Genomic DNA, 66,973 nt, shown 5'->3' on the forward strand with positions numbered 1-66,973 from the left:
AGAACATGAATAAGAAATATGAGATAGAAATGTAATTTCAAACAACCAAATTTTGCTGTTTTTTTTTCTTCAAAGTTTCACATACATGTAATCCTAACATATCTCTAATTATAAAAATTAAAATAAAAAAATAAAAAAATACGTCCCACTTCCACGTTCTCTATCACTCCCTTCTATTTCAAAAACAAAAATAAAAAAATTAGGGAAGTATTATTGGCACTCCAAAAATCTCATTCTACACTCCTCACAAGTGTATTTTTCTTTCTAAATATGGAAAGTTTGGAGTGTAAAATGATAATTTTTGAGTGCCAATAACAATTCCCAAAAAATTTCTCACACACTTTGTGTGTGCCCATATACTAGTAATTTATTATGTGTACCAATATTGACTCAGAATACCATAATAAGAATATTCTATTTTAAAAACACTTTAGTTAACAATAATAAAATTTTATTTTATGGGATTGGAAAATAAGTTATTAATTAATTGATATTTAGTTAATGATTCAATCATCTACAACCATATCATTTGATTTAAAAAATTTGGTGTTCGTAACATTACCTTTTAGAATTATTTTATAGGGGTGTGATATTCACACACCTTATTTTACTTCTCACACACATTTTTAATTTTCGGCCGTCGGATTGGATAAATTGAAGAAGATCAAAGGACAAAAATTATTAAGGGATGTGTGAGAAGTAAAATGGAATGTGTGAATAGCACATCTCATGTTGTAACGTTAAATTTTAGGGAATGGGTACGAAAGTACATTGGGCTTTAGAATTTGGGCTCAGTCCGAGAAACACAAAAATTGAGCTAGCCCACCAGCTATTTCTCACGGTTAATGGCGGTGGAGCCTGGACGCATAAGTCTTCGTCGGAAAACACCAGAAAAACGTCGAAGTTTCAGCCATCGACGACGAGAAGAGAAGAAGAAAAAGAAAAGTGCAGTGAAGAAATACAGAGACAAAGTCCAGTGGCGGACGACGAGGCGGAGATATACGACGTAATTAGAGCTGCGTTTCCTCTCTCATTCGGGAAGCAATCGAAGTCTCAAACCTCTCTCGAAGCCATTCATAACACGACTCGTCGTTCCGTCACCAACAAACCTCCGGAAAAACCCTCCTCCGACGCTGTCAAAACGAATGGCCTCCCTTCTCTCTCCCCCTCCTCCCAAACCTGGCGCAGCTCCCTCCGCGCCCCCAAAAACCTTAACCCTGACCCCAACTCTAACGAGAACGACGATGACGATGCCATGGTTGGACCACCCCCTCCGCCGCCGCAGTCCGATCTTGGCGACGACAATGACGACGAGCGCGATATGATTGGACCACCGAGGCCGCCGGCGGGGTCCAGTAGGGACGACTCCGATTCGGAGGCGAATTTCGAGAACAGGTTTCGGATTCCGCTGAGCAATGAGATTGTTCTCAAGGGCCACACAAAAGTTGTTTCTGCCCTGGCCGTCGATCACACTGGGTCTAGAGTTGTTTCCGGCAGCTACGACTACTCTGTGCGGATGTACGATTTCCAGGGAATGAATTCAAAGTTGCAGTCTTTCCGGCAGCTCGAGCCGTCGGAAGGCCACCAAGTTCGAACCATCAGCTGGAGCCCCACTGCGGGACGGTTTCTCTGTGTTACGGGCTCAGCTACGGCAAAGGTAGTGCTCAACCCTTACAATTCATCTTCCTGTTATTGCTTTACATTATTTGATTTGGGTTTTGGGTATTTCGGGTTGGTGTATGATGGGCAATTTGCATTGTGTTTACCCTTTCCATTTCGTGCGGATTTTGCAGATTTATGATCGTGATGGACTTACTCTGGGGGAGTTTGTCAAAGGGGACATGTATATTCGTGATCTCAAGAACACCAAGGGCCACATTTCGGGATTGACTTGTGGAGAGTGGAATCCTAAAAGTAAAGACACGATTTTGACTTCGTCCGAGGATGGATCGCTGCGTATTTGGGATGTCAATGACTACAAAACTCATAACTATGGCACTAGAGAGTTGATTTTTTTTCATTGTTGATTGCTTTATATGATAGTGAATTGGATTACTAATCAAACATTGTTTATATGTAATGTTAGATTGATTTCTAATGTTGAGACTTTGTTTTGCTTTTGTTATTGAGAATGCATATTACTGAACTTGATGTGTTAAGACTAAATTATGTTATATATCAATGAATAGGTAATCAAGCCAAAACTTGCTAGGCCTGGAAGAGTTCCGGTCACCCCCTGTGCTTGGGATCACGACGGAAAACGCATTGCTGGTGGTATAGGAGATGGTTCTATGCAGGTATTGGATGGAATCTCTTACTTCAATAACCACAGTAGTGAATTAGCTCACAAATGGAAGTTTTCATTGGTTGGATAGATAGATTTATGTTGTTCACTGTTTGCATCAGCTCCTTCTCACATTACATGTATCATTCTGACAGGTATGGATGGAACCTTAAGCCTGGATGTGGAAGTCGGCCAGATATACACGTTCAGAATAGTCATTCAGACGATATTACCGAGCTTAAATTTTCTATGGATGGGAGAATTTTACTGTCAAGAAGCCTTGATGGTACATTGAAGGTAATGAATTTTGTGTCTAAAGAATATACTGCTGTTATTTACCGGTCTAAGATGTGCTTCATCAAGATTTATTCTCTGTTGTGTATTTCCCTACTAACTCCATAATGTGTGCCAGGTTTGGGATTTGCATCAGATGAAGGATCCTCTTAAGGCGTTTGAGGATCTCCCAAACAACTATGCCCAAACTAATATAGTGTTTAGTTCCGATGAGCAACTCTTCCTGACTGGAACGTCTGTTGAAAGGAGACCACCACTGGAGGTTTGCTATGCTTCTTTGATCGAGCAAAACTTGAACTTGTTTCAAAGGTTGGGATATCCCCCACGTGCAGTATTGTGCAGTGTGCCTGGCACCCAAAACTCAATCAGGTAATGCTCTCACTGATAACATGCTTTTTTAGTCCATTTTCCTGAACTGTTCTAGCGCGCACATTGATTATTTGGGAACCACACAACACATTCATATGCATGCATGCACAATTTATGAAGAATGGAAATATACTCAGAAGTTACGTGCCTTTGATATTCCAAAATCAAAAAAATGAAAAATGAAAAATCTTACACGCCTGTGTTTTTGAAGATCTTTGCAACATCAGGAGATAAAAGCCAAGGAGGAATTCATGTGTTATATGATCCAACACTTAGTGAAAGAGGAGCCCTCGTTTGTGTTGCGCATGCCCCCAGGAAAAAGTCTATTGATGATTTTGAGGCAAAACCAGTGATACACATCCCTCATGCTCTACCCTTATTCAGAGATCAGCCAAGCCGTAAGCGTGAGCGAGAAAAAGCACTGAAAGACCCACTGAAAGCCCATAAGCCCGAACTCCCCATGATGGGACCAGGTTTGGAAGAGCCGGCGCAAGTAAAGGAAGCTTATTGACCCAGTACCTCATGAAGGTAATGTTTTTTCCCCATAAAAATGTATACTGATCCTTTGAGTTCCATCTCAGCAAGGGGGTATGATCAAGGAGACGTGGATGGACGAAGGTCCAAGAGAAGCCATTCTGAAGTATGCAGATGTTGCAGCAAAAGAACCTAAGTACATTGCACCAGCTTATGCGCAAACCCAGCTTGAAACAGTTTTTGCAAAATCAGACCCTGAGGATGAAGAGGAATGATCTGAGAAAGGTTGCCGTTACTAGAAAAGTTAATTCGCAGGCCATCGCCAACAGAATCAGAAGCAAATCCACCCCATATTTTAAACTTACTTGTGCCTTGTGATTCGTCAAAACAGCTACAGAATCTGACGTAGAAATCTTCGAGTTTCAACTCGGAGTCATTGTACAATGAAGCATTTAGAACATGAGAAAGTGTAACTTGATTTTCATATACGTAGACAGTACAATTTAATGGATTGTTAGTGGAAAAAGAAAATTCATGCTACAATTTTTACTAAAGAGGACCCTAATTCTGTTGTCTCGTTATTCAAGCGTTGTGACATTAGTTTTTTTTTTTTTTGAAGAACTAGAAACCATTGAACCAGGGCCGAAGCCACGCAAACACAGAAGCCCACAAAAGGCAAGCAGCAAGCAGAGGAGGAGGGTAAAAAAGCAAACGACGCAGCACCAAGTGCAAAGGCGTCACCCCCTCCCTTACCAAACCAAAATTTAATGGGGACAGGGTAACCCATCCTTGTTCAAAACATGGACCAGCGAAGATGGAGGGTGATTAACCCAAGTTAAACCGCACATCTCCGGATTACTCCTCGACGCCAATCGATGCGCCGTTGCGTTGGCCGATCTCGGAACCTAAGACCAGCGACAATCCTGAAAGGAACCCCTTAGACGCAAAGCTTTAGAAAGAATAGGGAAAGCCTCCCAGCTGCCCGAAGAAGAAGCATTTACTAAGCTATAGATATTCTCCTTGGAATCAGACTCCACAATAATTTTGTCCAACCCCAACGAACTGGCCAGATCACAACCAAGCAAAATCGCAGAGGCCTCCGCTGCTGCCATATTAGGCGCACAAATCTGCACTCTTTTAGCAGCCACAAAATTCCCCTCATGATTCCTAACCACAATTCCAGCATAGCCGCATTTAGAGGTAGCCACCCAACTCGCATCCACGTTCAACTTCATGAAAAAAAGGGCTAGGAGGAGACCAGCAAGCTGGAGGGACAAGGGTCGTCTGAACTCTCTGAGAATGACCCTCAGGAGTACGAGAAGCCCCCAGAAAGCCATTCACAGATGTAAAGATATACATAATGACCTGATTAGGGGAGATACTTTTGTTGTCGAAAACAAAGTTGCACCTGGCCTTCCAGATGTGCCAACAGGTGAAAGCCACATATGACAAAATCCGAGCAAGCTCTTCCTTGGATCCCAGGTTAGACCCAAAGAAGGAAGACACCCATGCGGGCAGATTTGAGACATTAGTTCGATTCACCCAATAATTTAAAGGGCCGCCAAACCATATAGGCTTAACCCACGGGCAAGAAAGAAGCAGGTGTTCCACAGATTCAACCTGAGCAAGGCAAATAGGACAACAAGGGGAGGGGGAGCAATGACACTTGAACAAATCCTCCATAGTGGCCAAAGTGCGAACTAAAGCCCTCCACATAAAGTTTCGAATCTTCGGAGGAATCATCAACTTCCAAATACATCTCCAGACTTGGGAAGGAATCACAGAGGAAGATGAAGAGGCCCTACGAGTCAGAGGCATCGAGCAAACATGTTTCCAATGGTAGCCAGACCTCATTGAATACTTCACATTCCTATTGGCCGGCCACACAATTCTGTCATCCCTCAAAATATCTCCAATGCAAGTGTCCTGGATGGCATCACAGTCCTCCACAGAAATAAGAGGCTTTATGGCATCAATATCCCAGTTTCCGGACATTTCACTAATCATAGTGCTCACCCGCATATTCCTAGACACTCGCACATCCCCAATGGGCGTAGGTTTTCCAGCAAGGATAGACGGCAACCACCTGTCCTGCCATAACCTAACGCTTTTACCATTCATTATCTGCCAATGTGCTCCCCTAAGTAAAATATCACGGCCAACCAGAAGACTGGACTAGCCACAAGAAGCCCTACCTCCGTGTTTAGCTTCCAGGAAAGAACACTGAGGAAAATAGCGGGCCTTAAGAAGTTGCGCCCATAAAGTATTTGGATCATGTATAAATCTCCAGCACTGTTTAGCAAGCAGAGCATCATTAAAATCTTGAAAATTCCTAAATCCCATACCTCCATCTTGCTTTGGGAGCCCCAACCGGCCACGGGAAACCCAGTGGATTCACTTCTCCCCCCCCACTTTTGTCCCTACCAAAAATCAGCAATTAACGCATCAAATTCCGAACACAACGTAGTGGGGAATTTAAAAAGATGCATTGGGTAAGCAGGGATAGCTTGAATCACAGCCTTAATCATAATTTCTTTCCCTGCTTGTGAGAGAGTGCATTGCTTTCATCCCTGAATTTTTTCCAGAATCCTACCTTTCACATAAGCAAGCCCCTGCTTTTTGGAGCGACCCCAGAAAGAAGGGAGACCCAGATACTTCCCTGGATCATCCACCATTGGCATACCAATGTCATGACTTAACTCAGTTGATAAGCTTCTTGGCACATTAGCACCAAAGAAAATACAGGACTTCTGAATATTCACCTGTTGACCGGACGCACCACAATAAGCTTCTAAGATCTTCATCAGATTACCACAGTTTTGTTTATCAGCTCGCATAAAAATCAGGGTGTCATCCGCGAAGAACATATGAGAGATAATCGAACAACCATAGTTCAACTGGATTCCCGTAAGCTGCCGCCTATCAACAGCTTGTTGAATAAGTTTAGACAAGACCTCACTAAGGAGAATGAAGAGGTACGGAGATAAAGGGTCTCCTTGACGGATGCCCCTAGAAGGGATAAATTGTCTCCCTAGCTGCCCATTTATGATTATAGCAAAATCCACGGTCTTGACATACCCCATGACCAGATTCCTCCATTAAGGACAAAATCCCAACTTGTCCATGACTGCCTCGAGGAAGTCCCATTCAACCCGATCATATACCTTATGCATATCAAGCTTAACTCCCATCTCAAATTTATGCTTTGCCTTTCTGAGTTTCAAGAAGTGGAACATCTCATGTGCAATACCAATATTATCCTGTATTTGTCTCCCCATCACAAAAGCACTTTGCATAGGAGATATAATCTCCGATAGTAGAGGCTTGAGACGATTAGTAAGGATTTTTGAGACAATTTTATAGGAGTAGTTACATAAGCTGATAAGTCTGAACTGCCCGACAGATTCTGGGTTTGTGACTTTTGGAACCAACACAATATGTGTCGAGTTGAGACGTTGCGGAGACGTACCCCCTGCATAAAGTCCTGCACAATTCCATTAACTTCATCCATAAGAGAGTTCCAAAAGGTGTGGTAGAAAATTCCCTGGAACCCGTCAGGTCCCGGGGCCTTCATGCCTCCCATTTTGAAGGCAGCAGTTTGAATTTCCTCCACCATAACCAGCCTTATCAGGGCCAAATTCATCTCATCACTCACCTTATGCTGTATGCAATCCAAAGTCCGTCCCCACTCCATTGGACCAGAGGTCGTAAAAAGAATGGCATAGTGATCTTCAATAAACTTCTGAACCTCTCCCTGATTATCGATCCATACTCCATTCCCATCTTTGATCTTAACTACCTTATTTCTCCTTCGTCGTTGAAGCGTAGATTGGTGGAAAAATGAAGTATTCGCATCACCTTCCCGTAGCCACTTCACCCTAGATCTTTGTTGCCAGAACTGCTCTTCAATCTCCCATAATCTGTCTATACGTAAAGATAACTTTTTAATCTCCTCCCAATTTTTGCTCCAATTATGTTGAAGGTCCCCCAGCCTGTAGATAAGGCATTCAAGTTCTCTACCTCTCGACTTGAATTCCTGATGACTCCACTTGTTTAGCTGTAAACGGCAGTCATCCATTTTTTTCTGCCACCTCGTGATTCCATCTCCGCTACATTGTTGCCTCTAACATCGTTCCACAATTTCCTTACACCTCTCCTCTTTGGCCCAGAAAGCTTCAAAGCGAAAGGGCTTCTTCGATCTCTTAACACGTGGTTGACACTGAATAATTAGTGGGCAATGGTCCAACCCGATAACAGTTTCATGAATAACCATAGTATTTGGCCAACTGTCTTGCCATTGCTTATTTGCTAGACCCTTGTCCAACCGCTCCTCCACAAGTTGCCCATTTCTTGTGCCACGCCAAGTAAAGCGAGGCCCATTAAAGTCCAGGTCCATAAGCTCCGTAACGTTTAAGAACTCCTCCAGGTACCTCGAACGATTATAGCTCAAATTTGTTCCTCCTAACTTCTCATAATCCCATAAGATCTCATTGAAATCTCTTCCACAAAGCCATGGTATATTAGTCGGTTGGAACCAATTGTGCATCCACCTCCAGAATTCTAACTTTTCGGTCCGATAAGAAGTACCGTACACCCATGTAACCCGAGCCCAGCAATCCGAGCCCACATAGCTAATTCGTGCATCAATAATATGTTTGGAAGAATACCCAATCTCCACCTCTAAAGAGTCATCCCACCACATACTTAGTCCCCCAGCTCTCCCAATAGGGGAAACATGAAACCTCCTCAGATACCCCATTCTTCGTCTTACTCCATCTACTCTATGATCTTTCATTTTTGTTTCAGCGAGAAAAATCATAGCGGGTCTATGCTTTCGTATTAGCCCATGAAGGGCCCGAACTACCGTGTCTGACCGTAGACCACGGCAGTTCCATAAAAGGTGTGTCATGGTTCCCTTGTGGCTGTTGAGGGCCAGCCGCCACCACCCTGTAATCCTTTAATCTCCTGTTGTGTTGTCATCTCTAGTTTCTCCTGCTCAGCTATTTCTTCAATCCTCTAATGATTAGTACAAGACCTATATTAAAGTAGTCCAACTAAAAAATGGCCCAACTATAATAAATTATTATTTGTAAATTTTATCCCTAACTTTTTTAGGTTGAGTTCCAAATTTTCATCGTTAATGGAGTTCATTTTTGTTTTGCATACCTTCTTCTTTTTCTTTGAAACAAAAATATAGATCATCATGCTATTTAATTTATATTTTGTATTATTTCGTTGAAATGTGATCGTCGTTATTATTCATAGTGTATTTGAGGTACTGTTTTTCAATTTTTCTTCATCAGTGAAATTCATCGTTTGTTTCTCTAGAAAATAAATTTGAGATCATGCTATTCAATAATAATGACGGTTCATTGTTTTTGGACTGTAAAAATAAATTTTTTCTGGATTTTAAGTAACACTGTTTTTGAAATCTAAGTAACTGTTTTTGTAATCTAAGTCACTGTGTTTGGATCCAAATGAAATAGACACACTGTTTCTTAAATGTAAGCTAGAAAAGAAATAGTGAAATTTATTGTATCTGGATTCAAAGCAAAATAAGCATCCTGAATATAATCAACTGATGAATGGAAGAAAAGAAACAGTCAAAGGTTAAAACATAGATTGTTTATGGAATCTAAGTCATTGTTTCTGAAATTTAAGTCACTATTTCTAGATTTTCGTTCTTTTCTTTTCAGATACAGTATTTGTTTGTGCACAAACAAAACAAATACTTTTCTCTCTCGGTTTCGATTTCGTTTTTAAGTTGTGTCAAAAATCGGGTTAAATGAAAGAATGATTGAGTAAGAAGAAAAAATGAATGATATTTTTGTGGTGGATATACCAACGTATATATGCCTAATTATAGTGCTAATAAATTAATAATTAAAAATAACAACGGAGTAATAATTGGGGATGAAGGTTCTAATTTTTAAGATTAGAGAGAAGGCGGTGGGACATGTGACACATCTTATTGGCTAAGAAACTGGGAAAAGAGAGTTGGAGGCTAAAACCCGTGGACATGCAGACACAAACACAACCAAACTAAGATTTAATGGGAGTGTGGCCCCGACAAACCTTTCACTCAGTTCAAACCTGGGAAAGTTCAATTTTCTGATGGAATTGGACTCACGGAACGGAGTTTCCGTCAGGGGCATTGGTTGGAATAAGAAATTTTGGTTTTGCATGTCGGCTTATTTCCTAAATTTGGAATAAGAAGTTTTTGTTTTTATTATATTATATTTTGTTCTTTTTATTAAATTTTAAGCTTTTTATATTAAAAAAAATTATAAAGTAGTTTTTGGTTAAAATTCGTAAACTTATTTTGTCAATACAATTCCTAATTTACCCCTAAAAGTGGAACGGAATTTCGAAAAAAAACCACCCTCCCCGCGCCGAAGAACTCACAGCATCCAATCACCCACTGCTCGCCGCCATGAACTCACGGCAAGACAACTACCACCTCCATTGATGGCGATAATTACAACAGCGACACCCCATTAATTCTCTCACTTCCTACTCTTAATTTTCTCCTCTTCCATTCTTACCTCGTCATGGAGCCCGAGGGTGATCGGCGACAACTCCAACCTTCAGATCTGCTGTCCCCAACCTCTGATCAAAGTTCAGGGGGTCCGACGATAATTTATAGTGCCCCTCTTCGATGTAAAGGAAGGTAGAAGGAGATAGAAAGAAAAAGGGAGAGGCGAAGGGAGAGATGGGTGGGGGTAGGGCGGAGGTCGGAGACTCCGACGAATATGTGGGACGGTTTCTTTAATTAACTTTTTTTGTTTTTATTTTTAATTTATTTTCTGAAAATTTTCTCCTCCTATACACGTGTTGGGTCGACCATCAGATGGGGATGGGTTACCAGAGAGAGCCTGAAGAATTCCAACGCTTCTCCTGAACGAGGTTTAGCTGAGCAATTCCACTTCTCTCTCTCACAAATCTGCTTTCGTCGCTCTCGACTTCTGCTTCCATCTCACAGAGGGTAGAGTTGCTATCGGTCAGATGGAGGAATGGTTGTGAGATTCGGTGAGAGGAAGGAGAGGGAGGAGCAGGGAGATGGGCTCGAGTTTGCGAACGGCGGAAGAGATCTTCAGGGATTACAGTGCTCGGAGAACCGACGCCGACACGCTTTAACTAACAGTACTCCGATCTCTCTCTCTCTCTCTCTTAATTTCCTTTTGGCTTTGGATATCTCTGACCTTTAGGGTGATTTATTTTCTCACTTGTTAATTGACTGCTCTGCAAAGTAAATTTATTGATTTTTGGAGCGAAATTTAGATCGAGTAACTGAAGAGATCAATTACAGCAGTTGGGAAACATACAATGAGAATTTGAGTTCTGGGTTTTGCAAATTTTCTTTCTTTTTTGGGTATAAATCTCGGGATTTTGGGGTTTTTACAGTAGTGGGTTTTTGGAAATTCAAATTCTTGCATTGGCAAATCCATGTAAAACCCTTCAATTTTGTTTTGTTTTAACTTTTGAGGTATGGTTTTATAGAAATTAACGGTTGGAATTAACTTTTGTAATCTTGATTTTGGTTTGGTTCAGCTAGGGTCTAGATGAGTCTACCTGCTATGGTGAAGATGGAAGATGCTAAGCCTGAAGTTCAGCTTCCAACAATTCAAATCCCGAGAGCCGCAATTCTGGTCTTCTCCAAGATCGATTTACTGATTTGTGCAAGGCTGGCGCTTTTTGCCCCCTTTCGATTGTGATCGAATTTATCTTTTTGTTCGTTCTTATTGTAAATGTCATTTTGTTTGTAAAGTTTAGTTTATAAACCGTGCTTCTATTTACTTTTTGAATTTCTTTTGTGTTTATGTTGTCATTTGTTGATTTTAGTTTCTGTGGATTTATATGCTTCTGATTACAGAAGGTATTTGTCATTGGACGAGAACTCTTACAAGCAAGTTGCAAATCTGTTCAAAGAAACCAAAGATCTGTTAATATCAAATGCGTCAGCTATTGGCAAGGGAACAGTACGTATTGTTATGTCTCCATTCTATAGTCATGTTAATAATGTTATGTTGAAATAAGGTCTGAGGTGATATCCTTTTGCCGGGATTTTCTCTGACAAGTGACAACCCCATTAGGCCCTTGAGATGGCAGGTGAGGTACTTTTACTTATCCAATGTTGTCCCTTCCAGCTTATGTTGTTTATTGTGGTTTATACCGTTTATTTATGGGTGATAACATGTATCTTCTCTTCTTTGCATATGGCAGTCATCAACTCGAGTTATGTGACTCAAAGGATGGGGCAAGGTAACATTGTTATTTCTTTTCCTTACGAGTAATTTGGTTTCTATAGATACCAACGTGTTAGCGAATCATAATATCATAACATAAGATTACCATGGTTGCAGTCATTCGGGGAAAAAATAACATACATGGAACATTGTTTGTTCAACAGACATCTACACAATTTATTATATAAGGGAAAAGCACAATGCTTAAGATCAAATAACTTGCAGCTGGAATGAGGTTGAGCAGAGATGTTTAAGAGTAGAGAGCTATAATTGTACATATTTAACAAATGTGTATCTTTGTTAGTGAAGGCTTTCGCCTTTTGGGTTCAGTTCTATCTTCTCTCTCCCCCTTATATGATTGATTCAACGGGAAAGGGGTTCCGTGCTTAACGATAAAGATACAATTTTTAAACAATTCGTTTCCTTTTCTTTTTAATTTGGATCAAATTCACAATCTTATCGATTAATTTCAGAAGTTGGGAATAAATTTTGGAATGTGTTTGCATTTGTCCATGCCACGATGGTTTAAATGAGAAAACTAATGGACTAATTAATTTCAGTAATTTCATTAAACCCAGATTTTGGAAGTGTTGATGGTGCGGCTGTAGTGGAGGGGAATGAGAAAACTAAATTTTAGAGTTTTCTGCTCCTGTGTTATGCTTCCTAATCTTGATTTTGTATTATCTTATTCAGGCAAATGAGAAAACTGAATTCATTGTGATTTGCGTTCTGACAGTGAAGATGTATTTCAGACCGTTTCTTCGATCAGGAAGAATTACTCCTCCAAATTGGACCAGGTTATTTATCGGTTTTTAATGATTTACAGAGCTCCTGGGTTGTCAATTGTGACTACTCCTCACATGGTTTATAGGTAAAACCACTATTTTCTTTTCTTATTACTTTTCTTTTAAATGTGTTTTATTCTGAGATTCTCTCTTTATATTTTGCAAATTTCCAGCACTTACGCAAACTTCAGAGCATACAGGAAAGCAATGTTTTCCATTTGGGGTACAAAGAACCAAATATGTTATCTACGTCTTCAATGAACTTATTACTTTTAATTGTTTAGTTTAATTGATGTTTGGATGCTTAAAAATATTTTTCGTTTCGTCTTTTTAAACCTGAACGGATAATCAAATTGGAATAGATTCTTTTTTTTTTTTTTTAGTTCATTTTGTTTAAGCCCCGAAATTAGAACACAAAAACTTGCATGAAATTTGAAGTTCTCTGTGATTGAGAACTCATTTTAATTCTACTCGAAGTTTTCTCTAATTGATTTCTGGGTTTATTAAATTGTGGGTTACAATTTCAAAACCTGCAGCAAAACGTGGGCATTTTTGCTAGTATGGTCCCTAAAATTCAGCTACGTAAAATTTGACAGAGATTACTAGAATCACAATATCAATTATTATAACGAATGGCAAATCGAACCAAATAATTAAGAAAGTATCTCGACAGAATACTCGTGTAACTGGTTATTTATGCAAGTACGAATTTCAAAAAGCTGAACGCTATATCTTTCAACCACACAATTTGAAACACACTAGTAATGAGGGCGGTGTAGATATCAAATACATGTTATGAAGCTCGTCGTAAACATTAAAAATAAAAATAATAAAATAAAATTCCCCAACATCTCCTTATTTGATAGATTGCTCGTAGCAAGAATTCTAATCTGAAGTTGGAGCTACCCATTTCTCCTAGTTTTATAGGGTCGATAACTTCTTGATGGTAAGCATACCAAATGGCTCAGGAAGGCAAGGAAGACTCTGCGCTGATAGTTTCTGTGACACAAAATGCATTGTCGGACGCAACCCAGGACGCGTCTGTATACAAGCCAATGCTATACTCATTACAAGCACCACTGCCTTTGCCAATTCATTGGTTGGAGGCTCTAGTCTTTGATCTAACACATCTTTCAAAAGCAACTTTGCATTTTCGTTCATTGACGTTGATGATTCTGATAATTGGGACTCTAACATATCCCTGGGGTGCCTTCCCATCATGACTTCTAGTGCCACCACTCCGAAGCTATAAACATCACACTTATCCGTCACCTGCATAATATATGCAAGCTCTGCGTATAAAGAGAAGAAAAATTGTCAACTCTACAAAAGATAGTACAAAATTGTGCAACATTAAAATTTTACATTACCTGGCGCCATGTATCCTAGTGAACCAACAATGTTGGTCCAATTGGATGAATCAATACTCAACAGTCTTGCTGTTCCAAAATCTGAGAGTCGAGGCTCGAAATCCTGCTCAAGCAATACATTATTAACAGTTACATCACGATGAACAATTGGTGGTGAGCAGTCATGGTGCAAGTAAGAAAGTGCATGAGCAAGTCCTTCCATAATTTTTACCCTTGTTGGCCACCCAAGTTCAGTAACCCCTTCCACCCCATACAATGCTTTTCCAAGGCTGCCTCTCTGTAAGTATTCGTAAAGCAAGAATATGCAACCCCTCCTTGAAGAGAAGCCGTATAGCCTTATGATGTTGCGATGTCGGATAGTTGTCAAAGTTCGGATTTCATTCTCAAAACTTCGGAGATTAATTGCTGGAATGTCATTAGAGTCATTCGTGTTAAGCCTCTTCACTGCAACAACTTGACCTGATTCGAGCTCTGCCTTGTATACTCTTCCAAATCCGCCTCTCCCAATGCAGTGTTTGTCATGAAAGTCGTCTATGGCCTTGACAACTTCCCGAAATGTGAATTTCACTTCTTCTTGCAATATCATTGACTCATAATCCTCAAAGTTTTGAGAAGTTTTGATTACCTGAGGCCGGATTTTGGACCTCTTGTGAAACGTAAGAAAGAAAGCAATGGCAATTGCAATCGTTGCGAAACCCAATAAGGAAAAAAGGAAAACAGATACTATATTCTTTTTAGCACTTTTGGAATTTGTACTGGAGGATTTACTTTCAGTTAGTCCCTCATGACTCCGCAAGCCAAGGTTACCAACAAAAGCACTTTTTGGCGCATTATTGAAAATGCCACTAGTTGGGAGTGGCCCTGTCAATTTGTTATAAGAAAAGTCATAGCTACTTAGAGTAAACATGTGATCTAATGCTGATGGGATTTCGCCTGAGAGATTATTGTGTGAGGCATTGAAATACTGTAATCTTGTGAGCATGCGCAATTCTGATGGTATTGCACCCGATAGTGAATTGCTGCTGAGATCCAAGTCGAACAAACCTGTTAAGCCTGCGGTGAGAAACAGATGAATTGGTATTACCCTTGTCAAATTTTTATTAGACAATGAAAGATGCTTCAGGTCCAACATACCTGAAACCAATAGGATCACTCCTGTCAAGTTGTTAGCAGACAAATCGAGGCGCCTAAGTTGAGATAAATTGCCTAGACTCTGAGGAATCGCTCCTGTCAAGTGGTTATGCTTCAAATAGAGTCCCAGAAGCCAAGTCAATTTGCCTAGACTCTGAGGAATCTCTCCTGTCAAGTGGTTACCGGACAAATCGAGTAACTGAAGCTGAGTCAATTTGCCTAGACTATGAGGAATCTCTCCTGTCAAGTGGTTATCGAACAAATAGAGTACATTAAGCTTAGATAAATTGCCTAGACTCTGAGGAATCTCTCCGCTGAATTCGTTGGAATAAAGCCATAGATACTGCAATTGTGTCAACAGCCCAATTTCTGCTGAAATGGTTTCGCTAAAGTTATTTTGTTGAAGGTTCAAAGAGACTAATTCCGTCCAGTTGGAGACCAGAGAAGGAAGGATATGACCAACAAATCGATTATTATGTAAATCCAATTGAACGAGGCTTTTCAGATTGGACAAGGACAGAGGCAGTTCCCCGTTGAGGTTATTGGAAGACAGGGACAAGTGGGTGAGGTTTGTACAAAGACCAAGCTCAGAAGGGATAGAAGAGTTTAAGGAGTTGGCTGAAAGATCAAGGTACTGGAGCTCCCTGAGTTTGCCTGTAGAGAGTGGAATTTTCCCTTCCAGAACATTCGAACTCAGGTCAATATATTGAAGACCAGAAATCAAACCTATTCTGTCCGGAATTGGGCCAGAGAATTGGTTGTTGCCCAAGTCCAAAGTTGTGAGCCTGGAGAGATTTCCAATGGCAGATGGTATAGGCCCTCGGAAATAGTTGCCACTCAGGTTCAAGTGGGTGAGATTCGGAAATAGAGAAAAATCGAAGAGAGCGAGTGTTCCAGTAATTTGCATATTGGAGAGGTCTATTTTGGAGACACTGTTGGTTTTGGTGCAGGCAATGGCAGTCCAGTTGCAGAGGGTGTTGAGGTTGGTGAGGGACCATGAATTGAGTGGCGAAGGTGGCCATGATGATGAAGACAAGTCGTCCTTCCATTTGATGAGTGATTCTGCTTGTTTTCGTGGAGATATTGATGTCGTTTTGAACAGTGGCAATGCGAACAGCAGCAGGAGAATATAATGAAATGTCATGGTTTTGAGTTGCATGATGATCAACTCGGTTCACTTTACTAGATGTTCTTATCTTTTTGTTTGTCGTGTTCAATCATCATAGCATGTGCTGCACTCTACTAGATGTTCTTATCTTTTTGTTTTTTTGTTTGTCGTGTTTGCTTGAGACACGTTTTCATGCCTTAAACCCACACGCTATTAGACTTAGACTCTGCTAAAATGACCTGATGTCACCAATCATTTTGCGTGCCATATCCTTTAGCCGTCCACCTAAGAATTTTAAAAAAATAAGACGTCTTTGAACTTTGTTCAGTCTGCGCAAAAATGTTAGATTTTAACAAACAAAAGATTTAATAATACAGTCCACGTACAAACAGTAGAACTTTTGTCTCTACATAAAAAAATAAAAAAAATAATAAAATTGAAAAAGCAACCTAGGCATGGGAAAAAATCAAAGTTAATTGAAGCACCTAAAGTTTCCGCTTGATTGTCAAGAAAGCAACCTAGGCAAGGAAAAAAAAAAATATGAAATATTAAAATACATGCAATTAATTTACACATCAACAAGTTTATACTATTAAAAAAAAAAGTCTAAAGTATGGTTACATAGGTTTTTTTTGGTGGAAAATAATCTGATTTTATACCAGCTAGAGAGGACTTTTTTCAGTGATTTAATAATCTCTTATTTAAATCAGAGCATTCTAATATTGTAAATGTAAGTATTGAGATTTTATGTTATAGCTAAACAATCAAACTAAAAACCAAGTTAACACCCATAGAATTATCCCCTGCATTCTCAAGAGGACCTAATTCACTTATTAATTCTACCTAACATGTATAACACTTAACACTTCATCTATAGCTTAAAATAATAGAACAATAATGAAAATGGTAGAAATCATACCTTAATTTTGAAATCCTGAACAAATACAAATTAGAAGACAGGACATTAAAGTAACTGGTAGATTGAAGACTGATCAAGTTGAGAGTGGAGCTTGATCTGCTCACTTCACAAAAAGTCATAGAAAGTACCTACTCTTAAAACACTCGGGTTAGTCTATGAACAATGAGTAGGTAAGGAAAACACTGGACTATTTTCCAACCGAATAGATATTTATGAAAGAAAAAATGAGAATCAGGATGCCTATTCTAATATCCTAAGCAGTAATTTTGGAATTTTCCCACAACCTACACTAAAAGTAGGATAGCCAAGGAAAACAATAAGCAACAATTATCTTTGTTAACAAAGAAAAAGGAAAACATGGAACTTTTCTCCATGTTCCATAAATCTGGAAAAGAATGCAGGTGCATCTGTTTGAAGATCACATGGCAACACAAAAGAATTACTGAAAACATAAGATTCATGAGATAGCTCAATGCATGGCAACGACATAAAAACAGATTTCGGGAAACAATTGTCTAGTTAAAGAACAATCTCATTAACAACTCAGTGTGAAATGTGCACAAAGACGAAAACATTATTTACATAAAGTGATTAGGGATCTCCATCACTTGTGCTAGCAACAAAGGCCAGGGTCAATGAGATAATCAACAACCTTCCTACACTTCAAATGAATAAGTTAAAAGAAGAATGCTTAGGAAATCATTTATTAATAAATTAACAAAGAAAGACAAAACTACTACCTTTCTTGGGTGTCATAGGCGGAAAATCCTTTTTCCTTCCATAACTATGGCTCTAGAATAATCTGAAGCTGCAATACAGAAATGAATATCATACTTAGATGCCAATGTAGGACAGGTTGCAAAGGTATGAGTTACGCTTGTCAAGTTAAAACAATAAATTGATTATACAAAAAATCCATTTAAAAAAAAAAAACCTAAAAACAACAAACCATTCACTAATTTTTCATACGAAATAGAACGAAGCTATATAATATACCTTTTCAAAGTGAGTATTGTGAAAAATACAACATAGCTTGAGACGATGGTAATTCACGTGTTTGGAAAAGTCTACCTGTGTGGTGGTGGAATGTGGGAGAAGGTGGGCAACACTATTGCTTCAGCCTGGACAAAAGAAGGCAGGGAAGCATTGATAAAGCAGATGCTCGGAGAACAACTCAAGGATGAAAAGACCGACGCTCAACCAATCTAATTGTAGTCCTGATCGTCACACAAATAAACCCTTAATCCAGCAAGAATTTATATATTACAACTCAATTAAATACACGACTTTATTAAAAAAAAAAAATTAGTAAATAAAACACCAGCACAGTCAAAACTAAATAACTTGGGCAATCACTAAAATTAAAAGCTTCATAAACGATAAGGAAGGGAGACGGGTACAGACCATGAAAAAATTTGAAATTCCAGAAGATCTAAATGTAAATTCAAAGAAATCATTCAAACCAACTCTGTATAATTCGCATAAATTATTCAATAATTCAAGAAATTGAAATTGCTCACCTTGAATAAAAAGGCCCATAATCTTAAAACCACCGTCTCTGAAACCAAACAAATTGCTTCATCATTCACCCATACCCTCAGTCTTATAAATTCGAATAAAAACCCAATGAATAAAAATGGCTACTAACCAAAGCATCCTTTGATCAAATTAAAAAATTCAAATAAAATTAAACACCAAAATCTGCAAGAATTTTCAGCAAAACATAGAACACTTCTCTTTTAACACCTTCACCAACACTCTCAACAATGTTGTAAAAAATAGTCTCTTTACATTCCTAGTTTGAAATAATTCAGAATTGCAAGAAAGGAAAAACAATTAAGACTGAAAAGCAATAAGAAAATTTAAAAAGAAACGATTTGATAAACTTTGGGAAGTAGTAAAATTACTACGCATATTATCTCTCAAAACTATCTCCAAACCAAGAAAACATGCCCAACAACCGTAGTGATTTGAAAACAAATTGCATGATGTGATTCCTGAAATTGGTCCAATAATATTTCTTCAGGGCTCTTCATGAAAACATATATATTATATACCAAAACATCACAAAAGCTTAAAATGCCCTCTTTTATTGAATCGAAAGAAAAAGAGAAATCATCTTGGCCAAACTGAAAAGAAAAAAAAGATTAATTAAGGAAACATCCTGTCATACAAAGTAATGTGTAAAACCTGAGAGGTCCTTAGTCTTCGACGCCAATGTTGTGGCTGTCTCTGTTGAGTACAGGCTTGCCCCCAAGAACCCTCTCCCAGCTGCCTACGACGATTCTTGGGCTGTTATCAAATGGGTGGCTTCCCATTTTGATGGAACGCGAAACGGTGATGAAGAAGAAGATGATGATTGGCTAAGTGGCTATGCGGATTTGCAGCGCGTGTTCTTCGCTAGAGACAGCACCGGAGCTAATATAGTGCACCACATGGGAATGAGAGTAGGCTCTGAGGGGCTGGTTGGTGTTAAACTGATTGGGGTTGTGTTGGTCGACCCATATTTATGGGGGGAAGAGCCAATTGGGGGGGGGGGGGGGGAGATAACTGCCCCTGCAACTAAAGGAGAGTTTATTGCTGCATTGTGGCGTTTTACCTACCCGTCTACTAATGCATCTGATGATCCACTTTTCAACCCTGAAAAAGGATCCAAAATTTAGGGAATTGGGGTGTGGGAAAGTGCTGGTTTTGTTGCTGAGTTAGATGTGTTGAAAGACGGGATGATACTATGGGAAGGCCTTGAGAGAGAGTGGATGGAATGGAGTTGTGGAGGTGATAGAAGCAAAGGGGAGGACCATGTTTACCATCTGTCCGAACCTGCCTGTGAGAATGTTGTGGCCATGCAGAAAAAGATAGTCTTGTTCTTGAACTAGTGTTTGCGGGTTTTTCCGTTGTTGTAATCCGTTTTATGACTTATACTACAACCTACTAAATTCCTATATTTTATGAGCTTTATGTATCTTTTCTTGAACAATATTTCTCTTAATCTCGATTAATTTTTTGGTTACCATTAAAAGATTATTCATGCAAAAATTTACAAAAGGTAGAAACCGTTTAGTTATCTAATTGTGGCATGACAATTAAATAAACGAAGATAGATCTATCAAAACTATACATACAACTTTGTGTTCTAATATTAAATTTGAACATATGAAATTTGATGTAAATTGTAACATTCATTGATTATTTACAAAATGGTGTGAATGATCCTTATAAGGTGGACGCAATGAGAATACAAAATCATAAATCCTACAAATGAACAGTGTTTTGGGGTGGATTTCATTTTATTTACAAAATTGCCACCAACCCTTTGGTGCCATTCGGATTGGAAATTTCTATTTATTAACGATGATTGCTCCTTTGTCCCGTCCGTTTCCATTCCCTTTTCTTTCCCTCTTTTTCTCTCCCGACTCTCTCCAACTCCCACTGCCCTTCTCTCACGCCCGCTCACCATCTCACTCCGGGCAATACATGCATGAACTCGATGAGAAGGCACCATCTCTTATCTGCAAAGCGAAGAAGAACTCAGCAGATTGTATGTCACTCCTCCCCAATATTTTCTGTATGGTTTTCTTCAATTACTTGTTTTGGGGTTGTTTCTTTCCCGAGAATAAGAAGGAAACAGGAAAAACATAATATTGGACAGTTAATTATTTATCTTGGAGTGTTATATTTATTCAAGGCATCCAAGGGGAATTAGGTACTTAATTGATTGATTACCTTATTGAATTTCTCTGATTTTTCTGAAAGAATTTTTTTTTTTCTTCCTGGGGTTTGGATGTTTTCTTGACTTTTACCACTTTGGTCGTGGCTTCCACTCAATTTTTAATTTAATTTAATTTAACTTTTTTGGGTATTATAGCAAATTATGTATATAGATTAGCGTTATAGTTTGGTCCTTTTTATGCAGTAGATTGTAGAAAAATGACCAAAAGCTGCTTCAAGCAAGCACATGAGTTTGGTAGGTTTTGGTGTTCATATGCTGAATTTGTTTATGCTTTGTGTATAGTCTATTCAATGTATATCAGTTTCAGAATTTATACTTGTGATGTTTATAAGTCTACGGGGTCAGTTGCATAATTGTGCGGCATCTTTTATATGCAGAGAAGAGGCGCTGAGTCTCACTCCGGCATTCGGCCCTCCGTCCTCTCATAATCTCTCGCACCCTCTCTCTAATTTCAGAACAATATGAAGCAGCTTGAGCTCTTTTTGCATTGAATCAATGTCAGTCATCTAGAGGTGATTTTTCTTTGCCTTTTTGTTGGGTTAGTGGATTATTAGCTTAATTTGGGTAGTGAAGGTTCCGTTTTGGCTTAATTTTGATTTTCAACTCTAATAAAATATTGGGTTTTAGGGATTTCTTCTTAGTGATCTCTTCATATTCGATTGGTGATTTAGCGTGTGGATTGTCTACTTCCTTGATGAAAACTCTCACCGTTGGGACTAATTTAGGTTTCTCATATTTTCTTGCACCATTTGTGAGGGATTTAATTTTCCTTCTCTGGGTTTTCTTATACTCAAGGTTCGATTTACATTCTGGAACTCATGATTCAATTGGAAACCACGATGACAGATCAACGTGTGTTGGATATTCAGAAAAAACAAGTAAGCTCTTATTTACCGTTCCGCTTCCATTGACATTGGATTCTGATTTACCTTCTAAATGCAGATTTTGAACTTTACTCAAGTTGTAGTTTTGTCTTTTCAAATTTCAACAGATATTAGGAAAAACATAAAACCAATTGTTTGTTAGGAAATATATCTAGCATGGATATGAGTAATGTTTTTTCAGTTTCAATTTCCATTAAATGAAAGATTTTATGCATAATATTTCATAAAGTTTGGAATTGCTAACTGCAGTATATGATCGTTATGGCATGTATAGTGGAAACCAGTGAACTTATAGGCTTAACGGGCTTACAATAAGTTCAAAGAGAATGATCAGAATGAAGGTTCGTATTAGATCCGATGTGCTTCCTCTTTCTATACATTTTGGTTCAAATTAGGGTTTTAGGTCGAAACCTGAAACAAAAAGAGAATAAAATTTCCAGGATCTTCAGATTTTGTGTTTGGATGAGAAGAAAAGATGAGAAATTTTTTAAGAAAAGTTGGTTGTGGTGAAATTTCATTCTTTAAAATCCATCAGATTATGCTTAAATTGTTAAATACAGTTGTTATTGTTAGCTAATTCATGTTTTTAGTCTTAAATTAAATTTATTGTTTCCCTTGCTTGATTATTCTTGCAGCTACTGATCTGGAAGTTTCAATAACAGCGTCGCTGGCCAGCAGGTGAATACTAAGCAAATTTTATCTAGCATTGAACCATTTCTTAAGATCTGATTCAGTTTTATTTAAGGAATTTACATTGAACCATTTCTTATCGTAATTCATGGGCTGCTAGCGCAAATATAGTGCAATCTAATGTTTTGATGCATACTTGATTCGGTCTCAAATGCAATATGTTGTAATTCTTTCTAATTTCATTTTTTACCTATCTTTGTGTGGATCAGGCGGTACTTGAAACAGTTGCGAGAGTAAAGTCAAAGAAAAATTAGACGAAAGAAGAAAAGTACATGCTTCTAACTTAAATTCAGTACAGTTTTTCATATATTCTTTGTCCTTGGAATCTAGCCATTATGGCCTGTTCTCACCAACTATGTTGTAGTATAAATAGGTCGTTTCAACTACATGATGTTTTCAATCTGGATAATGATAATAGAGGAGAAGATACACCAACACTGATTGATCGTAATGTAAGATTGCTTCATGGAAAATATAATTGCTCCAGTTATTTATCTCAACAGTCCTAAATGTAACTTTGTTATTAATATTTTTAGGACAATGTCTTCATAATATCAAATTTTAAATCAAAATATCCAGTACTGCAAATAGACTTGAGGTAAACTTACAGGCTTATTACAGTTTCGTTAAGTTCATTGGTCTTCTCTTAACAAAAAATGCTGATTTTGAACTCATCTACTGGTTTCATTGTAGATTAATATCAGATTTGGTGGTCGTTATTGTATCTGCAACCTGTGGTGGCATTGTCTTTGCTTGCGCTGGACAACCGATATGATACATACATTCATAAGTACATATGCGTGTACATATATTTCCAAACTTAATGAACTTATAGAGAAACCTTAATGCTATTATCTTACTTAATGTTCATATTCTGCTTCCTTCATACCAAAACTTGACATGTTAGTAGTGAATATTTGCTAGCTGGATCCATTATGGACCTTGGAGGTTTCAACTTCGTCGGTGAAAAGGTTCAGGTATGTTTTACCCTGCACTTTTATTATCCAAGAAGAAAATTTTCAAATCCAAAAGTGTGCTTATATATATATATTCAGGGTATGGTTGCTTCCTCCTCCAAAACCAAAAGTGTACTTATATATATAAGCAACAGGAAGAATTGCTCAGATACCGGTAAGTGAGGCTTTTTTAGGTCGTATTATAAATGCACTGGCTAAACCAATTGATGGTTGGGGTGAATTGCCGCATATGAAATTGAGCACAATTTTGCATAGCCCACTTGTTTCTCGAGAAGAGATGGGAAACATGCTCAATTTTCATGCCTTTGATGTTTTGGTTCTTTCTGAACCTAGCATTAGTGTATCCAAAGCTTTGGACGTTGTCAAGACTTTGGGCTTTTCTGGTAGCTTCATAGTTGATGCAGTGGGTTTTTCTGGGGGTTTTTACACTACTAATTTTGTTAGTACTAGGGAAATAGTTGATTTTTCTACGTGTGTGTGTGTGTGTGTGTGTGTGTGGGTTCGATTACAAAATTCTGTAGATTGAAAATGATACCTTATGTTGTCATTTACTTGGTACAAGATGTCTTATTTTGAAAATGAAAGGTGCGCTGTACTTGGAACAAAACTCTTCAGACTGTTGGGGTGTGCCTATGGGTGCTAACTTGGACCAATGATTTTTGAACGTGCAAGTCATCAAGAGAAAATCCAGAATGTAAGCTCAGCTCAAGAGCGTTTATATTTTTGCAAGTCCATTGTTCTTTTGCTAATGTCAGTTATTTGTCTCTCAAAGGGAAAGATACCTGACATATGACGTTTCTTTCAATCGTTTTGCCTTTTTTGTTTACTGGGAAACTTATGAAATCAGGAGGAAGGTTATGTTCTTCTGTGTCTCTAGTCTACGGCAAGCGAATTGGGATCGGTCTCGAAGAGCTCTGCATGTTTACCGTTTCCAAGGTATGGTGTTCATCGATCACAACTTTTAATTTATTTCTCTTTTTTTTTTTTTATAGTTTTGGGTTTGTAAAAACCCTCGATTGAATCGGGTGCTGGTATGGTCCCTTACAGGAGAAAAAAGTTTTATTGTTTTCCTTAAAATTTTAGGTTTTGTTATTTTTTTTTTTTTTCACGAAGGAACTTAGGTGGTAGCTGTATTACTAATTAACTATAGAAGTTATATATTCTCATGAGTATGGTGTGGATGCAGGTTTGCTATGTTGCTTTTTTGGGATGAAATTACTTTAAATACAGAGGGAAAATTGATTGATATTGGGTTGTATGCAGAAATCTGAACACTTTGTTGCTGAAGGCTCTACACGAAGTATGCAGACTGTTGGGAGATTTGGACATTATATTCTCTATTATTACCTTTTTTCTTTTCTTGGAATTACATTATAATCGAATTAGATGTGGTGAGCCATACACGAATCATTCAAAATTTCTGCACTTTTTTGTTTTTATATATGCCGTTTGGCTATAAAATTCGTGATTACATGCCCAGATAAAATTTCACATCGAGATTTCAAACATTGTACTGCATTATGGATAAGAACAAAAATTGACCTTCTAAAACATATGTAAAGTTATAGTTTCCAGATACAAACTGTCCAGGTAAATAAAATCTTTTACTGTCAAGTCTTAGTAATTCTAGTATAACTAATTAATGTCTTTTTCTGGGTTCGTCTGCCATGTGTGTTATGATTTGTTCTAGCTAATGGACTATCTAAAAATGTTATGGTTTTCATAGCGGTATTTACGTAGTCTTTCTCTCTCAACTGGGTTTTCTCTGTCGTTGGCCCAATTCATTCTGCTGCGGATTGTTCCTTCACTTTCGTTGAGGTAAAAGCTCAAATCTGTGTATTTTTGTGTTCGACAAGTTGGTAGGGCAAATTGTATGCGTTACTTCTTTTAATTCGATTCCTTATAAAATAGGTTAATTGTATGCGTTACTTCTTTTAGCACTAAATCTTTTGTTAAATTTCATTTTTGTTTAGTTTTTGACTTTACTTTGGGAGGACTTTTAATTAAGCATGCACCTTTGGTGTAATACAATTATATTCTTGAGGTTTGGATTTTTTACTCTTACTTTTTTGCCCATTATGATCTAACGAAAGACGTGGCATAGAACCGAGCGCAATGACGTTCTAGGCTTCATACAGCTGACCCCACTTAGTGGGAAAAGGCTTTGTTGTTGTTGTAATTTTATGCTCATTATATGTTTGAGTATCTATCTTTTGGCTTATTATCAATGAAAAATTATTATATGAGGATTTTGACTATTGACTTATTAATGGTATATTTATCAAGGTTAGTTTAAGAGAGAATAAAAGATTTGTTTTCACAGATGAAATGAATCAAATGTCCCAGGCTCTACAGTTCAATTCTCTCGGTATGCACTATGGACATTATTCAAGAAATTGATGGTTGTTTTAGCATAGTGAGATTGCTGTTGTACGGTTGAAAGATTATGCTTTTAGTTTTCTCTTTCATCAGTTCAATGCTAGAAATACGGATATGCATTTTCTTGATTTGAATTTGTTTTAGCATAGTGAGATTTCCGTTGTACGGTTAAAGGATTATGCTTTTAGTTTTCTCTTTGAACAGTTAAATGCTAGAAATACGGATTTTCTTTTTCTTGACTTGAATTTGGGTTTTTTTTTTTCTTTCTCAATTCTACCACGGAGATAAGTATAAAAGTTCTAGGAAGAGATTGAAATTGATGAAATGCTCACTGAGGCTGGTAAGGAACTAAAATTGGAAATTATGAAGCGACATCTTTTATTTGACTTTGATCTGAGTGTTAAGTCATTGGATGGAAATTTTGTTGCAGTTATCTTGACACTATGTGCTGTGAGTATCTTGACACGCTATAATAGGTCTTCTTTTTGGCAAGTTTGTGTTTCTTATTTGTATTCATAATTTTGTAATCATTTACATTTGCTTTTGCATGATATCTCATAAATTGGATGTGAATATATTTATTGTATTTTAACCTTTTTAGCCAAGCAAATGATTGATTGACAACTTAAAGTTGATTTCTTTTTCTTTATGTCTACATATTACAGGGGCAACGAGGATGGGGGTTGAAATCGAATGCTTGCATGGGACAGATTCCAAGATTATTCAGTAAGTCACTGATTAAGTCAGATTAAACTGCCTTCATTTCTTTTTGTGTCCATGGTCTAATTTTACTTGGATGATTTAATTCTATGGGATGATTTCTACTGGGTTTTTTTCCCCTTTGTATTTTAAATACATTTACGGTTGAAAGAGTCAGTGATGGAATTCTGGGCGCCGAAGAGAAGAAGCCTGGTATTGTTTCTTCTTTCTTTTTGAGTGAGCATCTCTTTCTTTTCTTCTAATTTTGCTTCTTTCTTTTTGTTGTCGAATGTTTCAAAATTTCAACTCACAAGTTCGTGTGCATTGTTGAGGAGTGTATTTTGCCATTACTAGACCATTGTTCTGTCTTTTCAGTAATTGTTTTTTTTTTTTTTTTTTTTTTCGTATTATTTTTAGCCAAGCAAATGATTTCATTGAACAACAGATGCATCGATTACATGCTGCAAGTGTACGATGGCAAAGGCATTACGGTGCCTTCAAATGATCGCTTTTCTTTTTTGGTATTTGACGGATTACATTAAATTTTATTGTTGTTTATTTGATGAAGTTCTCGATTAAGAGCAGCTGCACTTGCATTTTTGTTCAGGATTAGCAACTGTAATAGTACAGTGTGGCAGATTCTCTTATTTACGTCTGAGTGTGAATGGTTTATTGTATCATATAGGAAAGATGAAAAGAAAATATGAGATGATATTGAAGAAAGCCTTGCAAAGTGTATGCCTGCTTAATTCAGATACCACAACTTCGGTTATTGTTTAGGTGAGGTGTTCTGTTTGTGTGAAAATCTTTTGAGTCTCGAATATTTTAAGCATTGTGTCAACAACTTGAGATGGTTGTAAAGCAGTGCATGGAGTGTTGATGCCTTTTACTTTACATGCGTATTTGTTTCATTCGAACTAAACTTGCAGTGTACATATTTATGCCAAAGATAAGTCAAGACCTTTGGAGCCTGATACTATCTGTTAGAATTTCTGTTACAAAATTAGGGAGGGATTCTGTCCATTTATGCTTCTATTTAGTAATATTGGGGTGGTAAAGATTTCTAGGGTGTTTCTGGGTTGTTTTCGAAGTGCATTCATTTCTTGCAGGACGACATTAAGAGGCGTTTTTTTAGTCGCACATTATGGCAGCACTTCGTTTTGATTTGTAAACAAATTATATGCTTTATCTTTGTCTTGGGTTATAGTATGACATTTGGCAATTGAATTTGTAAGACTGTTTAGCAATTTTTTCACAAGCTTGCTAATCCTGCCAGATGCTCAAGTATTGTGTCTTCTACTTTTGTGTTTTTCATGCAGAGAGTGGGCTGATTACTTGAAATTATGAGTACAATAATTACTTGAAACTATGAGTACAATATTGAGGACACAATACGATCTGCAAATGAATGTTTCTTATAGCATGCATATCCATGTATAGCAAGCAAAGTATCTCTTAATTGGTTCTTGCGTACTGTACCGTCATTTCAGTTACTTTGTGTAGAAATTATTCATGTATGTTCTGACTAATACATTCAATCCCCACAGCAAAGTGCGGGCATATTTTCTAGTGGTCCCTAACTACAACTATGTAAATCATTGGTAGAGAGATAATTACAATCACAATATGAATTACGACAAATAGGAAAATCAAACCAAAAAAGAAAGTATCTCGACAGAACATTTGTGTGTAACTGGTTATTTATGCAAGTACGAATTCCACAGTGCCAAACACAATTTGCAACACTCGTAATCAGGGTGGTGCAGATATCAATTACATGTTTATGAAGTTTGTTGTAAACATTAAGAAAAAATTAAAAAAAATAAACTCCACAACTTGTCCTTTTTTGATAGACTGCTCGTAGCAAGAATTCAAGTTGGAGCTGCATGTTCTCTATTTTCTTCTAGTTTTGAAGGGCCGATAGCTTGTTGATGGTAAGCATACCAATTGGCTCAGGAAGGCAAGGAAGACTCTGAGCTGATACATTCTGTGACACAAAATGCATTGTTGGACGCAACCCAGGACGTGTCCGTATACAAGCCAATGCTATACTCATTACAAGCACCACTGCCTTTGCCAATTCATTGGTTGGAGGCTCTAGTCGTTGATCTAACACATCTTTCAAAAGCAAGTCTACATTTCCTTTCATTGATGTTGATGATTTTGATAGTTGGGACTCTAGCATATCCCCAGGGTGCCTTCCCATCATGACTTCTAGTGCCACCACTCCAAAACTATAAACATCACACTTGTCCGTCACCTTCATAATATATGCAAGCTCTGCGTATAAAGAGAACAAAATATGTCAATTCTACAAAAGATAGTACAAAGTTGCACAACATTAAAATTTTTACATTACCTGGGGCCATGTATCCTAGCGAACCAACAATGTTGGTCCAGTTGGATGAATCAATACTCAACAATCTTGCTGTTCCAAAATCTGAGAGTCGGGGTTCGAAATCCTGCTCGAGCAATACATTATTGACAGTTACATCACGATGCACAATTGGTGGTGAGCAGTCATGGTGTAGGTAAGAAAGTGCACGAGCAAGTCCTTGCACAATTTTTACCCTTGTTGGCCAACCGAGCTCAGTAACCCCTTCTACCCCATACAATGCTTTTCCGAGGCTGCCTCTCTCTAAGTATTCATAAAGCAAGAATATGCAACCCTTCCTTGTAGAGAAGCCATATAACCTTATGATGTTTCGATGCCGGATGGTTGTCAAAGTACGGATTTCATTTTGAAAACTTTGAAGATTGATTGCTGGAACGTCATTAGAGTCGTCCGTGTTAAGCCTCTTAACAGCAACAACTTGGCCTGATTGGAGCTCTGCCTTGTAAACCTTTCCAAAACCTCCTTGGCCAATGCAGTATTTCTCATGAAAGTCATCTACAGCCTTCACAACTTCTGCAAACGTAAATTTTACTTCCTCTTGCAATATCATTGCTTCAAAACTCTTGAAGTTTTGAGAAGTTTTGATTACCTGAGGCCGGATCGTGGACCTCTTGCGAAACATAAGAAAGAAAAAAATGGCAATTGCAACAGTTGCGAAACCGCAAAAGGAATAAAGGATAATGGATACTTTATTCTTGTTAGCCTTTTTGGAATGTGTACTGGAAGACTTACATTCAGTTCGTCCATCTGCATGACTCCACAAGCCATAGTTACCAACAAAAGCACTTGTTGGCGCCTTTTCGAAAATGCCACAGGTTGGTAATGGCCCTGTTAAGTTGTTATACGAAAAGTCATAACTACTTAGAGTTAACATGTTAGCTAATGCTGATGGGATTTCGCCTGAGAGATGATTGCGTGAGGCATTGAAAACCTCTAATCTTGTGAGCATGGGCAAATTTGATGGTATTGCACCCGATAGTGAATTGTTGCTGAGATCCATGTAGACCAAACCTGTTAAGCCTACAGCGAGAAACAGATGAGTTGGTACTACCCCTGTCAAATTGTTGTTAGCCAATGGAAGATGCTTGAGGTCCAACATACCTTTACTCAATGGGATCACTCCTGTCAAGTTGTTAGCGGACAAATCGAGGAACTGAAGCTGATATGAATTGCTTAGACTCTGAGTAATCTCTCCTGCCATGTGGTTATAGGACAAATCGAGTTCCTGAAGCTGAGTCAATTTGCCTAGACTCTGAGGAATCTTTCCTGTCAAGTGGTTCCTGCTCAGATTGAGTGTGGATAACGAGATTAGATCTCCCATTTCATTTGGCAACTCTCCACCGAATTCATTGTTATGAAGGTACAAAGAAACCAATTTCATCCAATTGGAGACCAGAGAAGGAAGGATTTGACCAATAAATAGATTATTAGCTAAATGCAATTCAACGAGGTTTTTCAGATTGGATAAGGACAGAGGCAGTTCCCCATTGAGTTTATTGTAAGACAGGGACAAGTAGGTGAGGTTTGTGCAAAGACCAAGCTCTGATGGGATTTCGCTTGAGAGATTATTGCGTGAGGCATTGAAATACTGTAATCTTGTGAGCATGCACAATTCTGATGGTATTGCACCTGATAGTGAATTGCTGTTGAGTTCCAAGATGACCAAACCTGTTAAGCCTACGGTGAGATACAGATGAGTTGGTATTACCCCTATCAAATTGTTATTAGATTATGAAAAATGCTTCAGGTCCAACATACCTGAACTCAATGGGATCGCTCCTGTCAAGTTGTTAGTGGACAAACTGAGGAGCTGAAGCTGAGATAAATTGCCTAGACTTAGAGGAATCTCTCCAATCAAGTGGTTATCGGACAAATAAAGTTCCTGAAGCTGAGTCAATTTGCCTAGACTCTGAGGAATCTCTCCTGTCAAGTGGTTATCGGACAAATAGAGTAGCTGAAGCTGAGTCAATTTGCCTAGACTCTGAGGAATCTCTCCTGTCAAGTGGTTATCGGACAAATAGAGTAGCTGAAGCTGAGTCAATTTGCCTAGACTCTGAGGAATCTCTCCTGTCAAGTGGTTACCGGACAAATCGAGTAACTGAAGCTGAGTCAATTTGCCTAGACTATGAGGAATCTCTCCTGTCAAGTGGTTATCGAACAAATAGAGTACATTAAGCTTAGATAAATTGCCTAGACTCTGAGGAATCTCTCCGCTGAATTCGTTGGAATAAAGGCTTAGATACTGCAATTGTGTCAACAGCCCAATTTCTGCTGAAATGGTTGCGCTGAAGCTATTGTTTTTAAGTTTGGACAAGAACAAAGGCAGTTCGCCATTGAGTTTATTGGAAGATAGGGACAAGTAGGAGAGGTTTGTACAAAGACCAAGCTCAGAAGGGATAGAAGAGTTTAAGGAGTTGGTTGAAAGATCAAGGTATTGGAGCTCCCTGAGTTGGCCTATAGAGGGTGGAATTTTCCCTTCCAGAAGATTCCAACTCAGGTCAATATGTTGAAGACCAGAAATCAAACCTATATTGTCCGGAATTGGGCCAGAGAATCCGCTATAATTGCCGTCCAAAGCGTTGTTGCTCAAGTCCAAAGTTGTGAGCCTGGAGAGATTTCCAATGGCAGATGGTATAGGCCCTCGGAAATAGTTGCCACTCAGGTTGAAGTGGGTGAGATTTGGAAATAGGGAAAAGTCGAAAAGAGCCAGTGTTCCGTTAATTTCCATGCCGGAGAGCTGTATTTCGGAGACCGTTCTGGTTTTGGTGCAGACCATGGCAGTCCAGTTGCAGAGGCTGTTGAGGTTGGTGAGGGACCATGAATGGAGTAGCGAAGGTGGCGATGATGATGATGGAGAAAAGCCAGCCTTCCATTTGATGAGCGATTCTGCTTGTTTTCGTGGAGATATTGATGTCGTTTTGATCAATGGCAATGCGAACAGCAGCAGGAGAATATAATGAAATGTCATGGTTTTGAGTTGCATGATGATCTGTTATTTTTTCGTGGAGTTTATGATCTGTTATGGTCCAAGGCACAAATAAATCGGAGCTAATAACAACTTTGGAGGTGCATGCAGAGTTTATGATCCTTTCTTGACGCTTGGAATTTCGCAAATGACCATAAAAGGACGCGTGCCTTTAATCTTCTGCTGCCTCTGACTTCCAATAAGCTCAATGGATTGCCGCTGCCGGGCCCGCCGAAAGCTTCATTGGGTCGGCCGTTCCGAGAAGCTACCCGAAAGTACAAGTTTTTCTGAATTTCCTTTGTTTTTTTTGTCGCAAGGTTTTTCTGTTTTTCATTTACTTTTTATTATATGCATATGTTTGTGGTTCCTGAATTTTGAATTTCCATGGGCATTTGGCAAATTTGTCCATTTCATTAGCCAATTGGCTAATTTTGTCGGGCCTGAAGATGTTTACAAATTTGTCCATTTGAATTTCTAGTTAATTAATTTGATTAATTGTTACTTGGAAGCTATTGCAAGTGTTGTGGTGAAGACATGACCAACTCGGTTCACTTGCTGCTCTGCTGCTTGCTTTATTTGAAAATCACTCTTCAGAAAATTTGTTGTACTCTTCTAGATATTCTTTTCTTTTTAGATTACGCGTCATATTTTTCTTGATTATATGTGACACATTTCTATGCCTTAACCTACACGTTTGACGTTGACGCCTGATATTTATGCATCAACTCCACACTTGACCAAGACATCCTTCACGACAGTCCACGCATGCTGAGACTGGACTTTGTTCAGTCTGTGCACAAGGCTGGGGCCAGGGGACAGCTCTTGATTGAGTTGAAAAATCCTTTCCGAATTTCCAAGCGTAAGGAAAGGATTAGAAAATCTGTGCCTCCGAAATTTCAGAGAGTTTACACTAGGTTGCATGGACACTCCAAAACTTCGAAGTGTCGTTGTGTTTTTAGTCTTCCACTAGGTTGTATGGACATTCTAAAACCCGAAGTGTCGGACACGGTCAAGATACAGTAGTAGGGGCATTTTTTAGCTTCATTTGGTCGGCCGCTCCGAGGAGCTACCAGAAAGTACAGGTTTTTCCGAATTTCTTTTGTTATATGCATTATGCATATGTTTGTGGTTCTTGAATTTTGAATTTCCATGGGCATTTGGCAAATTTGTCCATTTCATAAGCCAATTGGCTAATTTTGTCGAGTCTGAAACTGTTTACAAATTTGTCCATTCGAATTTCTAGTTAATTAATTTGATTAATTGTTACTTGAAGGTATTGCAAGTGTTTTGGTGAAGACATGATCAACTCGGTTCACTTGCTGCTCTGCTGCTTGCTCTATTTGAAAATCACTTGTCAGAACATATGCTGTACTGTTCTAGATATTCTTTTCTTTTTCGATTATGTATTGTGTTTCTCGTGTTCCCGTGTGACACGTTTCCATACCTCAACCCACACGCTTGACGTTGGTGCCTGATATTTATTCGTCTACTCCACACTTGTCCAAGACATCCTTCACAGTCCACGCACTCTGGGACTGGTCTTTGTTCACATGGCTGGGGCCAGGGGACAGCTCTTGATTGAGTTGAAATATCCTTTCCGAATTTCCAAGCGTAAATAAAGGATTAGAAGATCTGTCCCCGGGAAATTTCTGAGAGTTTAGACTAGGTTGCACGGACACTTTGAAACTTCAAAGTGTTGTGTGTTTTTAATCTTCTGAAATTTCATGCAGTTTAGACTAGGTTGCACGGACACTTTAAAATCCGAAATGTCGGTGTGTCGGACACTCTGATACGCCACACGGATTGGACACGATTAAGAATTTTTCAAAAATAACACGTCTTTGAACTTTGTTCAATCTGCGCAAAAATGTTAGAAGATTTTAACAAACAAAAGATTTAATGAATACAGCCCATGTACAAACAATCGTAGAACTTTTGTCTCTACATAAAAAAATAAAAATAAAAATAAAAATAAATTCGAAAAAGCAACCTAGGCATGGGAAAAAATCAAAGTTCATTGAAGCACCAAAAGTTTCCATCCGGTACTCTTGATTGTCAAGAAAGCAACCTAGGCAAGGAAAAAAAATATGAAATATTAAAATACATGCAATTAATTTACACATCAACAAGTTTATACTATAAAAAAAAAGTATAAAGTATGGTTACATAGTCTTTTTTTGGTGGAAAATAATATGGTTTTATACCAGCTAGAGAGGACTTTTTTCAATGATTTAATAGTCTCTTGTTTAGATCAGTGCATTCTAATATTGTCAATGTAAGTATTGAGATTTTATGTTATAGCTAAACAATCAAACTAAAAACCAAGTTAAAAACCATAGAAGTATCCCCTGCATTCTCAAGAGGACCTAATTCACTTATTAATTCTACCTAACATGCATAACACTTAACACTTCATCTGTAGCTTAAAATAATAGAACAATAATGAAAATGGTAGAAATCAGACCTTAATTTTGAAATCCTGAACAAATACAAATTAGAAGACATGACATTAAAGTAACTGGTAGATTGAAGACTAATCAAGTTGAGAGTGGAGCTTCATCTGCTCGCTTCACAAAAAGTCATAGAAAGTACCGACTCTTAAAACACTCGGGTTAGTCTATGAACAATGAGTAGGTAAGGAAAACACTGGACTATTTTCCAATCGAATAGATATTTATGAAAGAAAAAATGAGAATCAGGATGCCTATTCTAATATCCTAATCAGTAATTTGGGAATTTTCCCACAACCTACACTAAAAGTAGGATAGCCAAGGAAAACAATAAGCAACAATTATCCTTGTTAACAAAGAAAAAGGAAAACCTGGAACTTTTCTCCATGTTCCATAAATCTGGAAAAAATGCAGGTGCATCTGTTTGAAGATCACATGGCAACACAAAAGAATTGCTGAAAACATAAGATTCATGAGATAGCTCAATGCATGGCAACGACATAAAAACAGATTTCGGAAAACAATTGTCTAGTTAAAGAACAATCTCATTAACAACTCAATGTGAAATGTGCACAAAGACGAAGACATTATTTACATAAAGTGATTAGGGATCTCCATCACTTGTGCTAGCAACAAAGGCCAGGGTCAATGAGATAATCAACAACCTTCCTACACTTCAAATGAATAAGTTAAAAGAAGAATGCTTAGGAAATCATTATTAATAAATTAACAAAGAAAGACAAGACTACTACCTTTCTTGGATGTCATAGGCGGAAAATCCTTTTTCCTTCCATAACTATGGCTCTAGAATAATCTGAAGCTGCAATACAGAAATGAATATCATACTTAGATGCCAATGTAGGACAGGTTGCAAAGGTATGAGTTACGCTTGTCAAGTTAAAACAATAAATTGATCATACAAAAAATCCATTTAAAAAAAAAAAACCTAAAAACAACAAACCATTCACTAATTTTTCATACGAAATAGAACGAAGCTATAGAATATACCTTTTCGAAGTGAGTATTGTGAAAAACACAACATAGCTTGAGACGATGGTAATTCACGTGTTTGTTAAAGTCTACCTGCGTGGTGGTGGAATGTGGGAGAAGGTGGGCAACACAATTGCTTCAGCCTGGACAAAAGAAGGCAGGGAAGCACTGATAAAGCAGATGCTCGGAGAACAACTCAAGGATGAAAAGACTGACGCGCAACCAATCGAATTGTAGTCCTGTGATCGTCACACAAATAAACCCTTAATCCAGCAAGAATTTATATATTACAACTCAATTAAATACACGACTTTATTAAAAAAAATAAATTAGAAAATAAAACACCAGCACAGTCAAAACTAAATAACTTGGGCAATCACTAAAATTAAAAGCTTCATAAACGATAAAGAAGGGAGACGGCTACAGACCATGAAAAAATTTGGAAATACTGAAATTAAAACCCAAATTCCAGAAGGTCTAAATGTAAATTCACAGAAATCATTCAAACCAACTCCGTATAATTCACATAAATTATTCAATAATTCAAGAAATTGAAATTGCTCACCTTGAATAAAAAGGCCCATAATCTTAGAACCACCGTCTCCGAAACCAAACAAATTGCTTCATCATTCACCTATACCCTCAATGTTATAAATTCGAATAAAAACCCAATGAATAAAAGTGGCTACTAACCAAAGCATCCTTTGATCAAATTAAAAAATTCAAATAAAATTAAACACCAAAATCTGCAAGAATTTTCAGCAAAACAAAGAACACTTCTCTTTTAACACCTTCACCAACACTCTCAACAATGTTGTAAAAAAACAACCGTAGTGATTTGAAAACAAATTGCATGATGTGATTCCTGAAATTGGTCCTATAATATTTCTTCAGGGCCCTTCATGAAAACATATATACCAAAACATCACAAAAGCTAAAATGCCCTCTTTTATTGAATCGAAAGAAAAAGAGAAATCATCTTGGCCCAACTGAAAAGAAAAAAAAGATTAATTAAAGAAACATACTGTATACAAAGTAATGTCTAAAACCTGAAAGGTGAGCACAAAAACATACCAAAATAGCTCAGCAGCTTATTAAGAGCATGGGTAAGAACAACATTACAGAAAAGGGCACGTCTTTTGGTGCATTGAAGGGGAGTAAAAAAGATAGACACAACGAAACAAAAGATTTGAAACCAACGAATCAAAAATTAATAAAACTTCATACAGAGTAACAGTTAAAGAATTTGGAAGACCCCAAATACAAATCATTTAGAGATGCACTAACACCACAATTCATGATCATTATCCAGAATCTCCAAAGTAAACATACGTTCAAATATACACCTCTCTATTTTTCATCTCTCTCCCTGTTATTTGGTATTGTGATAAGGTTTATGATAAGCAATGATTTTACCAAAATTTAATAATAAAAAACATCACTACTTAAACACAAACATGTTGATCCTACCATCAGAGAAGGAGTCGATCTCTACCTTTGATATGTTCATCCTACCATTCCCCTGCATACTTGATTCCTTTTAAGGCCACATGTTGGGAAAAAAATAAACACAAAAATATAACACTACTTAAACAAAAAGAGATTTCTCAGTTAGAGACAGCTTCAGTTTCATGTAATTTATTTTGTTAACAATGCAATATTGGAACTTGCATTTGGTTCAAAGAAGTAAGGTAAATTGATAAAACAAAAGGAAACTAAAACTAGAATCTATACCGATTGGTTTAAAAGCAGCAATCAGTATGGCAATGAAAAATTCATACTGAAACCTTGTGAAATTATCATGATATGTGTTCACTTCCTATTTTTTATCAAACCAGTTCTCATTCTGTAGCTCTTGAGTTTAATTTTTCTTTCGACTCACTATGTAGATCGGTTCAACCTCCTTTTGTTTTTCCTAGATTTTTTTTCACCGAAATACAAACCTGTGTGAGCGTTAAAAAACCTGCATAGTTTATGCATATTAACAAACTGATAGAAAACTTGTTACATAATATATAGGGTAAAGGGGTGTGCAATCCACACACCTCATTTTACTTCTCACACATCCCTTGATAATTATTGTCTGTTGATTTTCCTCAATTCATCCGATCCGACGACCGAAAATTAAAAAGGTGTGTGTGAGAAGTAAAATGGGGTGTGTATATTGCACCCCTAGGGTAAATTGCTAATTTAGTCCCTGAATTATCATCTTAGTGAAAATTAGGTCCCTAAACTATTTTTTTTCAGAAAAATTAGTCCTTAAATTATAAAAATCTGCCAGTTACATCCCTAATGTTATATTCGAAGCTACTATATTCAATTTTCCATCAATTTAAGTCACATTACTTGTATGACGTACACATTGGAGGGTAGATTGATAGTTTTTCATAAAAAAATAGTGTATGGAGTTTACTTTGAAGGAGAAATATGTAGTTTTTCATAAAGAAATAGTGTAAGTTAACTTTTGAGGGTAAATTAGACGTTAAATTCGCAACCTATATGAAATGTTAAGCACTTATAGACGAGAAAATGATGGTATTACACTCTAAAGTGTGTCAAGTGACTTAAGTTAACGAAAAATTGAATAAAATAGCTTTGAATATAATAGTAGGGATGAAATTAGCAATTTCTAATGAATTTAGGGACTTATTTTACCGAAAAAATAATTCAATGACCTAATTTTCACTAAGGTGACTAAATTGGCACTTCACCACCCTAATATATATATATATATATATATATATATATATATATATATATATATATATAGTTGATATCAGCAATAGTACTTGTCATCAACATGAACTTTTCATCCAAAGTGGCATTTAATTTCTTTAATTCTTCATCATCTATGATATAAGGTACTATTTGATACGCAAACGGGACGGGACAGAACGAAGGTTTCGTGTTATGTTTGGTACGCGCAGGACGGAACGGGATGGTTGTTCCGTTCTGCATTTGGTACGCGCTGGACGGAACGGAACCAAAAGATTGAATGACTAACTTATCCCTGTTCCGTCTGTTTTTTGGTACAATGTTTATGTGGGGGATGGGACATGATGTCTTTCTTTTCTTTTTATTTTTTATTTTTAAATTTGTTCATATTTGAACACATATATGCTTATCTATGATATATTTTTTACAGTAGTACATGGTTGAAGATATGTTATGCCATTTCTTGACTGAAGACATGGCAGAAGAAGCAAACGAAAAACAATGGCAGAGAGTTTAGAGAGAGAAATTGAATGACTAAAGATTGTATTCCTTGAACAATGAATGAATTACAGAGGAGAGTTGTTTGTTAATTATACAAGTATTCTTTGCTTCACTCATGAGCTACTAACCAACTTCCTTATATCCATACAAATCCCAACAGACTAACAGCCTTCCTACAATCTCAACAAACTAATTGCCTTGCTGATGTGTCTGTAGAGCCATACTGAGTTGTCACAATTCTAAAGAGAGCACCAATCATCATATTCATCCTCTCTAGTGTCATCTTTGCTAGTGCTATCACAATGGGTAAAAACATGCATTCCCAAAATCAACCAATTTGCACGTCTAACATGCATTCCCAAAATCAACCAATTTGCACTTCAGATCAATTGATGCCAAAAACTTCTGCCTTATAGTGCGATTGCCTCTCTTACTACCCTGACTTCCTGGACGAGAGCCATTTGGCCCACCAGCATCTAATGATCTATTTGCATTGACATAACTAGTAGACTGATCTTCGACAGAACGCACATTCAATCTTGTGTTAGGAGATGCTTATACCTCAGTGGATGTTTCTACATCAACATCAGCTTCATCTCTATTCACGCACTCTTGAACTGCACGCTTCGCCTTTCTTCTGGTTCCGACTCATTTCCCCATTTAACGATTTTGCATACCCTGATTCCGATGCATCCTTGTCTTTACCACTTGCAAGAATAAGAGGTGTTCTTGACTTGGTCAGATCCTTGAGCGGGTCTATCATTGACATCAACAAGATATTCTTTGGCTTCAAGTCAGTGTGTATAATCGACAGCTGTTTCTGCAAATAATCCAATCTAACCAAAACATGATAACAAATCTCCTTAACCTTATGTGGTGGCACTCCCCGGTAATCACTATACTTAAGCGTCAACAAATTATCACCCAAGTACTCAAAAACCATACAAACATGTTGCCCATTCGGACCCGAATGCTTAAAATGGTCTAGATGCTTCACCACGCATTTTTTTATCATCTGGATCTCCCTCTGCAATCTGTTTCAAGATGGTTATCTCATCCATGGCCGCCTCGGTGTAGTAGTCATAACTCTTTTACACTTTCAGAGCAACAAATCTCTGGCATTTTTGTGCAATTCAACACCCACCCAACAAAAACAAAACACATTTGTCATTAATCTTCCATTAATTTACTTAAAACTAAGCATGTCAAAGATAAAAAAAAAAAAAAACCAAGAACAAGATTAAAATTGCAATTACTTTCCCCCATATTCTCAAAGCCAAGCTCACAACCAAACCCACTAAATCTCACAGCTCGGAACCAGATCCAATCTTTACAAACCAAAAACCATAATAAACCTTAATATTCAGACTTTGTTCTTTTTCCCCAGCATAAGTTAAACCAGAGAAACCAAGAAAACTAACTTATTTTCTCATAATCATCCTATTTTCCCAGAAAATTGAAAATTTCCATGAAAAAAATCAAGAAAACGAACTTGGAGATGCAACGGCTACGGGAGAAGATCGAGATCGAACCTGAAGATGCAGCAGTTACGGGTCGAGATCGAACCTGAAGATGCAGCGACTATGGGAGAAGATCAAGATTGAACCTAAACATGCAGCTGCTACGGGAGAGGATGAGGAGGAAGGCTACAGGAAAAGGCAGCAGTAGGCAGAGAAGATAAAACGAAGAAGAGAATTTTAGGGTTTGTTTTTTAGATGGTGTAAATATTGAAAAAGATAAGGGGTATTTTTGTCTTAAAATGTTATAAATTTGTGTTCCACGGATGTGGAACGAGTCGTTCCAGGGGGTGAGGCAGAACCAAAATTCACCCAAAACTCGTCCCGTGGAACAGCGCGTTCCACTCGTTTTAGGCAGATCAACATCACCACCAGTACCTACTTTCAACTTTAATGACAATATTGTTGAAGGAATTAGAAATCCAACTTTGAGGTATAGGCCAAAAGTGCCAAAAGTACCAAAACTCTCTTATAAGCAACAGGTTCTCTTAGATAATTTTTGGAATATCCAAATCAAACAACCAAACATGAGGTTAGGTCATGAAAAACTAATTAGAGTCTTAGAACAAGAGTTCGATAGTTTTAATTTTAATTTCCATCAAAGACAGTATCGTATTCATTCTCTTGAGCACAATCTTCAAGTCATTTCTAGAGACCATGAGTCATTACTTAGTAAGTTTACCCAAATGAACCAAGAACTCCAATCTCTTATAATGCAGCAAAAGGCAAGTGACACCCTAAAAAGAGAATTGAAAATAGGTTTGGAAACTGATCAACATAAGAATAAAGAAAAAGAGGGTATTGAACCTATAGAACAAGAGGCTAATGAGCCCATAGAAGAGATTAAGATTGAGCTCTTAGAAGAAGACATTGAAATGGAGTAACATGAGCATCTGAGTGACAAATAAAAACAAGAAAGATATGAAAGTTTTCTTAGGAATATATCTTTAGACTTGATAATAAATGATATCCTATTAGAAGAAATTTCAAAAGCAAAATTAAGAATAATACCACCAGATATGCAAAACGAGATCCTGAGCAGAGCATTACAATCCATGAAAAAGTTACAATTACAATTACAATGTGCTTTGTATCAGTCCATCTTTGATCCAAAACTAGGGATGAATATTATTACAAAAATATATCCACCATGTCTTTGTGATAGTACAGAGAGTTGTATTTGCAAACCAAAAGTTAGCATAACTGTAGCCAGGATTAATATGAGAGATTTTAGACCATGGTATTTTAGTTATGAGCATCAGAAAAAACATAATGTACCAGAAGTTACCCTAGCCTTACTATTAGAATTTGGTTATCTTGATAAAATATTCATCAACCATATTTCTCAATTAGAATTATTTCCTAAAAAGCTTATAAAAGTAGCAGAAGATTATCAAGAAAAATGGAAGGAAATTTGCATAAGTTTTATTAGTAGTCCTCCAGATTGGTATGTACATATGCATAAGGAGAAAGCTAGGCATAAACTATGATTAATAAAGAGTCATTTAGACTATCTCATATCTCCCCACACAGGTGGACTCCTTTATTCAAAAATATTTTAAGATTTTGAGGGATCCAAATGTTAGCCTTAAATGAGTTTGAAAATTTTAGGTATGATATGATATTAGTAGCAGAAGAAAAAGAAATGTATATTTATAGCAAGTCAAAAGCGCGTCATCAGCCATACTAGTAGCCCCAAAATTTCAAAAAAGAAACATAAGATATGTATTACAAGGTGAAAGAAGATAGAGAAAGAAATGCAGAGCTAGTAGAAGGTGATGGACAGTACTGGAATAATTTGACAGAAGAATAGTTGCATAACATTGACAACATGATGGAAGCATGAAGAGCTGACAGTAAATTAGCATAAGTTGAATAGCATCATGTAAAATAATGTATTTCCAGACAAAAATGTCAACGTCATTGTGGACCCCTTTTAATGGCATAAGAGTAAATAAAGAAAAGAGCTTGACCCATTATAGACTTTTCATACACAAAATATCATTTTGATTAAGAATGAATAGTGCTAGGCCATTTTCATTAAAACTTCCTCTTTTTTTTTTTTGACAAAAAAAGTAAGCAGTCTTTTTTCCTTTCTTGTACCAGGTTTACCCTAAACTTAAGAGAGTAATTAAGTTAATACAATCCCTAAAGTTGAGGATTCTCTATTTCTCCCTAAAATTTAGGATTATCTATATCTTCAGTTGGTATGATAGCATTTAAACTAAGTCTGAATGTGTGCACCACCTTAATGCAGTGTCATGTGCTAATTAACTTAACCATAACGATAATGCTAGGGAGACCAAATCTTTAAACCAAATTTACAAACCAAATGATACAAAAAAATTTTAGGCGTATCAAGGACTTTGATAAAAAAAAAAATTAAAAACCAATAAGATTCCAATCAAAGAACATTGGAAGCTTATTGGTTTTTAATTAGTATGATTCGAGCAACGTTAATGGTATGTATCGAGATGCGTTGTGGTGCAGTGGATATTGAGTCTAATTCTCAGGTGATAATTAGTATGATTAATGGGGAGTAAGCTATAGATGCTACTTTGGTGTGTTTTATCCATGATATTGGTTATTTGGTGTCTCAATTAGGAGATGTGCAGTTTTTGTTTGTAAAGCGAAAATGAAATACCGCTGCTCATGTTGTTACCTTGCATGGAGTTGCTTTCAATTGGAATGCTTTCCTATTTAATATGCTTTCCTATTTAATATTCTTGCTGAAAATGCAAACGTTTCTATTAGAATTTAATAAAATTCTCCTTTGACCCCAAAAAAAAAATAAAAATAAATTGAAGGCTATGACTGCATCCAAAGTCTCGCATACAGAAAAGAAGCACAAACATCATCATTCCTAACTGTAAAAAACCACAAGGACTCTGAACCTTAACCTAAGGGTCAAAAACTTTCAATGCATCCTTCTTCTTTCCAGTAAACTTGGCGGGATCCAATGGACAGATCTCGATGCCGACCTGTTCGCATGAGTAAAACATGTCGCGCGGGAATATCTTCTATATATTCTTTTGGACAAAATGCCTTGCACGGCCAGTTCAAATCTTGCTTCTCCTCTTCATCCTTCTTGGCCATGTCAGTTCCTTGCATGTGATATGGAGTAACAGTTGTATAACTATGAGAAGCCGACACCATCAATCTTACTATGAGTTGTGAAACACCGCTCTTGATGTGGTTCCTGTTTGCTGCTTTAGCAACCCACGGGACTTTCGCCATTGTCACCGCCATGATCACTATAACAGCGAATTCAACGAGAAACAGTGTTTAAAACCCTAACATACGTAATTTCTAGGTGTTCTTTATATATGCGTGAGAGAGAGTTGGCAGGGGGGAGGAAGAGGGTTAGGGTTTAAAGTTTTAGGGGTGCTCTAACTAGACCAATCAATGGATCCGGTGTAATTAGTAGGACATAGGTTTGTGATTTCCACCCAATTGTCCGTTTATGATCCAAATTCGATTACCTGTTAGTTAACAGATCAAATATGAATTAATGCTAATCCTATCCGACAAACTTACTTGAAAATACCCTCCAAATTCTCGGTCAGTGGATCTTCTTTGGTTTTTCCTTGCATGAACTCGACATCGTTAAAAGGGGTTTGACTGCCTATACTTCCTATTGGGTTTTGATTATGATTTTAGTTGGGCTTCAGTTACCTTCAATTGGGGTTATCATTGTGACTCAGAATTTTTAGAATTTTCTCATTAAAACTTCTTTGCTCTTCAGTTTCTTTCAATTGGGTTATGATTATTCAACTTGATTTCTTTAACTCTATTTTTTTAAGTTATAATTTTGTTTTGTTAGAAATATATGAGCGTGCAACATATACAATTACTCAAGATTTAGATATTATACATAGCGAAAAACCTTGAGTCGAACTTTGTCTTGTTCTTACAACCGTCCCGAGCAAGGAACTACGAACACACATGAATTGGGGCTTTCGTGTACATGTTTGGGACGTAAGGTGGTGAGTTAGCTACCTAGAGTTGGTTTGAAGAGTTATCCCTTGAGTCTCCGCCTCCATCTTGGTGAACCGAGCGTTTGCGATCGAGGGATTTGTAGTGATCGAAGAGGAAATTCCACTGAGGATTTTCGGATGTGGCTTGGAATTGGCTGGCTAGGGTTAGGTTGGAGGCTTTGGAGGCTAAGCCAAAGCCACTATACCAAGCATATTCCATATCCTTCAATTAATAAATAATTAAAAAAATTTACCAAATACATATTATCATAATCGCCCTCCTATTTGAGTCGATTCTATTGTTTTACTACGTCAAATAAAACTAACATCTCCCACCCACCCAAATATGAGTGGTATCCTCACATTCAGTCACTTTTCATCATCCCAACATTCTGACGTTCACAAAGAAAGGATTATGGCGCGACCCTACGAAAACATGTACATCATAGAACAGAAAACATTTAACTCTTGCATAGCCAATGAAGAGGTTATCTCGAAAGCGTTTCGTCGATACCCTAGACTGTTTTCACAAAACACCGACAGTACATTCTTAATCCCTCGTGAAAGAAATTTCTTTGTCCCTCAAGCGTTATATGTGCTCATGTTCTCGTCTTTTATGTGAACGTTGGCCAATTAATGAGCCTACCTTAAATGTGATGTAATGACAAACTGCTTTCCCTAAACATTCATACCAATCCTACTAGACTTGACCGCTTTCTTAAACACACTCCTTTAGATGATAATGATTGTTGATCGTCATAGATAAGTTGCTAAAGTAGCAGTCGTCAAGTATCCTCTTTCTGACTTAGTCCCGAAGGGTACAAATATTGGATTCGAAAATCCAATGGCTCACACAGTAATGAAGAAGGGATTCATTCATTAATTCCACTATTTTGGTTGACTAAAGCACATATGTTGTAGTCTCCAACATGTATGCTATCATGTATTCTCTTACTTCAAATATGAGCATGTCACTTTGTCTGAAACAAACACTATTATGTCATAGGAATCTCAGTCTAGTTGCTATATAAACACTTGACCTAAGTCTCTCAGCATAAATGCCCTCCCGACGCCCACCTGAGACATGCATGATATAAAAGTTAGAAATCGAGAATGATTTACCAAGCATATTCCATATCCTTCAATTAATAAACAATTAAAAAAATTTACCAAATACATATTATCATAATCCACCTCCTATTTGAGTCGATTATATTGTTTAACTACGTCAAATAAAACTAACATCTCCCACTCACCCAAATAGGAAAGGTATCCACACATTCAGTCACTTTTCATCATCCCAACATTCTGACGTTCACTAAGAATGGATTATGGCGCGGCCCTACGAAAACATGGACATCATAGAACAGAAAACATTTAACTCTTGCATTGAAGAGGTTATCTCGAAAGCGTTTCGTCTATACCCTAGACTGTTTTCACAAAACACCGACAGTATATTCTTAATTCCTCATGAAAGAAATTTCTTTGTCCCTCAAGCATTATATGTACTCATGTTGCCACGCCCCAATCCCGACATACGTCCAAAATCGACACGTGACGTCATCAAGTATCCGTATATCTATCATACCCCGTCTCCGGGATATGTACAAAACATAGCTCAAGATTCGAATTTCATAGTATTTTTCGTATACTTTATAACTGCATCTAACCTCCTCGTTAGACTGCCTACGTACCTTAAATAGGGATCAACTCATTCATAGTTCATCATTTACTACACTCCGACACTTATTCCAATACGTTTTAATAGGAAAGCGTATCATTCTTCAATCAATTATTTGGACTTGACAAGCACGAATTCATTGATTCAAGCTACATAACGAACCCACATGAAATTCAAGATTTTCATTCCATCAATCATAAAATCACTATGTTTTCAACATAATATCACAATCCAAAGCATGTAACATATCAAAGAATCAACCAAGCACAATATTTTCCTCTAGTCACATTCATTAACTAATTTAATCATATTACTAACAATTATATCCAACGTCATTCCACAATCCCGTCAATTAATCCATTCATGAATCAAAGATGCACGATTTTAACTTTAACTATGTTAATCAATCAATATACTTGTGATAATCAATAAAAAGAAAGACCATCGATCACAGTTTATAAACCTCAAATATAAGTTTGTAATTATGAAAACACAATCAAGTCTCTAAAAACTTCGAAGGAGTCACCCAGACATCCAACGACTTTTCCAATTTAAACCACAAAGATTCTTAAAAACTATCATTCACAAATATACTAAAATCTAGGGCTAAAGGGACGCAGTTCGGCCGAAGCCTACATAAGTAACCAAACAGGAAGTGGCCCCCTATCGCGGATTAACCAAGCAGAACCACCCCTGCAGTAACCAAGTAGGCAATGACCCCCTATCGCAAATTAACCAAGCAGAGTCACTCCTTCGCATCTGTTAGGCAGTGATCACCTATCGCGGATTAACCAAGCATGATCACCCCTAAGAGTGTGTGTGTGTGTGTGTGTGTGTGTGTGTGTAGCTATACCAAAGATATAAGGATCACCTATCGTAGATTAACCAAGCACGATCTATAGAAAATATGGACCCCTATCGTGGATTAACCAAGCAGGACCAAGATACCCAAATAGGTAGTGACCCCCATTACGGATTAACCATGCAGAGTCACACCTACGGAACTGTTAGGCAGTGACCACACATCGCGGATTAACCAAGCGCGATCCATAAATAGTATGGTCCCCTATCGCTGATTAAACAAGCAGGACCATCCATGTACCACTGCTACATGGTGTAGACTCGGTGTCACCTAACCTCGTGACACTAGGGATACGGTCCTTTACTAGCCCTCAGTTTAACAAACATTTCAATATGCACTTCAAATCACTTTTTCACAAATATTTCCAATCCATGAATCAAATCACATTTAATAAAAACACATCAATGGCCAATTATAAAAACCACATTATAACAGAAAACATATTTATAAAACCAAGCCATATCCACACAGGATACAAATATAGGAAAACAGGGTAATAACCATACCACGTATATTAAAGTCACTCACCGAGACAAGTAAGCCTCACTGAGTCTCTAGTAATACTAATTTTTAGTAATTCAAATGATTCAAGTCCTATTCACCAAAAGTTAACTCTCAGTCAAAGGTGGGTTCCACAACCTAATAATTTAATCCGAAAGATAAGCCTCACTGAGTCTCTAGTAATACTAATTTTTAGTAATTCAAATGATTCAAGTCCTATTCACCAAAAGTTAACTATCAGTCAAAGGTGGGTTCCACAACCTAATAATTTAATCCGAAAGATTCGCACATCATATTTTGGACCCGTAACTTCCTAAGGACCACATTATGCTTGTAGAACAACATATTAAAATCTCATCACGATTTGACGGTCGGATCTCCGCTAATCTCAAGTTCAAGTGGTGGTCAACAATTAGTTTTACAAACTTAAAGATCCGTACCTTGGATTCCCGATCCGTCAATTCCTAACATCCTCGAATATTATGTTCTATAACGCATTAAAGTTTAGTGCCGATCTAACAGTCGGATCGTCAATTTATATAATAGTCAAACGACGGCCAACTAGGCGGTCAATTATGAAACTATATTAAAACATCGAAATTTCACTACACGGATGTCAAATCTGGAATCGGGGCATCAAATTTAGCCTAGGATGGTCAGATGGGATCTCGGCCCACACGCCGCCACACGAGGTGGCGGCTGGCCGTCCCGACTTGTCGAAAAATTCAATTATTTTAAATTATTATCAAATTTTACAGGCATATAGATCTCAATGAGGGGAGTAATTTTCATACCTGGGACAAAGTCCAATTCGGCCGGAAAACGCCTGAAATCGCCCTCAATCCGCCGGGTGGCCGGAAATTTTCGAACCTCGCCGCTCCTCCGTCGAAGGTCCAATGACAGTAATTGTTGTCGGGTTTTACTTCTGCAAGGGAGGGCTACCAACCCCAGGTGGTGCGCCACCGTGATTGTTGCCGGAAATGGAGCTAATTGCTCTAGGGTTTCGACGAGTCTGCGAGGTTCTCATGCTTCGTTTGTCAAACATGGTAATTCACAGGTGGAATTAAAGTAACAGGTTGATTGGGTTTGAAGTGAGGAGACTTTTGGCACCGTCGTCAAAGGTTGCTGGAATAGAGATCTAAAATCGGGTCGGGTCGGCAGGTCACATAGGATCCGGAATGGGCGGGTCTCTCTCCTTTCCCCTCTTTTCCCTCCTTGTTCTCCTTCATGATTGGCCATCCCTCCCCTCCTTTTCTCTCCCGCATCTCTTATCTTCCCCTCTCTTTTGCTGCCATCTGGCAGCATCCAGCCCTTTTTTTTTTTTTTTTTTTTTTTTTTAAATTAAAACATCTCTAATTTCTTCGTTTCAACTCTGATTCGCGAACGGTTTTCGCCTATAAGCTCGTGGTATCGAACTCTATCCAATTATACTTAGTGTGACCCTGCAAAATCCACGAATTTTAATGATTACTGAACCAAATTCAAACTTTGAAATTAGTTTAATTAAAATCTAGATTTAATTATAAATTCTCAAAAATAATATAAAATGATATCTCCTTAATACAAATACGTAGTTTGAAATAGTGAAATCCAGGAACGGGATTTCACACATGTTCTCATCTTTTATGTGAACGTTGGCCAGCCAATGAGCTACCTTAAATGTGGTGTAATGACAAACTGCTTTCCCTAAGCATTCATGCCAATCCTACTAGACTCGACCGCTTTCTTAAACACACCCCTTTAGATGATAATGATTGTTGATCGCTATAGATAAGTTGCTAAAGTAGCAGTCGTCAAGTATCCTCTTTCTGACATAGTCTCAAATGATACAAATATTGGATTCGAAAATCCAGTGGTTCACACAGTAATGAAGAAGGGATTCATTCATTACTTCCACTATTTTGGTCAACCAAAGCACATATAGTTGTAGTCTCCAACATGTATGCTATCATGTATTCTCTTACTTCAAATATGAGCATGTCACTTTGTCTGAGACAAACACTATTCTGTCATAGGAATCTTAGTCTATTCGCCCGCGGCCCAACCCCACCGTGCTCAAATTTGTGTACAAACCTTAAGCACTATGATTTTTTTCTACGTTTTGTCTATTGACATCAGAGGCAGGATCTTCATTACTATGAACGAAATTTACAAAATTTTCGAAAAGATACAAAACTTCGTCAGGTCGAACATCATAACCCCATAAAATATCGGGATTGTGATCCTATGGGTGTGCAATGCAATACATGTTGGTGTGGATATTTTGCACTTTGGACTATAATTTTATGTTACAATTCGTAATTTCTGCAGGCTTTAGCTAGCAGTTTGCAGGGACAGGGAGAGGCTCCCAAACCATGTTAGGTTGACAAAATTTCCTTTGGCAGGCCATTCACCAACAGGGTCGGAAGCCATTCACTCCTTCACTCCAATTTACTTGCGCCTCGTAATTCACTAGCAGTTGGAGAAGCCATTACCCTTGAGACCAAATCCTTGACTTGTAACTCGTAATCTTGCAATGATGTGTTCGTTCAACTTCTGTATCAGGTTTCACTTAGAAGCCACCGTTCTCAAAGCTTGACAAACGAGAGTCGGATAGAACAGTGAACATCTGCGTGTCCACAAACAACTGCACAAGCCGCAAATTGCAAATGAAACAAAAGACGGGTGACAAAATAATGGCTTCAGGGTACAAACGAAACATCCAAGAGAAGTTTAGAGAGGATTGCAAGTTACCTTGATAAATTGCCTGTCCTTGCTAGGAAAGGAATCGATAAAGCTCTCTTTAAGAAGTAAAGAAACCTGAAAGGGCCGTAAAAGATTTACATGTCAAAAAGTTAACAAACCAGGTGCCCTGAGGACTTTTAGGAATATAGAAACTACGGTGTTAGTTTCTCTACCCTGTCACTGTTTGATTGTACACTTGTTATTGTGTAAGACCTTAGATCTGAACAAAGTGACTCCATGTAGTTCTTCATGACTTCCAAAAATTGACCTGCAGCTTCGACCTGAAACGTGTAGGAACAATATATATTTCGCATTCACAACTAGTAAAAGTGTCGAACCGCTAATATGAAGTTTCCAAGTGTAAATCCAGCAGAATCACAAGCAGAAGCAGTAAGCATGCAAGTATGACAGTAAACCTGCACTTCGTTGCACCTATATACAGGATGCTTTTTAGCAAATGAACCTTCACGTGACAGTCTAGCATGGATGGGCCCTAATTCAGTGGCTAGATCTTTATGTCTTGGAAGTGACGGCAAATGACACATTTTCACCTGCACGAACAACAAAGTAACAGTAAGTACACTCGTTATTCTTAATATGACAAAGTGCAGGAAATTACTGAAAACTGTAAAAGACGACGTAATTCCTCCAAGGTGGCATCGAGAAAAACTTAGCATTCTGTAGTTCTGAAGAGATAACCCTAAAAGGAAAAAGGTATTCTAGAATTCATTGCTTGATTCAAACTCGAACATGCGGGAGTGCAAAGATCTTCCATAGTGTTCTAGAGACCATCTACCTCTTTATAAGCCATTGGTAAGGAAAAAATAGCGGAAAAAACTAAATGAGAATAAAAGAAACCTGATCCTTTTGCACATTAACTTGAACAGTATCCGATGTTTTCCTCTTCAGGTCTGCAGGAACCTGTTGTATCCCAGTCTGTCATATGATAAGAGCACAAAGAAAATTAAACTAGAACTAATGACGGTAGTTTTCTTACAACCCTCGAAATTTGAGCTAGAACTTGGAACATGAATTGTCTGGCAATAAAATTAGGATTTCCTATATATACCAGAAAGTAATAACATTTAGGCACAAAATAGAATTCCGAGAATTAAGACCATCATAAGAGTTCTACCACTTCACTTAGAGCCTAGTTCATAAATAGTACATGCTGATCAAAAACAAACATTCAAGACTGACTGACTGAGTAATACGTAAACTAAACTAATTAAAGAGAAAAATTGTATGCAGAATGTTGTAACTGCCTAAGAAATATATGAATTTGGAGATGACATCCCATTTAGAATTCTGGCTTTGTGAATACAGAATATCCAAGCAAAGCAAGGAACTGCGTTTGATCAAGCCTTAAAGTTAATCGCACATACTAGCATAGTTTTAGCACCTCACTTGGAAGAGAGTGAATCCTAGAATGTCGAACATTGGGTCCGAGAGAAAGTAATACGATGCAATACATTTATACAAATACAACTATAAAAATGAAACAAAACTCACAATAAATGGAACTGGGGCGTCAAGAAAGTCAAGCATTTTCCCTGGTAGAACCTGAAGATATTTAAGAAACTTAGAGAAAAAACATACATTTCAGGACGTCATCAATGATATCGCTTAAATAATTAACAAGGTTATACCTATAAGCAAATATTTTACATTCAGCAATAATATCGAACTTACAGGAAGCATTAAACTCTGCCATTGAAATGGACGAATCATGGGAATGAGAGATAATACTGTAGCTGATAGCACACCCTGCATTGATTGAAGTGTCAAATGTTCAAACTCTGAAAATAAAAAGTGCTCTTAGGATTGATGCACGTAACTCCAACACAAACAATTACTTACCAGATTCGGACACACTATTACCACTTGTTTTTCCAGTAATACTCCCGTAAGCAATGATAAAATCTGGAAAAAACACCCCCAATGAATCACCAAGAGTAGACAACAATATTTACTATAAAGGGGGTGAGGGAGAAAAAGAGACTCTTTTTCCAAGGAGAAAAGTGAGCCCACATGGCAATATGCAGTTAGGTTAGAACTTTCAGTGGCGGTACAGGATTTAAAACTTTCAGTCTCACAGTAGACTTGAATCAAAGGAAAAATGTAAAACCATTACGTCACATGATGTGAATAAATATTGCTTAAAATAAATCTGGACCAAATGGTAAAAGCCATTTACAATCTTAACACAGCTGGACTCAAGCCAAACAACTGAGCTTACACTTTCAAGGGAGAGAACTCGGCAGATTGTTGCAGTTGTCCATATTGATAGTGCAAGCGCTTCTTCAGCAGCAGCTAGCATAACATTGACCTTTAACCAAGTGAAGTAAGGTAGAGTCAATACTAAAGAATACAATAAAATTTAGAGAGAGAGAAAGAGGCCTAAGAAATACCCCAGGATCCTGAAATGAATCTAAACTATTCTCATCAAAACCAAGAGCAGCTACTGGAGGTCGCCTATAATCAGTAGCTTGAAGATGTTCAAGAGGTAGAAAGGATAATTCACTTCCTCGTTGTGGGAGAGGCAGAGCATGAAAACCACAAACAATCTGTAACAAATCGTTCTTGTTCTCCTATCATAGAGAGTTGATACAAAAATAACTGTCAAACGGAAATAAAATTATCACTTATGGGGAAAAATAAAATGAGTGAGATTGACAGTGTCGATAAACTCACCCTAGCCCATTCCATTATCAGTTCATCACCAAACTCTTTCTCACAAGTCGAGAAAAGGTCATCATCTTCATCCTCCGATACCATGCTTCTAGCTGGACTGCCAAAGATAATAATGGATTATTGAAGTTGTACGTATATGGTAACAAGGGCGAGAACCATCAAGTAATTTTACGTGACATAAATAATTAAGAGAGAAACAATAACAGAGCTATTTCAAGTACTACTTAATCTCATATAACAGCGCATATTAAAAAAACCTATTAATTTATGTCTTAAGCATAAAATGATAAATCAAACGTAAGATAGCCATATATTTACCACCTGAATAAAGATTCAGAACTGCCAAGACGCTCCAATGTGCGGTTCCTGGATGAGAAAGATGTCCCAACCTCTGGAGAAGTATGGCCATTTCTGAAAAAAGAAATCAATTCATTTATGTTTTTAAGGCACAAAATGACAAATCAAATAATTAGCAATGTATTTACCACCTAAATAGAGATTGAGCACTCCCAGGACTCTCAAACGTGCGATTTCTGGAGGAGAAAGATGTCCCAACCTCTGAAAAAGTATGGTTATTTCCATAGCTTCCGCATATTCTTTCTGAAGTTTCCGAATGAGTTTCTGAGACCTCAAAACCATAGTCATCAGAACATTGTGAATCCTTTCTACCATCCTTGTCTAAATACCGTACTTGACTAAAATCTGAACTCTCGCTAGCAGAGACACTTTCAGGGGACTGCGGTTCCCATATCTTGAGTGAAGAAGGTGGAGTCTCAGCATCCGGTCTAATTCCTGCACCAGCAGCTGTAAGGGCAATTGGACTGTCAACTGGTATTGCAGAGCCCATCCAATTATCAAAAGACTCCCTCTCAGGGGACTCATCATCATTATCTTGTACATTGGGCAATGTAGGGACAAAATCAGCAAGGGCCATTTCACTAGCAAATTGTGTTATTCGCTTCAGACGCTCCTGTTGAACGATACTGCATCCAAGTAAGTAAAAGCGGTGAAATGCATTGATTTTTACAAGGATAAAGAAGATTTTGAAATGTATATGAGATACTCACAAGTTAAAGAGAAACTAAAACTACATCTCACCTATTCAGCATCTCGTAGTGTAACTCAAAAAAAGGAACTCTGGATAGCACACAGTAGCATCGAGGCGCAGAAACCAAAAATCGGAAGAGTCCTCCCATCGAATGAGAATTAGGTGATGAGATGCCTAAGATAGCAGGAGGCCTCTGAACAATTTCTGACACGTGTAGGCAAACACCATAAAGTGTTGCATTGTCTGCCACCTGATCAAAGGGTATTACCTTTTTAGTGACCGTGTGTGCTACAAACATATGTAAATAGCACACTGAAGTAACAAAGGTAGTAAAAATCTTCAAGGGGGATAAAAAAAAAAAAAAAGGCATAAGATACCTTGAGTGAGAAAATAAATGATAAATCATCTTTTCCTAAATGCTCCTGTCGAGAATACCCGTAATTAGAGTGCAATCTGTGTTTTATATTTATATATTTTATATAACATTAACAATAATGAGATGAAACATAAAGTGGCAAATCAATCTGCAAACTCTAAATGGAGATGGCTCCAATGATTTCCCCAGCCTACACATGACTGATTAAACTAATAAACTTAAAACACATTTTAAAACAAGATCGATCTTGTTTTATCTTCTGACTTTCAATGGTAATATCAGAGCTGTATCTCCCAGAGGTCTCATGTTCGAAACCTATATCCTTGTTACCATACTTCTTTATTAGTTTTAAAAGTGTAGGTTGGGGCTAAACCGACGTTTCTCCATCTACATATATGTTTGCCTTTCCACGTGCAAGATGGACATGGACTGCACGTTGTTGGCTCATTTCCTAACTGTTTAGCTCTAGATGCTGGTATAAGAGTGAGGAAGAATAAAAAGGAAAAGGTAATTTTGTGGCACCTATTTCTCCGTTGGTCATTACCAGTTACACTTCGTATTCTTTTGTTTTTCACATGGTTATCTTTGTAGAAAAAGAAAATGCAGATAGCAAAGTATAACGAAAAGCCGATGAAAAGGCTAAAGGCTCTATTTTTCTCATATAGTATTTATGGTATTTTGTTATTAGTACCTAGATTGTGAACACAAACCCTGCTACGACAAAACTGTGAAAGAGGCAAGTTCAAACCATCCAACATGCAAGAAGTTGTGTTAATTCACAAGATAAAACAAAGACAAATTGCAAACGTGAGAGGAATATACATGTCATAGATTACAAGAGACATTTCCATGTACCTGTCCGTAAACAACTTGATTTAAATCACTTAGTGATGGAGTCTTCTCCATTAACCGTGCCTGTAATGTGACAATCCACATATGAGAACCACATAGAATTACATCAATACAACAGAACTGTTAAATGAATACAAGTTTAATGATTGAACTTAGAATTGTGGAAAAGAAGCAACATCAAACCTTAACCCCTCCAGGAAAACAAAAGGAAGCTAAATCTTTCAAACGCATATCTAGACGCTTCCCAGGAGGATATTTGAAAAGTATCTGTAGGTCCAGTAAAACATTCAGGAAACATATAAATTATCATTGCATGCCAGAAGAGAAAACAAAGTCCCTGGGAACTTCTTATGCAGTTATACACTCAACCTGAGGTTCTAATGTAGGAATTGGAGGTCCCCGCTGCTGTAGCAATTTAAGGTCAACAATTCCAGAGTTTATCATCTCCATCTCCCATTTCTTTCTTTTAACAAATGCATCCTCCACAGTTTCAAGGTTAGCATCCGGATGAAGGCCCGCAATAATAAAATGCTCAAAGAGTGAAGTTGGCTCGGTATATCTTATATGGCCCTAGAATATCATAAACATAAACTTTAGTTAATTAGACAGACAATTAAACCGATCAAGAACAGAGCTTTTTTAAGCAATAACATTCAAGCATCATCAGGGAAACCGGTTCCAAGATTTTCATATGGATCGATACATTTAATCATTTGCTTTTTCCAGTTTCGATGTCTAACTATGCAATCAAAAATCCTATATCTATATTCATGTACAAAGTATCCGAAAAAGGTAACTTTCTTACACAATAGTATAAACCCACTGAATTTACTATTACTCGATAGCATGAAATTCTCGAGTAATAAAGTTCGGTTTTCTCTTTTCCTTTTTGTGTAAGTAACAATGTATCAAGCAGTCCCATAGAAAGAGTACCTTTGATTTGGAGTGAAGCTGATACCACTGGCGTTTTTGGTTTGCCAAAACCTCAGGATTGAAAGCCAACCGCAAATCATCCCGCGAATTTCCACCCCATCTCCACGCCCTCTGCATCTGATTTTTCAATTTCTGGAAGCTATTGCTCCGTCTGTGTCCCGTAGTTACAATTTCACTTCGGGAGCGCCTATGCCCCGGTGCCAAAGGTGGCATGCTCGAATTACCCGGGACCACATTTTGCAGTGTTTCCCCTGCCACTTCAAGTGCCTCCTCAGATATTTCCTGCAAAACCTGAATACGCGACGGAGGCTGCTCTTCGTATGCTTCAGCATCTTCTTTACCCTCCATTTTAAAACCCTTATCTCATCTTCGTAAAATGCTCATTTCACCGAATTAATACTCCATCGCTCCATTGCTTAAAAAATCCCAAACCAGCATACATTCAACCCATTTCACTACTTCTTCTAACTCCGAGAACATGCCAACACACAATAACAAGGCCCAGATGCAAAAAAAAACACAAAATCCGAAACGATTCTCTCCTTAAATGTGTTTGATCCTCGATTTCGCGAAAACCTGCATCACAGAAGCATTCAATCTACTCAAAAGATCCACAAATTTATGTCCTTGTGACATAAACTCCACTATTTTGCATGCAAGTTTTGAACTTTTTAATCAGGCAAACAATATGCACCCTGAAAAATCCCAACAGAATATGAAGCAAAACACAAAATTTGATATAAACACAATATTAATGCGGAGAAATGTAAGGGCAAAAAAATCAAGCATTTATGAATTCAAATGTATTTCAAAATTTGTGAAAATGGTATCATGGTTTCATTGATTTGTAACTGAAACAGAAGATGAAGGGGCATATTGGATGGTAACTGGCATGAGAAAATTAAATACAATGATGCAAATTAATAAGAAAAAATGAATAAATAAAAAATCATATCAGACTGGGATTTGAGAAATATTAGTACCTCTTTTTTCTTTGGTTTCAAATGTATTGTTCTTCAGATTGAGGAGGGAGGGAGGGGGAGAGAGAGAGAGAGTTGCTAAATTTGGAATGGGGTTGTATGAAAAGAGAGGAGTGGAATTATTTATTTAGGAAGAGGTCTGTGAGAGCAAGGGGCGGAAGTTAAGACACAAACACAAGGGAGAAGGACAACTCAGGTAGAAATCGAAACTCGGAGAATATCAGAAACCACCCCTTGATTTTTACATATTTCCCTATTGCACCATCCAGACATTTTAAATGGTATAAAAAAAAGGTATTGAAATTATGAACAATATTATAATTAACTATATATTATCCATGCTTTTGCATTCCTCACTTGCCACTTTCATGACATGTGGCACATGTTGCTAAAATGGAAGACTCGTGTCCTAGCTTTTTTTTCCTCTAAAAAAGGTAACAGTCTATGACGAGCTATCTATCGTTAAATTAATGATATATCATGTAAAATACAGATTTAATATTCGTCTTAAACTATTAAACATAGAAAAATGAATCATTCTTTAACTTTTCAAGTTACTTTTTAAGAAACTGTTTTATGTTCTCTTTTGTTTCTTTTTTGTTTGTACTTTGAAATTAATTTTAGAGAACGAGTCTTTTATTAAGATTATAGTTTTATTTATGATTTTCACATTTGAATTTGATTAATTATTTGGCTACCCGTTGTACCATTTATATATTATCTTATAGTAATTCAATAAAACTCTTTATTCCTATAAAACAAAGAAAAAGGTAGGTTGCTAAAATGGAATCGACCTAGTACAAATTATGTGAAACTAATATCGATGAGCAGTAGGCTTAGAAAATTATGTGTGGTTTTTTTCACTCTAATACATAGAGAAAAGTTACATGATTTATTCTTGGTAAGTTATGACTCTTACGAGACCACAAATACATAATATCAAGCAAATACTTTTAGCTACAATGAAAGAGAGCTGAATTCTTCACTTGACTTTATTCTAACTCATTTATTTATTTACTATCACTGCTTCGACTATATATATATATTTTTTTAGTACATCGATATTTTTACATTAAGAGGAGGGAGAGTTAAGCTAAGCCACATAATGGGGAGCCTGATTTGGTATTGAAATCGTCATCCATGAGATTCGAACCCAATACCTTTTACTTTATAGTAAAGAGGAATACCACCAGACCGTATACTGAGTGGCTGCTTCGACTATACTTAACTATAAAAAAAATGTGGCACAAGTACTTCCCAACTATCTATTTTGTTGTAACAAGGGACAACTTTCAACGAAACAATAACCACAAAGAATGTTCTCTTAAATAATATTATACTAGCATACATTTTTTTTTAATAGAAGCAATATTTTTACTCTACACCATTTTAAAGGGAGATGAGAATTTGAACTGAGGACGCAATAAGTTGAAAAAGGAAGTTTTACACCATCTCTAAAGGAGATGTTAAATATGCCAAAGAAGATTAAAAGATATTCAAGTGTTCTCCAATGAATTTGTCATGTATGATGTGGCAGTTGAGTCATTTGACTCGTTGCCCTCTAGCTGTATTTTTTGGTAACAAACAAAGAAGGAGTCAAATATATTTAATTTAATTCTTTAATGCATAAGTCCCATTACAACCAATAGAATAAAAAATAAAATTAATTTTGATTATTTTTTCATAGCTAATGTAACTCTAGGCCCAACAAAATAATAATATAAATATTTGACATATCCTTGGAAAAAAGAAAATATAGCACTTGTATTCAATTTATAACATCAACCATCAAATAAAATTTTAATATATTATTTTTAATATCTCCTTTAAAAATGCTCTTACTTTCTCATATGTCATACACATATATTTTCATGTCAAATCTAAATGCAAGTGTTGGATTGTCTTAATGGGTGTGTTTATGATATTATCAGAAACCTCAAGGCCTAAAACGCAATTATAAAAAAAAAGTGGAAAGTATCATAATTGCAATAATTTCCAATACCGAGAAAGTGTATTTTGACTTTGACATCCAACGTGTCGCATGCAGAAAGTACCCCACTTCCACCAGACAAAACTGTCAATGTAGTGGGTCCGGATATCGAAAAGCCGTTGCGATGCGATGGTGTTGTCCGATCCTGACCGTCGAATATGCCCCGATTTAAATAAAATATATTAATAATTAGTCGCGGGAAATCCTCCTAGGTTGTACAGATCAGCACGTGCCTTTTTCTCGGTACTTGTTTATTAAAATCGTCTTTTGGCGCGCGATTCCGGAACCTTTGATTACAAAGACAAGTGAGTCGAGGAGACTTTACGGGAAAGATCCTCATAAACAAAAGTTAATTAGTGATTAAAAAGAATGATTAAGCATTGAACCTACTACCTACGCGGATTAATTTTAATTTTAATTTTAATCATGCGTCGATCCCCACCCGATCCACCGCCCATGAACAATAAGGGGGTAGCTAAATATATTTTACTCATTTACATTTAGGTAGGTTTACGCATCGTAATCAAAATGATAAAAAGGAGTTTGATTTCAATTACGAATTATTTTTATGTATACTAAGATATTAAAAGAAGACTGTGTAGAGGCCACATGAAAAATGGAATCCAACTCTTTTTTTTGGAGAATTTTTTTTTTTTTTAACAAACGATGTTATTTACAGGGGTGGGAATGAACTAAGTTTCGTAATGGAGCTAACAATAATGTGATTTAACTTCGCTTTAACTTCTATGGTTGGGAGATGGGAACTGAAAGTTCATGAATTGGGAGCAATTAGGAATCCATTATGCAGCCCAGCCCACCGATTGTCTACGCAATACACTCGTATCTTTGAGTTTTGTAGTAAATTTGTACGTAGAATAAACATAGATGTCGGACGTACGATTCACGTGTTTGTGCGGTCACACGTATACAAACCAGATCCCTCCAATTGGGCAACTTTAGCAGGCTTACAATCATACAATTCAAGCCCATCGTCATACCTTCCACGAACCACGACCACAAGGCCTGCATGACCCAACATCATCTACGACACTCCCTTCGTAGCCGTAAAAGTGGGCGAGACAAAATTCTGTACTTCCTTCTCAGTTCCAAAACATGCCCCCTCACAAGACCACAAATTCCAACAATATCCCTAACCTTCCTCATGGGGTCGATGTAAAACGACTTTTGAGGAGCTGAGTCACTTCTCACTCCTCATCAGTTTCTCTCTCTCTCTCCGCCAAAATCGACGATCCATTTTAAACCCTAACATTTTTCTCTGTCTCGCTCAATTCAAAACCCTAAATGCGCTTCCTCCACCCTTCAACTTTCCCATTACAGAAAATTTCCCGGGAAATTCTGGAAATTTTCCCGGAAATCCAAGGCTCGCCCATTTTCATGTGGTTCGAGCATTGGCTTCCATGATCCATTCTTTTGTTTCTTCACAACCATGCGTCGAATTTTCCAGTTCAAGAAAAAGTTCGAGATTTTCTTCAAACCCTAGTCTGTGAACTTCAATCAGCGATGGATCCGGGTCCAATCTACATAAGCTCCGATGACGAACTGGGTTGGACCGACCTGGATGAGGAGGACAACTTTGATTGGGTATCGGACCTTCTGGAATCTGCCGACAAGGTAACTGATGATGATGATGATGATTCCGATGACGTTGTGGTGATTAGTGAGGTCAACTCCAAGTCCAAGAAAAAGTCTTCCAAACGGACGGTTGCGGATGTGGACGATGATTGTGTCGTCTTGGACGGTGACCCGGATAAGCCGGTTTCGGTGGTGGAGGATTCGGGTAGCGGCTCCGACGAGTTGCTTGTGGTTGGGGAGAAGGGGCAGGTATAAATTCGACCCGGTTTATGTTTGAGTATGAATTGCGTTGTTTGGTTTGTTTAGTTTACTCTGAATTGGAAGTTAGAGAAAGAAAACTAAGATTCTGTTTGGTCTCTTATTTGAAATTTTTTATCATTTCTCAACATATTTCTGAAGAAAATTTCTTGAAAACAATTTTCTTTAAGACTCAAAAATTTGATTGGTTTACAATTTAAACTTGACAAAGAGATCTAAAAAGAGGCGATCACAGGAGAGGGAGAAAGAGGGGAGAGAGAGGAGGAAATAAAGTAAGAGATAATTGAAAGAAAGAGAAAGAAGGGAGATTATCGGACAAGATAGAAAGGAAGATGAGAGGGAGAGGAAAAATTGAGAGAATAAAGAGAACAGATTGGAGGAGAGACGAAAAAGGGTATAAAAAAAAAAAAGAGGAGGAAAGAGAAAGAAGAAAAGAGAGATAAATTTGGAGTGAGAATGGAGGAGGGAGAGAAAAGAAAATAGTGTGTTTAAGTTTAAAAATTCTAAAAACTCACTTTTTATGTTTTTAGATAATACACTATATTTTTGAGTTAGCTTTGGGTTCAGTTTTTTAAAATAGTCCTACCAAACAAGTTTTTAAGGTCTAAAACTTGAAAATAATTTTTGAGTTTAAAAAGTTGGATTCAATTGGAGTACCAAACATGCCCTAAATGCTTGGGAAGTTTTTTATTGTTGGTTTGATGAGAGGAGTTAAAGAAATTTAATTTAACCGAAGGGTTGCGGTTATCGCAGGTTAGTAATTTTTCGACTTGTGCTTAACTCTGTTTGGTTGCCAAGAAAATGTAGCAAACGGATTAGTTATGGCGTTATTTTTTGGGTTAGGCTAGTGATATTGTTGTCATATGAAAGAGGAACAATCCAAGCCTTGTTTATTCTACTTTTCGGGATTACCTTTCTTGTAAGGGAGAATTAATTGTGGATGCATCGGAATCGTTTAGACATATTTCGAATTTTGTCCCATTGTCTGTGAAGTACAAGCTTTGGTGTTTCTGCATGATATTGTTTCTCAGACATAGTTATCTTGATATTCTTGTTTTACGGTGAAAGCCCTTTTCTTGGTTTTTGGTGACCTTGATATTGAAGTTCAATGGGTTTAAAGTAGTTCCCCTTGGATCGTGGGTTTTTCTTGGCTTAGCTTGTATTTGGCGTTGTTTGCTTGCTTGGCCACTTCATCTTTCAGTCTGTTATTATTTTCTTATGTTAAAGTTGTTTCTCATGTACAGGACTGCAGCACCATACATTGTCTAATCCCTTAATTTTTGTATTATTTAGAAAGATGTACGCACCTTTTGCTTTTCCAGTTTTAATTTATCTTATTTCTTTGGTTGCAGGTAGCATGTAGAGACTACCCTCATCCACGACATCTTTGTGCCAAATTTCCTTTCAAAACTACTCGGCACGAGAACCACTGTGATCTTGTGAGTTTACTCTTACAAGCTGTTGCTTATAGAATTTCCATCAAATAGTATTTTCTTGCCTGAATTTGACAATATACCACATGATTTCTTTTGTTTTTTTTCCCTTCTACTGAACTGTAGTGTCACTGTTATGTCTGTGACTCACTGGCGCCATGTGTACATTGGAGCACTCAAGGCTCCAACTTTGATCATTGTCATGCCACGGATAAAGAAGAGACATGGAAAGTACTGAGGAAAAATTTCAAGACAGCGAAAACTGCACCATTATCAGCTTCAAACAATCTGGCACCGACTACGCATAGTCCAGTTCCACCACTCAATATTATTCGGTTGGCACCTAATTCTTTACCACAGAGTCAGGTTTCTAGAACAGCTACAATCCACCCTTGCACCTCAGCTGGTCGTACCATGCCTGGAATCAGAATTCCAAGCAGAAGTCACCAACCAGAATATCTTTTCCCTAAGAACAAAGTCCAACCTTGTTCAGTTTCTAAGCAGTTGCTTGGTGCACGCACTAATGTTGTTGGGAGGAACAGAGGTCAAAATATTGGTCATTTAGGGCCTGTCTCTTCTCATTCAATGTTCAAAAGAGTAGGAGCTGTTGTGAACCGAACTACATTTGTTTCGTCAAATAACAGTAGTTGTACCACTCCATTAATATACAACAGTACTTCCACTCCCATGGCAACATCAAATGGCGGAAACCCCTTGTGGTTGCAGGGTGTTCATTCTAGTGTGCATCAGAACGCCTCCCAGCCCATGACCACTTTCGTTGGAAATACAGTGCCCTCCCAACCCCAAACATATAGTCAGGCCATCCCCCAATCAATTTACGGCCAAACTTTTCAACAGCAAGGGAATCAAGGTCAAAATGATAGCCAATTTATTTCTCAGTACGCGATACCAAGTCCGGATTCCAGTCAAGGTATATATCAGTATGGGAATCAGAGTCAGAATTCTAGTCTGCAAGGTAATCTAGGTGTAAGTGTCACAGATTTGGATTTTACGGATTGTAACTGGGTTCACACTTCCAGTCCAAACATTCAGCAGCCTCCAATTCAGCAACCTCCTATTCAGCAGCCTCCAATTCAGCAACCTCCTGTTCAGCAGCCTCCGCTTCAGCAGCCTCCATTTCAGCAACCTCCCATCCAGCAACCTCCCATTCAGCAACCTCCTGTTCAGCAGCCTCCAATTCAGCAACCTCCTGTTCAGCAGCCTCCGCTTCAGCCTCCATTTCAGCAACCTCCCATTGAGCAACCTCAGTTTCAGCAGCCGCCTCCTATCCAGCAACAGCCTCCCATTGAACTTTCTGAAATTCAAAGCACCGAGCCTGTATATGAGCCAGCTCCCGTCAATGAGCAGTCTAACAAAGTCGCTAATTTCAATGGTTTGGAATTTGAAAGCTGGCTCTTGGAAACCCAGTATAGTCCAGCAGAATCAAATAATGCGATGGCATCTCATCTGAACATGTTGTCTCCCGAGCCGACTTTTATAGACTCACTCGTGTTTGATTTTGAAACCCCCTGGAATGGTCTGGCTCAGGTATAGTCGACTGTCACTGTTAGTCCTTCCCTAAAAGCGGGAAGCTTATATGTACGTAGGTGAAGTGACTCTCACTTGTCTAGCGTTTGAAACGAAAATGTTGTTTGACACAAGTTGTGATTCCGCAAAACAAGGCTGGTTGTGAGGAGCTTTGGTAAGTGTATAGGTGTTTGAAGAAGTGGTGTGCAAAGTATCCCTAGGTTGGAGATGCTGTATAGAGGCTGGTTGTTTCCCAAAGCTTCTGCTAGTTTATTATTTCTGGGTTTCTCATATGCTTGAAATTATAGGCTACTTCGTTCCTTCATACTGGTTCTATTTTTTTCCTACCCTTTTGGGTTCCCAAAGAAGATTGAAAATTACTAATAAAAAGTTGATGCTAGGGTTTGCTTATGGAAATAGGTAAAGTTGTTTTCTGACAATCAAATGTTTGAAGTACTTTTATGGAAAGCGCCTGCTAGATGCTTCTTCAGAATACTTGGAAGTGCTTTTTCAATAAGCATTTGAATTTTAATGATACATAAACAACTTTATACGAGCCATTGGGCCGTGCGTAAAGTAGTTCCAACCTCAGTGGCCACACCAAGATGATTCCGAAGAACAAACCGTACAGATGGTTTCACTTTGCAAGAATTTCGAATTATTCTCTTGAAATCCATCATCTTCATCATAAATGATCCGCTTGCCCTTAAAGACAGAAAAAAAAACAGAACAAAAATTCGATAAAAGCTATAAGCCACCAAATTTGATGAAAAAAAAAAAGAGCCAAAAACTATAATATGTATCTCTTGGCACATCATCCTGACGAAGTGTACAAGTCTGCAGACATTAGAGTGAAGAGCGCTCTGCTTCTCTCTCTGTGTAGTTGCCCATAGCAGCAGAACAACAAAGCATAGCAAAGAGGCGAATTTCAAGTAAGAAATGGCGCTACTGATGGAAAAGGGGTCCCAACCCCAAACCGAAAGCGAAAGGGCCGACCTTGACGCCATTGCCGCCCTCAAAGAAAGCTCTGCCATTGAACTCAAGGTTCTCGTTCTCTCTAGTACTACACAACAGTATCATACCCATTTCGTTTTTTCATATATTGGGTTTGGCAGGAAAAGGGAAACGAGGGTGTGAAAAAAAGGGAAAAAGCATTTTTCTGAAGCCATAGATTGCTACACGAGGGCAATCAATCAGCAAGCTTTGAGCAGTTCCGACACCTCAATTCTCTTCATCACATTGCGAAAACGGGCTTAAACATGACCTGGGTAACGAAGAGCTGAAGAAGCTGTTGAGGCAGATTGAGTTGAAGGAGACGGAACATGAGCAGCGTGAAGCTCAAGTTTCAAAGGCAATTGCAGAGGCTAAGGTTTGATTACAATACTAATGGAGTAATGGGATGATATACTTATGATTCGACTGTTTGTGATTATTCTCAATCTTGTCTTTGTTTGTTTGTTGGAATAATGCAGGACCTTGTTTCCGCGATTGAAAGTCGAGGCATGAAGCTTGGGAAGGCAATGTATCGAGAGCTTACTGGATTACAAAAGCCTGTACTAGACAAGAATAATATGCTTCATTGGCCAGTTCTTCTGCTTTATGCAGAGGTTATGTCCAGTGACTTCATTGAGGATTTCTGCGAGACGGACATGTTGTCAGCTCATCTCGACGTGATATCCTTCTTTCACTCAAAGTAAAACGAAGTTGCTTTTTGAAGAGTCTTCTCAGTATTTTGTAACATTAAACTTCTGTATCTTTGAGAATCCATTATTTATGATTTCTCCGTCATTGATTTTGACGGGCTGGTTCAGGAGTTTCTCTGTCAAAGACAGAGTTCCTTCGTTGTCTCCTAATGTGGAAAGCATCAGTGACGAGCAAAAGGATGCCAATGAGAATTCTATTGGTAGCAGCTCTGCAGGTAGGGTGCCTTACCATCATCTTTAGCTCATTTATCAGTAGTTCATTGATTATGCACTTCAAGTATTTGGCTATTAGGCTGGATATGATTTCCCAGTGCACTGAAGTAACTAATGACTGTTTCGGCGTGTGTGCGCTTGTGAAGTTTAAGCTATGAAAAGTCATATTATTGGTGGCCTCTGATAATATCCAATTTAAGCTTCTCCTCTTTGATGATTATTTTCCTTTTATCCTCTCCATGTCACTGTGTTGGGGTGTCCATCATTAGGCGTAATTATGCTTTCACTTGACTGCGATGGATATAATTTTCTTGGGTTTGTGGACTGGTAACCGTACGTGCTCATGCTCATACAAGATCAAAGACTGAACACAGGATTGGCCTTTTTGCCTAGTCTCTTTGAGATTAGTGTATACATTAATCTTGCTTTACCATGATAGCAAAGATGTATCGGGGAAAAGAAGAAAGTAGGAACGAAAAGGCTATTCTGGATTAAGCATACAATTTGATAGTAATATACACAATCTCTCAGTTTCATTTGTTCTTTTACCAATTAAATTCACGTGACTTTATGAACTGGAAAATTTGTTTCAATTTTTTACCATTCAAATTGTTGCAGTCACCTATCTACTCACTAGTTACAAAGAAGCATTATCGACCCGCTTTCCCCAGGTTTTACTTCTCTCGGCAAGGTTCTGAACGCCCTTTATCTGATGTTCCTCAGGCAAAGGTTCCTTCTAAATGGGTCAAAGTAAACGAAAAGAGAACAGTTTATGACGTGAACCTAACCTCATCATTCCAAGGATCCCAGGTGTGTCTTTAATTTATCACAGTCACCTTCAATTCAGATGGTATCTGTTTTGTTCCCTTGGTTTTCTTACCAGTTGATAAATAGGGTAGTGAGCATACACCACACTAAATGGTGGTGAGCAAAAGTGCTCCCAAATTTGTAGATGAATCGAGAATTGTTAATTTTTTTAAATTGCTTCTTCAATAATTAAAAACGTTTCATTTAACTTGGTTTAATTTTTGAAAATGTGTGATCTCCAATATAGGAATATCAGTTATTTCTACGCGTACTTGATGCCCACTAGTCTTCTTTCCAATTGGAATTCTCTTAGAATCTCCAAGAAATTGGGATCTTTTTCCACAATAAATACCCCTTCACGTTCTCCGCCCATCTCCCATATTTCCACCTCCCTCCTTCACCCTCCGTCATGGCGGCTGCTATTTCTTGCTCAGCCACCGACCTCCGACCCCTTTTGGGCGCAGCTGCCAACGCGAGTGCAGCTGCAGAATACATCTGCAGCCGCTTTGATGCTGTGTCAAACAAGTTTGTCGACACAGCCTATGCTGTGGACAACACCTATCTTCTGTTCTCTGCCTACCTTGTTTTTGCAATGCAGTTTGGGTTTGCCATGCTCTGCGCAGGATCAGTTCGCGCGAAAAACACCATGAACATTATGCTCACCAACGTCCTTGACGCTGCAACGAGCAGCATCTTCTACTACCTCTTTGGATTTGCATTGGCCTTTGGCAAACCGTCAAACGGTTTCATAGGGCAGCACTTCTTCGGCCTCAACAAGTTTCCCTCTCAATCTTTCGATTACGGTTACTTCCTTTATCAATGGTCTTTTGCCATTGCAGCTGCTGGGATCACAAGTGGTTCCATTGCTGAACGAACCCAATTCGTCGCGTACTTGATCTATTCGTCCTTCCTGACTGGATTTGTCTACCCAATTGTGTCCCATTGGTTC

General features: G+C 37.7%; 9 protein-coding genes, 2 long non-coding RNA genes and 3 pseudogenes across 83 annotated transcripts in view; 7 read left to right on the forward strand and 7 right to left on the reverse strand.

The window, feature by feature from the left end:
- Positions 1-754: 754 nt before the first annotated feature.
- Positions 755-3,975, forward strand: LOC137724764 (uncharacterized; annotated as a pseudogene). The gene is made up of 7 exons (XR_015962135.1): positions 755-1,657; positions 1,794-1,989; positions 2,185-2,293; positions 2,440-2,581; positions 2,697-2,947; positions 3,159-3,475; positions 3,529-3,975. The product of XR_015962135.1 is annotated as an uncharacterized LOC137724764 (transcript).
- Positions 3,976-6,519: 2,544 nt separating this feature from the next.
- On the reverse strand, positions 6,520-7,499 carry LOC148696768 (uncharacterized). Its single transcript, XM_088693360.1, has 2 exons — positions 6,998-7,499; positions 6,520-6,905 (listed from the first exon to the last, which is right to left on the reverse strand). The coding sequence occupies exons 1-2, from the start codon at positions 7,497-7,499 to the stop codon at positions 6,520-6,522; spliced, it is 888 nt and encodes a 295-aa protein (XP_088549486.1).
- A 45-nt stretch (positions 7,500-7,544) lies between these two features.
- LOC148696769 (uncharacterized) lies at positions 7,545-8,180 on the reverse strand. Its single transcript, XM_088693361.1, has one exon. It carries the CDS (start codon positions 8,178-8,180, stop codon positions 7,545-7,547), a length of 636 nt encoding a protein of 211 aa, XP_088549487.1.
- A 1,198-nt stretch (positions 8,181-9,378) lies between these two features.
- LOC137724492 (uncharacterized) lies at positions 9,379-12,828 on the forward strand. 14 transcript variants are annotated; one of them, XM_088694308.1, is made up of 7 exons: positions 9,379-10,564; positions 10,973-11,105; positions 11,298-11,400; positions 11,500-11,535; positions 11,645-11,683; positions 12,404-12,538; positions 12,626-12,828. In XM_088694308.1, exons 3-7 carry the CDS (start codon positions 11,375-11,377, stop codon positions 12,711-12,713), a joined length of 324 nt encoding a protein of 107 aa, XP_088550434.1. In that variant the 5' UTR covers positions 9,379-10,564; positions 10,973-11,105; positions 11,298-11,374; the 3' UTR covers positions 12,714-12,828. The 14 variants fall into 14 exon arrangements, 3 of the variants coding, with proteins under 3 accessions (XP_088550434.1, XP_068319334.2, XP_088550435.1); XM_068463233.2 differs by having other exon boundaries at positions 9,381-10,564; positions 11,295-11,400; XM_088694309.1 differs by having other exon boundaries at positions 9,381-10,564; positions 10,977-11,105; positions 11,295-11,400.
- Positions 12,829-13,161: 333 nt separating this feature from the next.
- Positions 13,162-19,312, reverse strand: LOC137724766 (uncharacterized). 2 transcript variants are annotated; one of them, XM_088694290.1, is made up of 7 exons: positions 19,171-19,312; positions 18,501-18,538; positions 18,052-18,197; positions 14,957-17,788; positions 14,034-14,875; positions 13,823-13,925; positions 13,162-13,744 (listed from the first exon to the last, which is right to left on the reverse strand). In XM_088694290.1, the coding sequence occupies exons 4-7, from the start codon at positions 16,110-16,112 to the stop codon at positions 13,374-13,376; spliced, it is 2,472 nt and encodes an 823-aa protein (XP_088550416.1). In that variant the 5' UTR covers positions 16,113-17,788; positions 18,052-18,197; positions 18,501-18,538; positions 19,171-19,312; the 3' UTR covers positions 13,162-13,373. The 2 variants fall into 2 exon arrangements, with proteins under 2 accessions (XP_088550416.1, XP_088550415.1); XM_088694289.1 differs by having other exon boundaries at positions 13,823-14,875.
- LOC137724767 (putative carboxylesterase 12 pseudogene) lies at positions 19,161-19,925 on the forward strand (annotated as a pseudogene).
- A 419-nt stretch (positions 19,926-20,344) lies between these two features.
- Positions 20,345-33,336, forward strand: LOC137726736 (uncharacterized). 50 transcript variants are annotated; one of them, XM_088694301.1, is made up of 20 exons: positions 20,345-20,518; positions 20,897-20,944; positions 21,088-21,222; positions 21,506-21,588; positions 21,844-21,935; positions 22,230-22,272; positions 22,494-22,552; positions 22,649-22,736; positions 22,821-22,882; positions 22,978-23,086; positions 23,195-23,261; positions 23,340-23,415; positions 23,877-23,955; positions 24,109-24,197; positions 24,525-25,629; positions 26,306-26,366; positions 26,512-26,576; positions 26,757-26,860; positions 27,025-27,119; positions 27,659-27,916. In XM_088694301.1, exons 15-19 carry the CDS (start codon positions 25,590-25,592, stop codon positions 27,031-27,033), a joined length of 279 nt encoding a protein of 92 aa, XP_088550427.1. In that variant the 5' UTR covers positions 20,345-20,518; positions 20,897-20,944; positions 21,088-21,222; positions 21,506-21,588; positions 21,844-21,935; positions 22,230-22,272; positions 22,494-22,552; positions 22,649-22,736; positions 22,821-22,882; positions 22,978-23,086; positions 23,195-23,261; positions 23,340-23,415; positions 23,877-23,955; positions 24,109-24,197; positions 24,525-25,589; the 3' UTR covers positions 27,034-27,119; positions 27,659-27,916. The 50 variants fall into 50 exon arrangements, 14 of the variants coding, with proteins under 14 accessions (XP_088550427.1, XP_088550431.1, XP_088550426.1 ...); XM_088694305.1 differs by having other exon boundaries at positions 22,658-22,736; positions 22,978-23,074; positions 26,512-26,552; XM_088694300.1 differs by lacking the exon at positions 20,897-20,944 and having other exon boundaries at positions 22,978-23,074; positions 23,824-23,955.
- LOC137724494 (uncharacterized) lies at positions 26,718-31,858 on the reverse strand. 2 transcript variants are annotated; one of them, XM_088694288.1, is made up of 4 exons: positions 30,493-31,858; positions 29,836-30,402; positions 28,699-29,754; positions 26,718-28,619 (listed from the first exon to the last, which is right to left on the reverse strand). In XM_088694288.1, exons 1-4 carry the CDS (start codon positions 31,715-31,717, stop codon positions 28,243-28,245), a joined length of 3,225 nt encoding a protein of 1,074 aa, XP_088550414.1. In that variant the 5' UTR covers positions 31,718-31,858; the 3' UTR covers positions 26,718-28,242. The 2 variants fall into 2 exon arrangements, with proteins under 2 accessions (XP_088550414.1, XP_088550413.1); XM_088694287.1 differs by having other exon boundaries at positions 29,836-30,411.
- A 1,340-nt stretch (positions 33,337-34,676) lies between the features above and the next one.
- LOC148696770 (uncharacterized) lies at positions 34,677-36,230 on the reverse strand. Of its 2 annotated transcripts, XR_015962611.1 has the most exons (3): positions 35,705-36,230; positions 35,158-35,378; positions 34,677-34,969 (listed from the first exon to the last, which is right to left on the reverse strand). It is a non-coding gene; the product is annotated as an uncharacterized LOC148696770 (long non-coding RNA). The 2 variants fall into 2 exon arrangements; XR_015962610.1 differs by lacking the exon at positions 35,705-36,230 and having other exon boundaries at positions 35,158-35,458.
- Positions 36,231-44,340: 8,110 nt separating this feature from the next.
- On the reverse strand, positions 44,341-48,117 carry LOC148696771 (uncharacterized). Its single transcript, XR_015962612.1, has 2 exons — positions 47,688-48,117; positions 44,341-44,926 (listed from the first exon to the last, which is right to left on the reverse strand). It is a non-coding gene; the product is annotated as an uncharacterized LOC148696771 (long non-coding RNA).
- A 904-nt stretch (positions 48,118-49,021) lies between these two features.
- Positions 49,022-56,719, reverse strand: LOC137726174 (uncharacterized). 6 transcript variants are annotated; one of them, XR_011067601.2, is made up of 20 exons: positions 56,504-56,646; positions 55,521-56,215; positions 54,957-55,157; positions 54,771-54,854; positions 54,591-54,650; positions 53,737-53,781; positions 53,410-53,609; positions 52,800-53,294; positions 52,633-52,722; positions 52,312-52,408; positions 52,029-52,208; positions 51,857-51,946; positions 51,478-51,540; positions 51,310-51,384; positions 51,130-51,180; positions 50,476-50,553; positions 50,050-50,168; positions 49,791-49,898; positions 49,627-49,692; positions 49,022-49,519 (listed from the first exon to the last, which is right to left on the reverse strand). XR_011067601.2 is itself a non-coding variant. In XM_088694313.1 (20 exons), exons 2-20 carry the CDS (start codon positions 55,866-55,868, stop codon positions 49,445-49,447), a joined length of 2,541 nt encoding a protein of 846 aa, XP_088550439.1. In that variant the 5' UTR covers positions 55,869-56,096; positions 56,504-56,719; the 3' UTR covers positions 49,022-49,444. The 6 variants fall into 6 exon arrangements, 4 of the variants coding, with proteins under 4 accessions (XP_088550439.1, XP_088550437.1, XP_088550436.1 ...); XM_088694313.1 differs by having other exon boundaries at positions 50,034-50,168; positions 55,521-56,096; positions 56,504-56,719; XM_088694311.1 differs by having other exon boundaries at positions 50,034-50,168; positions 51,130-51,198; positions 55,521-56,096; positions 56,504-56,719.
- A 2,842-nt stretch (positions 56,720-59,561) lies between these two features.
- On the forward strand, positions 59,562-63,626 carry LOC137725459 (uncharacterized). Its single transcript, XM_068464147.2, has 3 exons — positions 59,562-60,332; positions 61,694-61,780; positions 61,901-63,626. Exons 1-3 carry the CDS (start codon positions 60,012-60,014, stop codon positions 63,326-63,328), a joined length of 1,836 nt encoding a protein of 611 aa, XP_068320248.2. The 5' UTR covers positions 59,562-60,011; the 3' UTR covers positions 63,329-63,626.
- A 493-nt stretch (positions 63,627-64,119) lies between these two features.
- Positions 64,120-65,111, forward strand: LOC137724770 (uncharacterized; annotated as a pseudogene). The gene is made up of 3 exons (XR_015962614.1): positions 64,120-64,345; positions 64,417-64,670; positions 64,774-65,111. The product of XR_015962614.1 is annotated as an uncharacterized LOC137724770 (transcript).
- Positions 65,112-66,092: 981 nt separating this feature from the next.
- The window catches only part of LOC137721479 (ammonium transporter 1 member 4-like), a 1,938-nt gene continuing 1,057 nt past the window's right edge, over positions 66,093-66,973 (forward strand). The window contains exon 1 of the mRNA XM_088694314.1: positions 66,093-66,973. This exon is cut by the window's right edge and continues 1,057 nt beyond it. Coding sequence (XP_088550440.1) covers positions 66,434-66,973 — 540 coding nt within the window. The 5' untranslated portion in view covers positions 66,093-66,433.

The sequence above is a fragment of the Pyrus communis genome, chromosome 5 (assembly GCF_041283825.1).
Source record: "Pyrus communis isolate YQ-2024b chromosome 5, ASM4128382v1, whole genome shotgun sequence".
NCBI classification, from domain to species: domain Eukaryota; kingdom Viridiplantae; phylum Streptophyta; class Magnoliopsida; order Rosales; family Rosaceae; genus Pyrus; species Pyrus communis.

Excerpts from the sequence above, each read along its gene's own strand:
- LOC137724492 (XM_088694308.1), top strand. The coding sequence starts at position 11,375 with ATGCGTCAGCTATTGGCAAGGGAACA. Across the intron at positions 11,401-11,499 it reads CAGCTATTGGCAAGGGAACA|TGACAACCCCATTAGGCCCT; the intron begins GTACGTATTGTT and ends TTCTCTGACAAG. Across the intron at positions 11,536-11,644 it reads CCCTTGAGATGGCAGGTGAG|TCATCAACTCGAGTTATGTG; the intron begins GTACTTTTACTT and ends TGCATATGGCAG.
- LOC137725459 (XM_068464147.2), top strand. The coding sequence starts at position 60,012 with ATGGATCCGGGTCCAATCTACATAAGCTCCGATGACGAACTGGGTTGG. Across the intron at positions 60,333-61,693 it reads TGGTTGGGGAGAAGGGGCAG|GTAGCATGTAGAGACTACCC; the intron begins GTATAAATTCGA and ends CTTTGGTTGCAG. Across the intron at positions 61,781-61,900 it reads ACGAGAACCACTGTGATCTT|TGTCACTGTTATGTCTGTGA; the intron begins GTGAGTTTACTC and ends ACTGAACTGTAG.
- LOC137724766 (XM_088694289.1), bottom strand. The coding sequence starts at position 16,112 with ATGCAACTCAAAACCATGACATTTCATTATATTCTCCTGCTGCTGTTC. Across the intron at positions 14,876-14,956 it reads AGTGATCCTATTGGTTTCAG|GCTTAACAGGTTTGTTCGAC; the intron begins GTATGTTGGACC and ends TTCTCACCGCAG. Across the intron at positions 13,745-13,822 it reads ACTAGGATACATGGCGCCAG|AGCTTGCATATATTATGCAG; the intron begins GTAATGTAAAAT and ends CTTTATACGCAG.
- LOC148696768 (XM_088693360.1), bottom strand. The coding sequence starts at position 7,499 with ATGGATGACTGCCGTTTACAGCTAAACAAGTGGAGTCATCAGGAATTC. Across the intron at positions 6,906-6,997 it reads TGCTGCCTTCAAAATGGGAG|GACTTTATGCAGGGGGTACG; the intron begins GCATGAAGGCCC and ends GGAATTGTGCAG.
- LOC148696769 (XM_088693361.1), bottom strand. The coding sequence starts at position 8,180 with ATGGGGTATCTGAGGAGGTTTCATGTTTCCCCTATTGGGAGAGCTGGG.
- LOC137724494 (XM_088694287.1), bottom strand. The coding sequence starts at position 31,717 with ATGCAACTCAAAACCATGACATTTCATTATATTCTCCTGCTGCTGTTC. Across the intron at positions 30,412-30,492 it reads AGCGATCCCATTGAGTTCAG|GCTTAACAGGTTTGGTCATC; the intron begins GTATGTTGGACC and ends ATCTCACCGTAG. Across the intron at positions 28,620-28,698 it reads GCTAGGATACATGGCCCCAG|AGCTTGCATATATTATGAAG; the intron begins GTAATGTAAAAA and ends CTTTATACGCAG.
- LOC137726174 (XM_088694311.1), bottom strand. The coding sequence starts at position 55,868 with ATGGAGGGTAAAGAAGATGCTGAAGCATACGAAGAGCAGCCTCCGTCG. Across the intron at positions 53,610-53,736 it reads CATTTATTTTCTCACTCAAG|GTGGCAGACAATGCAACACT; the intron begins GTATCTTATGCC and ends CCCTTTGATCAG. Across the intron at positions 52,409-52,632 it reads AGTTCTGAATCTTTATTCAG|TCCAGCTAGAAGCATGGTAT; the intron begins GTGGTAAATATA and ends TATCTTTGGCAG.
- LOC137726736 (XM_088694292.1), top strand. Across the intron at positions 24,198-26,305 it reads GCATGTTTACCGTTTCCAAG|GGGCAACGAGGATGGGGGTT; the intron begins GTATGGTGTTCA and ends TACATATTACAG. Across the intron at positions 26,367-26,511 it reads ACAGATTCCAAGATTATTCA|AGTCAGTGATGGAATTCTGG; the intron begins GTAAGTCACTGA and ends TACGGTTGAAAG.